The sequence below is a fragment of the Durio zibethinus genome, chromosome 17 (genome assembly GCF_047325235.1).
Source record: "Durio zibethinus cultivar Kanyao isolate XHJ-2024 chromosome 17, ASM4732523v1, whole genome shotgun sequence".
In the NCBI taxonomy this organism is placed as follows: Eukaryota; Viridiplantae; Streptophyta; class Magnoliopsida; order Malvales; family Malvaceae; genus Durio; species Durio zibethinus.
Genome location: NC_143178.1, coordinates 21828923 through 21901011, shown reverse-complemented (window position 1 = coordinate 21901011; position 72089 = coordinate 21828923). Strand labels below are relative to the sequence as shown.

The 72089-nt window shown below is 28.1% G+C and overlaps 4 protein-coding genes and 1 pseudogene across 9 annotated transcripts in view; 1 reads left to right on the top strand and 4 right to left on the bottom strand.

Moving 5' to 3' along the window:
- Positions 1 to 19242: 19242 nt before the first annotated feature.
- On the bottom strand, positions 19243 to 43324 carry LOC111289332 (uncharacterized; annotated as a pseudogene).
- Positions 43153 to 49531, bottom strand: LOC111289314 (protein IQ-DOMAIN 31-like). Of its 3 annotated transcripts, none has more exons than XM_022880255.2 (8): positions 48860 to 49531; positions 48700 to 48739; positions 48186 to 48288; positions 46811 to 47107; positions 46493 to 46693; positions 45854 to 45934; positions 43541 to 45035; positions 43153 to 43439 (listed from the first exon to the last, which is right to left on the bottom strand). In XM_022880255.2, exons 3-8 carry the CDS (start codon positions 48267 to 48269, stop codon positions 43408 to 43410), a joined length of 2190 nt encoding a protein of 729 aa, XP_022735990.2. In that variant the 5' UTR covers positions 48270 to 48288; positions 48700 to 48739; positions 48860 to 49531; the 3' UTR covers positions 43153 to 43407. The 3 variants fall into 3 exon arrangements, with proteins under 3 accessions (XP_022735990.2, XP_022736022.2, XP_022735998.2); XM_022880287.2 differs by having other exon boundaries at positions 46811 to 47104; positions 48860 to 49425; XM_022880263.2 differs by lacking the exon at positions 48860 to 49531 and having other exon boundaries at positions 48700 to 48833.
- A 3017-nt stretch (positions 49532 to 52548) lies between these two features.
- Positions 52549 to 56050, top strand: LOC111289300 (uncharacterized). Of its 2 annotated transcripts, XR_016329310.1 has the most exons (7): positions 52549 to 52773; positions 52873 to 52969; positions 53552 to 53882; positions 54028 to 54487; positions 54567 to 54622; positions 54961 to 55183; positions 55307 to 56050. XR_016329310.1 is itself a non-coding variant. In XM_022880233.2 (6 exons), the coding sequence occupies exons 1-6, from the start codon at positions 52728 to 52730 to the stop codon at positions 54979 to 54981; spliced, it is 1020 nt and encodes a 339-aa protein (XP_022735968.2). In that variant the 5' UTR covers positions 52623 to 52727; the 3' UTR covers positions 54982 to 55288. The 2 variants fall into 2 exon arrangements, 1 of the variants encoding a protein (XP_022735968.2); XM_022880233.2 differs by lacking the exon at positions 55307 to 56050 and having other exon boundaries at positions 52623 to 52773; positions 52864 to 52969; positions 54961 to 55288.
- A 1227-nt stretch (positions 56051 to 57277) lies between these two features.
- On the bottom strand, positions 57278 to 61158 carry LOC111283483 (ubiquitin-conjugating enzyme E2 2). The gene is made up of 6 exons (XM_022872071.2): positions 60988 to 61158; positions 60356 to 60488; positions 60192 to 60217; positions 58774 to 58863; positions 58588 to 58676; positions 57278 to 57683 (listed from the first exon to the last, which is right to left on the bottom strand). Exons 2-6 carry the CDS (start codon positions 60478 to 60480, stop codon positions 57555 to 57557), a joined length of 459 nt encoding a protein of 152 aa, XP_022727806.1. The 5' UTR covers positions 60481 to 60488; positions 60988 to 61158; the 3' UTR covers positions 57278 to 57554.
- Positions 61159 to 70657: 9499 nt separating this feature from the next.
- Positions 70658 to 72089, bottom strand: part of LOC111283465 (WRKY transcription factor 72A-like) — a 4723-nt gene continuing 3291 nt past the window's right edge. For all 3 annotated transcript variants that reach the window (XM_022872046.2, XM_022872055.2, XM_022872062.2), the window contains 2 exons: positions 71958 to 72071; positions 70658 to 71836 (listed from right to left, as the gene is read on the bottom strand). In XM_022872046.2, coding sequence (XP_022727781.2) covers positions 70919 to 71836; positions 71958 to 72071 — 1032 coding nt within the window. In that variant the 3' untranslated portion in view covers positions 70658 to 70918. The remainder of the gene's footprint in view (positions 71837 to 71957; positions 72072 to 72089) is intronic.

The window sequence follows — 72089 nt, the reverse complement described above, 5'->3', positions numbered from 1 at the left end:
AATTATTGATTATTTTGTCATTTCTTCTACCCATCGACCTGTTCCAAATATCTCTAAATCCTCAAAGAAATTCTAATCAAAACTGAACAAAAATTTTACAAAAAACAGTTGAAGTTTAACAAGGTCAATATAATTATTAATGATTATCAAATAGTTTGACAATTATTTTTTTATTTTTATTAATTCACACTTTATATTTTATATCTATATGAACTGTAAAAGTCTTTTATTTGTTTTTCTTCAAAATTAATGTATATATTATAATGAAATTGCTTATCACTCAAACTATAAATGTTCAATTACTAGATAAACAATACAAAGTTTTCTTTCATGATCCTTGGGGTAAATATGATAAAAAAATTTTAAAGGGGGCAAAGCTTGAAATTTCTAAAATTTATGAGATTTTTTCATAATAAATCTAAAGTATTTTAATATTTTAGTGGAGGCAGCTTCTCTCACAATCCTATACACGTAAATCCGTATAGTAATAACAAAATTACTAAGCTTTGGTGGGAATTCTTAACAAAATATCTATTTTAATTAAATTTGAGTATTTTCTTTGACATAAGATATAACTGTTATTTTAATATATGGATAAATACACATTAAATAATAAAATCAATTAGGGAAATCTAAAAAAAAAAAAAAAAAAAGAGAATTACTAAAATTGATAAATTAAACTTTTATTTTGATAGAAGGAAACTAAAATAAGTTTGTTAAATAAAATCAATCGGTTTTAAAACTTTATATTGTTAAGATCGATGTTTTATTCTCTTAAAATCTGATTTTTCCCTCCTTAATTTTTATCTTTAAATAATTCTCCAATTTTATAAAATATGAGCCCGATAAAACAAAAATATCTTTTTTCATCCAAAATATCTCTTTTCAGATTTGAAAAAATTAAATAAAAAAAGGTTATCATAATCTTATCTCAAATCAATCAAACAAAAATTGATCAAACTAACAAATGGCTAATCTTGGCATTGCCACCAACGACTAATAGTATAAATTTTTTTTTTTTGGATTAATGGTAATACTTCGTTTCAATTTTTTCTTTTTTGCTAAAACAATAAAAAATGGTCTTTCAATTTTATCATTTTACCTAAATAAATCTTTATATTTTTATTATATCCAAATAAACTCTTAAATTTTAATTTACATAAAAATAAATTCTTAAATTTTAATTTATATTTAAATAAATTCTTCAAATTTGTCTAAATAAATCAAATTGGGCCTCAATTTTAAATTTATCGGATTTTTGTGCCAAGGCCCAATTTCAATTTCATTGCCTCAAGGCCTGAGACACGACCCATGTGAAGGCCCTTTTTATTTGGCCTGTTTTAATTTTCATTAGCTAATTTTTATTTGTTAAATAATAATATAATAATTAATTAATCAAAAAAAAGTTGTTTTGGCTGATCATAGTGAGTGTCGTGCATGGCACCACTGGCCAGCCTCCCTACTGGCAACCCATAAAGAGTCACCACCTACCCTGGCACTACTTGCCCCTTAAGACACTAACCTACCCAACTACCACCATCACTTAGTGTCATAACATATAGATTCGTTGACCAACCATTAGACATGAATTAGAGGAGTCGCCAACAATCTTTTTGGTTTAAGTGTGATTGACCATCTAATCAAATTTGTCTCACTTAAAAAGAAGTCTCAAGATTGACTTAGTTATCTTTAAATAGTAAATTCTAATCTACAAAACCAAATTTTAGGTTTGTGAGTACGATTACATGTAAGAAAAGTTATAGCACCCCCACAACACCCATCCAAAGAATAGTACTACTTTGATTTTCAATTATCCAAGCCTTAAATATGTTTATAATTTATCAAAATATTTAATATTGAAAATTAATCTTAAAATTACTCCAACAATTTAGTAGCAATTTAAGATAATTTTTCCACCTCAAAAGTATCCATAGATACTAGTGTCTCGCCCTAAAGAAGCTTCATCATCAGATTTATTAATGTATTTTATCCAAAAAAATAATTAGGAAAGTCCTCTAAAAGTTTGGTAAGATTTATTTTAATGCAGATCTCCCAATAGTTTAGTAAGATTTTATCGTAAAATATTTAAAATTTTTTATTTTAAAAAAATTCATTAAATTCTTCAATCGTTTGGTAAGATTTAACTTGAGATGTAATCCTCCAATAGTTTGGTAGGATAAAAAAATTATTTTTCTTTTGAAAATTAATTTATTAAATTCTTCAATAATTTGGTAGATTTCATAAAATTTAAATATATGAAAAATTCTCCAATAGTTTAGTAGGATTCATAAATTTATTTGAAAAGAGAATTTTTCTTTTTTTGTTATTATTTTTTGGGTTGTTTTCCAAAGATAGAATAATAAAAATAGAATTTTATAAAATATTTAATAAATAATAAATTACTCAACAAACAGTAAAATAAAAAAATAAAATAAAAAAAAAACCTGCGATTGGGTCGGGTCGGACACGCGAGTCATGCATGGGTCAACAGGTTAACACGTGGATCATTGGCTAGTTGAAACGATGTCCTTTAGCACTGGTATAAAAGCCAATTCCTTAGCCTTTTCTTCAGAAGCATATGGTTCTCTCTCTGTAGCCAAATTTTCTCTACTTTCTCTCTAAAAAAACCTAAGAATAGGCCACCAAAAATTGGGCAATTCACCAGTTTCTGAAAAAAGTCAAAAAATTTCAAAGTCTGCTGAAAAATTCAATGAAAATTTCAAACATTCAACCAAAAAATCTAGTTTTTTTAGATTTTCCTAGATTTTTCTAGATTTTTCCAAAAATTCAATCCAAACCCAAAAACTTCAATCTTTCAAACTTTAAACCCAAAATTCGTAAACCTAAAATCCCATAAACATACAATCCAAAATTTTAAACCCATAATTTTTCTGTTAAAAACCCTAAATCCAGCAATCTATTCCTTTTTCTTCCAGAAATTCACTATTGTCTTACCCTGTGACCTTGTGTCTAATTTATAGGCTGCTTTGATAAAATTTTTAGGCACCGAATAGAATCAATACTGGCTTAAATCTTGGGATTGGATTATATTCAATCGTGATTCAGGCCTAAATCTTTAATTAGCTATCTTGATTGAATTAAAAGTCCTTTGATCCAATTATGAATCAAAACCCTTGACCAAGCAGATTACATCCCTTTGATTTGGTTGATTGATGATTGCAAACTTTGGTTTCCTTATTTCGATCACAAACTAAGAAAAGGAAAGAAAAATAATAATAATAATACTAATAAAAAATAATAGTAATAATAATAACAATAATAATATAATATAATAATACACATAAAAAATCGACATCAATTCACTCGGACATAGATGGGTGTCTACAGCTGCCTTCTCTTTCAAATCTTTGTTGGACAGGAAAAGTGCAAAGACCTAGATATCCACTTTGTCCGGCCCAAAATGAAAATCAAATTAATAAGCAAAAATGACCAAGACTGAGCCATAAGTTAGAAAGATGATCTGGATTAAGCTAAAATCGAAAATAAGTGATCAAGATTGAATCGTGAGTAAGAAAAAATGATTCGAACCCAGCCAAGATAGATCGACCAAGATTGAACCATCAGTCAAAAATGATTTGGACTAAGTTTAGATCAAAAACAAATGATTGGGATTGAACCTTGAGTAAGAAAAATGATTTGAGCCAAGCTGAAATCGATTGACTGGGATTGAACTGCTACTCAAAAAATGATGTGGACTGAACAAATAGTAAAAAAAAATGATCTAAACCAAACCAAGATCAAATGACTGGGATTAAACTGCAAGTCAAAAAAATTAAATGACTTGAACTGAGTTGAACTGAGTTGAGGTCGAAAATGAATGACCGAGGTCGAACCACGGTTAGAAAAATGATTTGGATAGAGCTGAGATAAAAAATCAAGATTGAACTTTATGTCAGCAAGATGATCTAGACTGAGCTAAGATTAAACAACTGGGATCAAATTGCAAGTCAAAAATATAATCTAAACTGAACCGAAATCGAACAACCGAGATTGAACTACAAGTCAAAAAAAAATAAAAATTCAAAATTTTTAGCCTGAAATTCAAAGATTCATAATTTGAAAATTCAAAGATTTGCAAAGTTTCATAACAAAAATTGAAAGATCCCAATACTTCAAGTTTTGAAAAAAAAATTCGTAAAGATTTCAAAATTCGTAAATAGTCAAGATTCAAAAAAGTTTGCAAAAATTTCAAGTTTCGTAAGAATTGTACATTTGTAAAGATCGCAAACTACATTTAAAGGCTCACCTTTAAAAGATTTAAAGTTTCAAATAAACAAGTTCACGAATTCACATAAAAAATTTCAAGGCTTACCTCTAGAATTCAAAGATTCTCATTTAAAAAATTTTAGGATTCACATTCATAAAAGCTCTTTTAAACCATGGCTCTAGAACTTTAGAAGTTTAGAAACTTTTTCTTGTCCAAAAATGAAAGATCTTCTTTATTCGAGGTATCAAAAGTCAAATATTTTTCCCAACAAAAACAAATGTCATGTTAATAATACAAATGCTTTCTAAATGCAACAAATGACACAATCTAGATTCTCACTAAATGTTGCAAATGCCAATGTCCTACTATAATTCAAATGTTCTCTACATGATGCAAATATATGCCTTAACAATGATGCAAATGCAATTATGTAATGCAAATGTCACTAAATCAATGTTATGAAATTCTAATTATTGTAACAAAGTTTTCAAGACTCCATCATTCCTTTTTAACTTCTCAGTAGTAACAATCCTAGAATAAATTCTATCAACTGATCCATGTCATTCTTTATATGGTCACAGCTTACAGGTCATGTCAACCAATCTATCACTGTATTCATCACTAGGTCACCTTGTTTGCCTTTTTTAAATTATTTTCTCAAGCTTCTTTCACTTCTCTCATATTGGATTTCTTTCAAAAGAATGAAAAATCTTTATGAACATTATCATTCATTTATTTATCATCATTCAAATTCATGACAAATATGATACATTTTCTTGATTCATTCAGCGAATGTACATTTGGTAAAGAATAAAAAAAATGGGTCTTTATTATCGAAAGAAATATGATCAATAACAAATCAAAGGTGAGCAAAGGCAAAATATTGTGACTGTCAAATGGGATATCAACATCCAAAATAATGATTGTTCAAAAAATTTTAGATTCCAACTTAGAATTTTATTTCAAAACACATCCCATCAATATCCTTAGTCTTTGAGCCATTATCCTCATTCCTAGAAACCTCACATGAAGTTATTTTTCCAAGTTTTCATCTTTACTTAAACCACTATTTCGAGTTTTCAGCTTAAGTCTTCTTTATTTCCCATTTTTCTTTTTCTTTTTTTTTTTGTTTTTTTTTTAGACATCTCTTTCTCATCTTTTCTTTTTATTTCTCTTTCCCCTTTATCCATTAGTGATACTTTGATCAAAGTTTCCAAAAATCTAATAACAAGTTTACCTTAATTTAATTCATGATTTTTCAATTCAAGTACTTACATTTGATCAAAATGGACTTTGAAAAGATGTAACATAGGCTAGGATAAAAGGTTATAAAAGAAATGGACAAAACATACTCAACTTGTATTTGAAAGGTTATCAAACTAAGGATAATTTTTTCATGTAAAGCACCATGACATGTTGCCCCATCAATTTCTTCTTCGTTTTCCTTCATTTTTTTTTATCTTTTATTCTTTTTTCTTTTTTTTTCTCTTTTTTCCTCTTTCTTTTCATCATTTTTCAAGAAAAATTTGAGCACTACAAGGTTTTGGCCTTGAAATCACTAATGATAAAATAAGCTTCTCAAACTTTGCCCCCAGTGTAGGGGTCATCCTTGGTTAGGGTTCCTTAAAAGAAATTTTCAACAAGCTCAAATAGGGTAGCAAAGGATAATTTTACTTTTTTTTTAAGGATGAAAGAAAGATGACCATTTCTCATCTCGAACATGAATACTTTCAATGAAAATTATTTATTGATCGAAAGCAGACTTGTGAATGAACAATTACAAAGATCATATATTACATCACTTTTAAAATTTTTTAGTAGATTTATCTTCTTTTTATTCAGCAGTTCCAATGAATCAACAATCTCAACTTATCAATCAAATTATCATGAATGATGTTATCAAAACTAAATCTAAATTATTGTCATGACTGTCTGAACATTCATTATTTAGAACCAAAAAGTGGATATGGAAAAAGGTATTAAAAAGTAAAAGTAAATAATGATGATTCACACAAAAGATAAATGTCATGAAAATACATCAAATCTATCACTTTTATTAAAATGATGAAAAATAAGATGAAATTCAAGCATATAAAAGATATCCATATTTTCAAGAAATTCAAAGATGACAATTAGTTTCAATTAGCCTCCCTAAAATCATGTCACTAGATGATTGGGCAAAAAGTCTTTATTGATATTCAGTTCTCCTAATTCATTTATACTCACCGAGCCTACTAGGATTAAACTTTGCACCTTGTGCTTGAAAGTAGGTCATGTTTCTATGGAGTGACCCATATTTCCATTATAGTAGTCATATGTGGCATTGACATTGTACCATTTGGGATATGGTGGTTTCAATGGTTCCAAAAGGATTGGCGATACTAGGTCATTCTTGACCAACTTTAGAAATAGCTCAATATAGGTTATAAGGATAAAATCAATATGAACTCTCTCTTAGTTACCCCTAAATCTTCTCAAACTACTCACTTGATTGTAATGCCTTGACATTGGTGTATTAATAAAACTAAGCCTATATGCAAGTGCTTGAAAGGCTGATTGATAGGGACTTAAAGCAATGTTGTTCATGGCTGGGCAATAAGGCTAGTAAGAGAGTTGTACAATATTATTGGCTATTGGGTAGTAGGTAGGATGAACATATAATGGATATAGAGAATAACTTTTGGATTGCTACCCCTCAAAACTCATCGTTTAGGCTTCTTCTTCTTCTTTCTTAAGCATCCCACCTTTCTTGGTACTGTTGGCCTCTCCCTCCTTAAGCTCCCATTCTTGATGGCATTTTCAATAATCTTCCTTGAAATCATGATGCCAACAAAGTTTTTTGTTACGTTCTCGATCATCTTCTTATAATATGATGCTTTTAGGATGCTAATGAATAATACAATCATTTTTTTCTTAGTCAGAAGCGGTTGAACTTAAACAACCATATCCGTCCATTGTTGAGCATTTTTTTGAAGGAATCTGTTGTCTTTTTCTCCATGCTTTGTAAAGAAAGGCAATTAGGGGTCAAGTATATGATGTGGCGATATTGAGTAATAAATAAGTAGAACAAATCCTTCCATGTTTGAAAATGAATCCTATCCAACTGGACATACCATCTTGCAATAAACCCAATAAGGTTGTCTTAAAACACATGCATGACTAGCTTTCGTCACTAGCATGGCAATCATTTTTTGATAACACATAGTGATATGTGTGATCAGGCACTTAGTACCATTATACTTCTTAAACTCAGGGACCTTGAACTTTGGTAAATTATAATAGTAAAGGCCAGCTACATCCATGAAGCCATAAAATTTTATACCTTTGATAGTTTGTAATCTCTTTTCTAGCAAGTTCATCTTATGTTTAAACCATGTGTCCTCTAAACTTTCAACTACTTTTAATTTTAGTTTCTTGTTCTCCTTAAGGTCATCTGAGTTGGGGATTATGACTAGCTTTATTACCTTTTCGACGAAAATAAGATTAGCAAAACTTTGAAATTGCCTCTGAATTAGGACATATGGCATTCTTATGTAAGTGTACCTTACAGGGAATGTGAACTACTATAGTGATGTACCTTGAAGGGTTGGGCTTGATATAGACTGTAGCCAAGAAGATATAAAGGGCCAACAACATCTTGCAATTAATGGTCTTTAGGTCTAGCCTCTTCTTCTATAGTCCTACCTTTGTTTAGCTTGCTTATTTCTTTCAAAATTTTGCTCAACTCCATTTTGAACTCTTCTTGTGCCTTTTTTAACTTTTCAATGCGATTTGCATTGTTTTGTTCCATTCTTCTGCTTTGGGCTTAAATGTTATAATAGTATTGAGCTATCCTTGAACTTTGATTTCCTACAATGTGTAAATTTAAAATAATGTCTATGGAACCCTCAGATTATGTATGAGAACAAATGTAAAAATAAAATGCATGAATGCAATAAAGAGAATTTACCACATAATAATTGTTATCAAAGGAAATTTTTGTTGATCTAAAAGTTATATTTAACCAAATCCAACATTACATCCATAAAAAGTCTTAAATTTACTAGGAAAAAAATTCCATAACCTATCGATACTGACTTTGCACTTTATTAAAGAAATCTATCAATTTTTGACCATGTGCTCCCACTGATGACACCTCTACCTTCCATTTTTCAATCTTTTTTACCATATCCTTGGCTTTGTAAATAGCCATAGTGATTCAGTCAAGCAAAAATTCCAACTAGTAATGTTTTCTCATATATGCTTCTTTTATTTGTTCATATTTTTCGATCACGGCCTCCATTTGTGCTCTGATTCCCACCACCACTCCATTTAATGTTTGGTTGTGCCTTTGTGCTTCAAAGAGCGTTTCATCCCTTTCTTGTAGCTTTGCTTGCAATTGTCTATTATCTTTCAAAAGTTGAGCTAGTTCTCAATTAGTGGATGGCCATGTTGTGTTAAGGTCAATGAACAAACTCTTCCATTCATCATTTTCTTGTCCAAGTGTTTGGACTTCCTTTTTTAGCCTTTTGTTTGTAAGCTTCAACTCTTCTGACTCTTTTTTTAGGCCAATAAAAGACTTTACTAGGCTTTCTATGCATGTAATTGAGACTTTCCTTGTTAAAATTATTTTGTGGCAAATATTCCTTATGATAAATCTAATTATATGAATGCATGATAAAAGCAAAAAGTTAATAAGCATTAACAAATTAATATATAAATACAAAGACCAATATACAAGGTTAGTCTATAAATATATATCTATACAAACAAGACAATACATAAGCTTACGAGTAAAATAAACATCCAATTATGTGTCCTATTTTGGATTTTCTAAAACAAGAAAAAACATGGCTCTAACCTAGGTTCAGACCATTAGGGTTTATTTATATGCTAGGTTCAAAGGTTTGATAGTCTAAAGGTTCCCAAATTATTCCATACATTATTATCCATCACAGACTAGTAAGGTATCCCGATCCTCACTCACCATAGGCTATAAGCGAAAAGAGTTTAATCTGAGTGGGAATGTTTCACTAGTCTATACAGAGACATGAAATCTCATGAAGGCATAAGTACTTCACTTCCTCCTAAAGGATAGAACTCAAGTGTAGAACTCATGTTGTGCATATACAAATGAATTATAGATATATATATATATGAAAACAAATAAATGAATAACTAAACAAAATATAAGCTAGGAAAAGAAAGAGAGAGGAAAGAAAGAAAGAAAAAAAATCTCAAATTTATTAGGCAAGGCTTGGATAATGAAAAATGATTTATTGGCTTAACTCTCAATAGTCCTCAATGGAGTTGCCAAATTGTCATAACGTATAGATCTGTGCACTTATCGTTAGATATGGATTAGAGGAGTCACCACCAATCCTTTTTGTTTAGGTATGATTGACCACCTGATCAAATCTATCCCACTTAAAAAGAAATTCTAAGATTAACTTAAGTATCTTTAAATAGTAGATTTTGGTTTACGAAACTAGATTTTAAGTTCGAAAGTACGATTACGTGTGAGAAAAGTTATAGCATCCCTACAATGCCCATCTAAAAGATGGTATCAATTTGATTACCAATTATCCAAGCCTTAAATATGTTTATAATTTACCAAAATATTTAATATTGAAAATTAATCTTAAAATTATTCTAATAGTTTGATAGTAATTTAAGATAATTCTCTCACCTCAATATTATTTGTGGAGACTAGTGTCCTACCCTGAAAAGGCTTTATTGTCGAATTTATTAATATATTTTATCCAAGAAAATAATTAGTAAAGTCCTTCAATAGTTTGATAGGGTTTATTTTGATGCAAATCTCTTAATAATTTGGTGAGATTTTATTGTAAAATATTTATAAAAATTTATTTTGAGAAAATTCATTAAATCCTCTAATAGTTTAATAATATTTAACTTGAGATGCAACCCTCCAATAGTTTAATAGGACAAAAAAATTATTTTTCTTTTGAAAATTGATTTATGAAATTCTCTAATAGTTTAGTAGATTTCATAAAATTTAAATCCATGAAAAATTCTCTCATAGTTTGGTATGATTCATGAATTTATTTGAAAAGAGAATTTTTATTATTATTATTATTATTATTGGGCTATTTTCCAAAAATAGAATAATAAAAATAGAATTTTACAAAATATTTAATAAATAATAAATTACTCAAAAAATTAGTAAAATAAAATAAAATTAAAAAACTTAAAAAATGAAAATGGCAAAAAAAATAAAAATAAAATGGAAAAAAACCTACAATCAGGTCAAGTCGGACACAAGGGTCATGTATGGGTCAGTGGATTGACGCACGAATCTTGGGTTAGTTAGAACGATGTTATTTGGCGCTAGTATAAAAGCCAACTCCTCAACCATTTCTTCATAAGCATTTGGTCCTCTTTTTCTAACGAAATTTTCTCTACTTTCTCTCCAAAAGAACACAAGAACAAGTCATAAAAAACTAGGCAATTTGTCAGTTTTTGGAAAAAGTCATCATAATCTAACTAAAAAATTCAAACATTCAACCCAAAAACCCAAGCTTTTCAAATTTTCTCAGATTTTTCTAGAAAATTCAATCCAAACCCAAAAACTTCAATCTTTCAAACTTTCAACCCAGCATCTATCAACCTAAAATTCTAGAAATGTACAATCCAAAATTTTAAACCCAAAATTTTTCTTCCCAAAAGCAACTATCAAAAACCCTAAATCCAGCAGTCCACTCTTCTTTCCTCCAAAAATTCACTCTTATCTTACCCTGTGATCTTATGTCCAATTTATAGGCTACTTTGATAGAACCTTTAAGGATCAGATAGAACCAATCTAGGCTTAAATCCTGGGATTGGATTCTACTCAATCGTGATTCAAGCCTAAATCCTTAGTGATCTGTCTTGATTGAAATAAAAATCCTTTGATCTAGTTCTGAATTAAAACCCTTGACCATGTAGATTGAATCCTTTTGATTCTATTGATTGATGATGGCAAACTTTAGTTTCCTCATTTCGATCACAGATCAAAAAAGGAAAGAAAAATAATAACAATACTAATAACAAAAATAATAGTAATAATAATAACAACAATAATAATAATAATATAATATAATAATACACAAAAAATAAAAATCAATTAACCCCGAACATAGATGGGTGTCTACACTTAGCAACAAGGATTACGGCCAGAATGTAAGGGCTTGTCCCCCGTTCAAGCCCTATAAAGAGAACCAAAAAAGAGAGAAAAAAGGCTAACCAAAAAATACCCAAAAAAATTGAAGGGAAACCTTTATCGGAGACCGAAAAAATTAAAAAAAAAAAAAAAAAAACTCTGCTAGAAAATACATAAAAAAAAACTACCAAAAACAAAGAAAAACTCCACCAAAAAAGCAACAAAAGAAAAGCTTCTGTCAAATCAAAGAAAACTAAAAAAAAAACTTTCTAGCCTACAAAAACAACAAACCAAAAAACACCAAACAACCAAACAAAAAAAAAAATACAATCCCATTAGTAAGAGAACCCAATGCCATCAAACCAAAAAAAAAAACAAAAAAAGGAAAGTTTTGACCGAAAGTTGGAAGGTCGATCTAAGGAGATTAGGAGTGTTTTTGGTGAAAAGAAAGTTGGATTTGGAAAAAGGAAAGGAAAAAGAGAATTTTGGTTTTTCGATGCTTGGCACAATAGTCGACGACCACCGATGACGACCAGACGATGGCCAACGTGACAGATGATGACAGGTTTTTGGGAACTAGCTAACCCCTTGAGTTTTTTGGTTGAGAGTTTGAAGGTTTTTTTTCAAAAGTAGGAGAAGAAATGAATAAAAAAAAAAAAGGTATATATCTAGACTAAATGGATCAAAACGACATCGTTTTGGCACCTAGGATTCACACATCCACTTTTACTCGTGTGCCAACCTGATTCGACTTCTTTTCAATCCCCCAACCATCTAGTTAAACCAGCATTGACAGAACCATTAATCAGGTCGGTTCAATTTTTTAAAAAATTTTATGATTTAATTTTCTTTGATATTATTTTTATCTTTTGAGTTTTGTTATTATTATTTATGCATGTTTAAAATGTTAAATTTGCTTGGATAAATATTTATGTTTTATAATAGCAATAATAAAAATGAGAAAATAAATAACAATAAATAATAAAAATAAAATTTAAATTTTTGATAATTTTAAATTTCATTAAAAAATTAAAATAAACCTTTTAAAATAAAAAAATAGTTAATAATAATAACAATAATAAAAATGAAAATGATTTTAAAACTTTTGATATTTTTAAATTTGAAAAATAAAGAAGAATAATTACCAAAAACTAAAAATTTGATATAAAAAATATAAAAAATGATAATGAGAATAGAATAATAAAAAAGATTTTTTCATGCTTAGATGATGGATGGAATAAAAATCATTTTTTAAAAGAATAATAATAAGTAATTCCAGCTAGATATTAGGGAATTATTAAATAATAAGAATAAAAACAAATAAGTAATAAACAACAATAATAATAAAATTTATGAAAAAAGAATATGTGAAAAATTTTAACTAATTATGAAAATCATAAAGAGCAAGCTTACTTAGAAAGTCTGCTTATATGTTGAAGATTTTTAAAGATGTTTGTATTTTTAAATTTCAAAACCTTGAAATCCAAAACCCTACAACCCTAAAATCCAAACTCTTTCAACTTTAAACCCTAAAATTTCAAAACCCTCAAAATCTTAAAACTCCAAAACCTAAAACTTTCAAAACCTTAACAATCCAAATTTTGAAATCCTAAAATACTCAAAATCTTAAATCCTCGAAACCTTAAACCCTAAAACTCAAAATTCAAGAACCTTTCCAAAGTAAAGACAGGAGTATAATCGAGTTGCAGAGCAATCTAGCCATCCCATACAAAAGCAATCCCAAGAACTACATCTTACCCATACCTTCCTCTCGCTATTGATCTTACATCTTTCGAACCTCTTGTTGTCGCTCTCTCACTAGGCTTTTGGCATCATAAATTTCAAAACTCTAAAATCTAGAACCCTAAACCCTAAGACCATAAATCTTTGAAACCTTAAAATTTCAAAACCTTAAGATCCAAAACCCTAAACCTTAAAATTTGAAACTCTAAAACCATAAACCCTGAAACCTTAAAATCTCAAAACCAAAACCCTAAAACCCAAAAACTTAAAATCTTAAAAACCCTAAAACGAGACTCTAAATCTTTAAAACATCCACCAAGACCCTAAATTCAACTTGCAACCCCAAATCATCACCCAAAAATCATTCAAACTTTAAACCCTGACCTAAACCCATACATAAAATCATTTCAAAATTCTAACGATACGTGTGAAAATCTTACGTGAAGTAATTTATTCTCGAATGCCACCTAAAAGATGGTATATTTAGGAAATTTTATTTCATTAAGTTTTTTATACGAGTCCTTAACCTATAATAATAATAGGATTAAATTAAAGGGAAAAAAAATAGGATCTTAAATATAAATAGCCGTACATAAACTCTACCTAGATGTTGGGGAGTCATAGTAGTTTCATTATATTTAAAAACCTAATTTCAAAATGGCATTTTATCATCATGCATATCATTTATTGACATATATGTATCTATTTATTATTATTTGCATTCATTCCAGATGTTTATGTCTTTTACTATTGTTTTTTAGTTACTTGTAGCATCATCAGTTTCTTTGCATAAAATTTTGTTTTGTGAAAAGTATTATACAAAAAATAGATTTTTAAATAAAATTAAATTAACATTCTAAAGGAAATAATTCTTCTTACTTTGCCTAGATGTTAGAGAATCGTCAACAATTATCATCTACAAAGAATGTTAGTTTTATTTTAAGGAATATTATGGTAAATCTTAAGTAAAAAGAGTTATTTGTAAACTCTGCCTAAACATTAGACAATTTTAAGTTAATTCTTTAACTTAAAGATTTTCGTGATTATTCCTAAATAAAGAATTTTAATAAAATTATTTTTTTCAAAAAAAATGAAGGAAATTATTAGTAAATTTCAAATCAAAACCATTTTATCCAAACATAAAAAATAATGCATGATTAATTGGTAGCAATTTATGGGCATTGTGAGGGTACTAATCCTTCCCCACACGTAACATACTTTCAAACCCAATCTTATTTTTTATAAACCAAAATTTATCTTTTTGATAAACTTTTGGGTGCCCAATCATAGCCTAAAAAATATTGGTAATGACTCCCCCTTATTTTTCTCAATTTAAAATCTTTTCATCTAGCGATCCCAAAAACCGTTACGATTTAAATCAATTTTTTGTTTAACATAAAAGATTATTTAGATACAAATCAAATATTAAGAATTTATTTGAATACCAAAAATATAAAAATTTATTTCTAAAAAGTGAAATAATTTAGATTTTTTTTAAATATTTTAATTTTTTTTCTAAATAAGTTTCAACATTTTATTGTCCATGCATTTCAAAAAATATGGGGAAAACATTCTACAATTATAACTTATTTGTCCCTTCACATTTTCAAGTCCTTATAAAACATGTTAGACATTTTCAAAAGAAGTGTGGGAAGCAATATCAAATTGGAAAGGAAAAAAAAACCATTTAAATTAAAAAGAATGAAAGTCTAGTGTAATTGGGCTAAAGAGGACAAAGGGCCATGTTGGACCATAGGTTAGGTTTCCATGTTTTGGTTAGTTTTGTATTGATTAAATATTTAACAAGTTTTGGTTAGTTTTGTATTAATTAAATAACTAATATATGAGTTAAAATTTGATTTATTGTAAATGTATAAGTGCTATAGACTATCAATCAACCATAAGATAATACCTCATAATGAGTAAAATTAAAAAAGTCAAGTTCTTAAAAATAAATTACTTTTACTCTTAAAATCTTTATATGATGAAAGAAATTTATCTATTATAGATGACACAATAATTATTTCATCCATATTCATATTATACTGTTTAAATTGATTAAGATTCTTTCAATTTCATGCAATTATTCAATAACAGCTCGACCATCAACCATTTGATAATTATTGAAAAGATTGTTGAGAAATTTCTTACTTGTTGCATCCTCAGCCATATACCTACACTACAATTTATCCCATAATTAATTTGTAATAGTCTAGTTTCGGTATGTATCAAATAGACTGTCTGACAAACCATTCAAAATTTGGTCTTTGCACATGTAATCTGCGTTGTCTCATTCTACCTTTTGCTAGTTGCAACAAAATATTCTATTTTATTTCCTTCTAGCATGATAGTAGTTAGAGCATATACAACCTTTAAGGTTGAAAATAGGAAATGCATTTACTTTTGATATCTTCAAAAATCAACACCATCAAAACAATCTAATTTAAAATGATTAGAATCCAATTACCTTAGCTTTCCACTTAGTAGCCATTGTTGAATCGTTAAAGCCTTAAGATTGCCATAACAGTATTTAGAAAGTATGGAATAAAGTTTCTTGAAATTTGAAGAAAGATTTTAAGGCATGTAACAGTGCCAATTTCCTTAATGTTTTATTTGCTTCTGACATATTTTTTTACTTGGTATGTGCAAAAAGTTGCAGACAACAAACTTCGAGGATATAATGAAGCTTAATGGCTAATTGTGTTTTGCACTGATGAAAGCAATCCATTGAGCACTCATTAACATATGACAAGATTAATGAACTTCTATAAAGAATTTATACAGCAAAATGTTATAAAAGAAAATCTAAGAATTATTTAAAGAAGTGTTGAGTGTTCTAATAGTTGTTTTTATTCTATATACTTTCTAGAGAAACCACAAGAGTATTTATAACCTAATTAAATGTATGTTTATTTTAATAGATATAACTATCTATCTAAATTATTTGTTTGTTCAGACATAAATTATTTAATTAAATAATAATATTTATTAAAAGTTAATATTTAATGCATTGAGTATAAGTGCTATACAGTATCAATCAATCATAAGGTTACACCTCATTAATGAGTAAAATTAAAAGTAATAAAGTTTATACGGACATTTATATGGATGTTTTCTTAGACAAGTGCTCTCCATATGGATGTTTATACAGACAACTTTTTCTTTCAACATATAAGAAAATTCTTAAATTTTTTCTTTATAATGACAAATAAGGTATTTCCTAATTTTAGACTCTTTATCAAAAAAGTATATTTAAAAAGTATTTAGTTATCTAAAACTTTTAAAATAAAAACAGAAGATAGATTCATATATATATATATATATATATATAATAATAATAAACTACATATTATCTATAATCAACTATTTATTATTTTTTTACTGCGAGCTTTGTTCTAATTTTAGCTATATCTTTTTTATAGGAAATCTTGATTTTAAAATTTTAAACGTTAGTTTCATATTATCAACATTTCCTTTAGTCAATTTAAACTTAAAATAATTAAATAGATAAAATTATCCATTTAAAATAAAAAGTAAATTATAATATAAATTTGAAAATTTAAAAGCTAATTTTATTTAATTCAAATTTCATTAATTATGTAGATATATCTCTTTTTTAAATTTTTAAATCTTAAATTTTGATATTTTTACCTTCATAAATTTTTTTATATTCATTTATTTTTTAAAACATTTTAAAATTCAAAAAGATAAATATCACTTATTATATTTTTAAATTCAGCATATATTTGTCAATTTAAAAATTATTTATACACTTAATTGTCGTACAATAAACCTATAAATGGTATATGTTACACCACTTTTATTTTTTCAATTTGCAACTTTTCTTTGAAAGGTATACTGTTACTTTCATAATTTTATTCTTATAAAAAACTAATATTTATTTCAATTCATTTTCTTTTAACACTTATTTACTAACTTTTTCTTTCATATTTTGTTAAGGAGTTTTGATCATTTATCATAAAGTGATACTGTATGTTCATAGATGTTTATTAAAATTCTTTTGTTTTTTGGGAAATTTATATTAAAATATAACTTACTAGAATATCTGTTTTCTTAAAATTGTATTTGTTTAGATTCTTGGTGATTTTTTTTCATGATTTTAACCTATTATCAAGAAATATTATTTTTTTACTTTTCACAATTTTCATATATTTCAAAAACAATTTACTTTGTTATGAATTAGTTCTTGAGATTATACAATTTGGTTCTGATAAAATAAGTGCTCTCATTTCTAGAGAAAACATGCTCATCCCATTGCTTGCATTGATCAATGAATAATTATTTTGGGTCAATTGATAAGATACCAATGATAGAAATATTAAGTTTTTTGTTTCTATTTTAAGATAAATGGCTCAAAAGATGTTTAATTTGATTGTATCATATATAATCACCATTGGTTTAGAATTTAAAGTTATATACTTTCAATATTTTAAAACATATTATAAGATAATTCATAAATCAAACGGTTTTGTCTACCACTTTAGATTTTTTTTTTATCATGTAAAAATATTTTTATACTCTACATATTTCCTCAACCACTTTAGATAATTCATAATTCATGAATCAAACATTTTAAATGTTTTTTCATTTTTTTATCATGAATCAAAAATATTATAAATATATATATGCATTTTAAAAATAAACCTTTAAGATCAAGATGCGATAAATTTCTTTTTTACAAATAAAAATTAAAATATATATTTTATATTAAGATAATATAAACATTAAAATAAATTAAAAAAATTAAATTTATAAAAAAATATAATAAAAAATATGTGCATTGCAAAGGTTAAAAGCTAGTTAAGCATAAATCAAGTAATTTTAAACACAACAAGATGACAAAATTTATAAAAATGAAAATAACATGATTTAAAATTTTAGTAAAAATCTTATATAAATTTGTTAAACATAAAATAATATTTTTTATATTTGATAGATCGATTATGAAACAAAAATTTTTGTGTTTTACACATATTTAACATAAAATAAACAAATTTATATAAAAATTATCATAAGAATAGTATTAAATACTGCTTTCATGGTAACACTTGTTAGATGTGATAGGTTTTTAGCTATCTTAACATCCTCAACTAATTTATGTCCAATCCAATCTCCATGGTTTATTAATTAGAAGAAATAATAACATGTTTAATCAAATAGTGACATTGACTATAGCTTTGGAATATAAAGAGGATAAACAAAAGATCAACCATCAATTATTCCTTGAATCAAGGGAAGGAAAGAAACAAATGGGAATTAAAAAAGTTAGAGAATTATTAGCATTTGTTAAGGATCAAATGAACATGTCCATGCTGATGTGAGACTATTATCATGTTAGAAAGTTATTCAAGCACAAAGATCATATCAAGAAAGACCGATAATCATCCTTTCCACCCAAACCTTCACTACATATATAGCCAAGTAACCTTTAACAAAAGAATTTCTTCCTCCTATAAAATATAAAGATAAATCATGATTCCTTTAAGATCTTTCCACTTTTACTCTATTTCATAAGCATTTTCTCTCCTGATTGACTAAAAAATCGAAGTACAAATTTTGGGGACAAATCAACGTCCACTCATAATAGCTTAATCTTGTAGGAGAAATGGTCTATTCAAAGAAATTCATCACCTTTTATCATTGGTAGTGATCAAATTCATCTTAATATTATATTGTCTTTAATTTTTTTATTGTTTTAGCTTGCCCTAAAATCCTTGCATTTCTCTTGTATTCTATACAATCATTTACTAAAAACTTCTATACAGAGTATTCTTATAAGAATTCCTTTTCACCAAGAATTCATATCCATTAAAAAAAAAAAAAGCTCACTAGCCAAATAATTCTTCATACAAATAGAATTCTAATATCAACTTAATTGGGATTTGAATGAATTACCAACATGATCAATCATATTCATCAATCAATTTCATTAAAAATAAGAAGATATGAATTTGGTTGTGACAAAGATACACAATTAATTAATTAATTCGGTGCAAAATTTTTGACCTTATGTCTTTTGGTCATGGACTTAACAAGCCTCTACATATTCACCAACCAAAATTAAAGTAAAAGAACAAAATCAAAATCCATATGAGCATAATCTAATTGCCTAATGGGCAGTTAACCTGTAAACCATAAAATGCTTGTAAGTTTCCCTTGGACTTACAATCTGATAAGCAAAATTTAGGTGATTCACTACATTAGGGAACCCTTAAGTCTCAAAGCAAAACCTTGCATGAATTGAATAAACGAATCCATCTTTCCCTTTTTTACTCTTCAACATGTTACTTTTATAAAACTAAACCCCTGACATATTAGTCCAAAGCTCCATCTTTCTTCTAGACTTGATTTTCTACAACACAGTAGCCTTCCTCAGGTGTTTAGCACTCGATTTGTCAAGCACATAGTTTATGTCATATCCATTAGGCAACTAGTTGAACTTGATACCAATTTCATAGGGTTGGAGAAAATCATAGGCAGTTCCATGAATAGGAATGATTTTGCCTATGGGATTAGTTCACCATCAACTAAGGTGATGCTAAAGATCTAAAAAGCAAAAAAGTGTGTGATAGGATAGGATGTCACCACCGCTATAGCCACCAATGTTCTAGTAGGTGTGCAGGGTTAAATTCACTAGGGTGGCCTTGCTAAAAAGCTTGGCCACCATTTTTATGCTTAGCTATTTCGTACCAATAACCATACATGTCACTACCAATAAAAAATTTTTTAGGAAAACTTGTAAAATTAAGAGAAATTACAATGTTAACAACAATTCTTGAGGTTTGTCTTGAATCTTTTAATCTCATATCTAAAGTTGACTAAAGTTATAAGAGTTGAGAGTTTATCTTGTATCCTACATCGAGAGTTTAGTAAAGTTATAAAGGGTTCACCTTTATAAATAAGATGTTTTGATTTTAGTTTGGTTATCTCAGATAGTTAGACACCAAGAGAATAGCTAAGTGAGTAGGCTATTAAAAGGGTGTAATTGAGTTTTGGGTTGAGTTTTGAGTAACTTTTCTCATTTCAAAAGTCTCATAGTTGTAAAGATTTATTTGTTAGTGGATTGGGTTTGAGTAAGCCATTTTGGATTAAGCCAAAACAAATATATTTGTATGTTTTTATTCTTATTTTGAGCTTGCTATTTTGTATATAGGTGTTATGTGTACGTGTTTATTTCTCAACAAGTGGTATCAGAGCTATTGTCATTCAAGACGTGAAAAAAAGAGAGGTAAACCCAAGAGATCGTGAAGACAATACAAGTATAATGCAAGTATTTCAAAATGTTTGAAGAAAGTATATCTAATATACCTATATCCAAGTTTAAGATTACTTTACTTGATAAAAATAGTATTTTTATGTTATGACACAGTACGTTCAAGATCTATTAGTATAATAAGGGTTAGATCAAGTATTTAAAGATAGTATGCCTAAAAAAAATCTAACAGTAATTAGAATAGAATTAAAAAGAAAGTTGTTAGTGCTATTGAATTGGTGTTAGCTCTAGAGATAAAGTATAGTGTTTTGACTAAGAGTAATCTGAAGAGTTTATAGGATAAGCTTAAGGGTATTTATGCTTCAAAGTTGTTGACTAATAGATTATGTTTGAAGATGAATCTGTATTCTCAAAAAAAAAAAAAGGTACGAGTCTTCATAATCACATAAACGAGTTTAATAGCTTAGTTTTTCAATTGCTAACTATTTCTGCTAATGAGTTAAAAGATGGAGAGAAGGCTTTAACTTTGTTGTCATCTTTACCTAAGTCTTATAGACATTCAGTTCAGACTTTGTTAATGAGTAAGTCTCTTTTGAAATTGGATGATGTGACTGCTCTATTACGTAAGAACGAAAGGTTTATGAGAACACAAAACTCATCACCTAAAGGGGTGCACTAGCTATAAAAGGTTCTAATTGAGGTAAGACTCAAAAAAGGGTTAATAGATCAAGAGAGAGATTCAAGTCAACAAATAGAGATTATAGTGATAGAAAATGTTATTATTGTGGTGAAAAGGAACATATCCAAATGTGTTGCAAGAAGCTGAGAAAGAATATGGCTGCTTTCAAAAAGGCCAATGATGAGAAAAAATCAGATAAAGAAAAGAGTGATAATACTGCTATTATGTCCGATAATGATAAGGTCCTTTTTAAAAAGTATGAACATTCTATATTTTTTGCAGACCAAAAGAAAAAAAATGTAAAAAGCATTGTAGAAAATCTATAGATTATTAAAGGTGGGAAGAATCATTCCATTTTAATTCACTTTTTTTTCTAGACTAGTTAGTGATATAAATAATACACTAATTTTTTAATTCAATTTTAATTCACATGGAGATCTAGCTCGAATAAAATTTGAATTTAGTTTAGTTATTATTAAATTAAGCTCAAGCTCGAATAGTTTGATTTATTAAGTGAGTTGAGTTCAAGTATTTTAATGTCTTGCTCCAATAGCTCATATGTTTAATCGAGTTTTATATTTTAATATATATTTTTATTATCTTAATTAAAAAATTATTATTTTACCTTTATATATATATATATATATATACCAATTTGAGTTCAAATTTAAATTCGAGTTTCAACACAAATAATTAAATTTGAGAATCTAACTCATTTTTTATTTAGTAAATTAAACTAATCAAGTGAATTCGAATAGCTAGATATTTATCTTGAGTTAAACTCGAACTTGAAAATTAAAAATCAATTGAACTCAAGTTGAATTTTGAGTAATTAATTTCAAATTGAGTTCGAGTTCAAACTCAAAATTTTCACTATATCAACTTGGTTCGGTTTGATTATACCCCTAACGAGAGTCACTTATATGTTAAATTCTACCTTTATTTATATGCTACCCTTTTTGTACCCTGGTACCATTCTTTTTGCTGGGCTTGAAAAAGGTTTTTGTATCAAATTAGTTTGTGACACGTACTATATATAAATTAATTTTATTTATTAATTAAAATAGTTCAAACTTGTAAAAATATTATTTAAAATTTATTATTACTAATAAACTAAAAAATTAAATTTAAATACCTGTCAACAGTAAAATATTATTATTACTAATAAACTAAAAAATTAAATTTAAATACCTGTCAACAGTAAAATATCAATCCATAAAAAAAAATTTTATGTTACTTATAGATAAGAAATTACCTTGAATGCGAAAGAAATTCCTTTGGAATATATCTCCTCTCTCATATCTAATGCAATTCGAAGATCAATAATTTAAATGTAGGAGACTATGCTCAAGTTACAAAATAGTCAAAAATTAAATTAAAAGATATTTATTGATTAAGTAAAACTTACTATCACTACCTTCAAATAATATAATATTTTGTAGCTTAATATTTTTGTGCACTATTTATGTTATCATTTTTTGTCTTGAAAAAAAATATGTTAATATAAAAAAAATCAATATTTTAAACTATAAATATAGTATAGTAATATTACCTATACTTTTACACTATTTTTTTCACTTTCCATTTACTATAAAGATTATAATAAAAAATAGTACTTACATGATAAAAAAATCATTATCTCGAAGTTTCATACATCCAAAAAATAAAAAATACTAGGATCAATGACATACCAATTATTTGACATCTAATCAGGATATTTATAAAATCAAAATCAATATGTAGCACAAAAAAATTAGTGAATGAAATTCATATTATTTATCAATGACATAAAATCAATTTCTTTATTCTATAAAATATGGATGTAACCAAAAAAAAAAAAAAAAGCTCCATTGTTTTAGTGTTTGAAAAGTGTGATATTGACCAAAACACAAAAAAAAAAAAAAAAGGAAATGTACAGCAAATAAAAGAAGCATTGGAAATAAAAAATAAAAGTCGAAGATAAAATTAACTCAAAAAAAGAAAAAAGAATTTACATAACTTAACTAAACTGCAATCTTGACCCGAACATTAAAAAAGTTAAAAACAATTAAGAAATTTATGCTAAAAAGGGAAATTTTTTAATGAAAATAATATAGTTGTTGTGGGATTATTATAAGTGAAATTTTCATATCTAACTTCCACTTCAATGCAAGCTCAATTACAGATTAAGAGCAATAGAAAACAATGATTGTCTAATCTCAATATGTGAAATCCTTAATTGTTAAGTATATTTTAAATAAATAAATGATATAATAAGTGATATATAATACGTTTGAATTTTAAAAAGAACCAAATATTATAGTATTAATAGGAAATCTATAAATAATAAATATATGAGATTTTCAAATTTAAAAAAGATATATATTGTGTGTGCGTATATTATTGAAAATTTTATTTAAAAAAGATATATCTAAATTATATTTTATTGTCAACAGTTTAATATTTACTGTTTTATTAGAGCCTTTAACTCATAACATGTATTTGAACATATATTTACCATTATCATAAAGTTGTTAATTTTATGATATGTTTAATTAATGGTACTTAAAAGAAATTGAGACAAATAATTAATCTAAATAGTTACACTACTATATAGAGGAAAAAGACTAAAAATTAGTAAAACAACAATGATTTGACTTAAAAATAAATTACTTTTAAAAGTTAATATTTGAATGTTGAATTTAATACATTGATTATAAAAGTGAGTTGATTTTTTGTGTGGTTAAAAGTAGGATAAAGTTTATATATAAATTGCAATTTGAAATATTTAGATAAAGTTAATTTTTTAAATTTTAAAAGTTTTGAACATTGAATAAAATCATGTGGTAAATAATTGAAAGAATGCTTAGTTTGTTGCATATTTAAAATTATTCTACTTATGATTAAAATAGATTGTACATATAAAATTACATGTAAACAAATCTTATCAAGTAACTATATTATTTGAATTTAGTCTTATATGTATTATATATGTGAAAAATGTTGGATTAACTTTTTCTATTATTATTCATACAAATTAAGTTCATAGACTTTTTTATAAAAGAAATTATAATATAAGAAAAGAAGAAAAAAATTACATACTATAAAATTGGAATTTGTTGAAAATCACTTTTAAATAAACTATATAAATTAACTAAACTAAATCTTAAATTTTAAATTCATATACTTTTACCGATTTTTAATCTTTAAGTTCAAAGATTAACAACAATAAGAATTTTCTATCAAATATGCTACAATGGCATGATCATGTTGATTAATGCTAGTGTCACGAGCTTGGAAGTTATGCCTATCATAACGTCTAGGTTGAGAGAATCTACCTATTAGATACAAAAATTACGAATTCGTCCCCAATCTTTTTTACCTAAGTGTGATTGACCACCTATATGAATCTATCATTTTTAATGTTATTCTAAGTATAAACTAAAGGTCTCTAAAAAGAATAAGTTATAATCTATATCATCAGAACCAAGGTTCAAGAGTCGGTTACATACAGGAAGGTCTTAGCACCCATTTAAGCTCAAAATTGGTAACAAGTTAATTATGTGTTACCTTAACTAAGCTTTATCAAATATGGTTTTATCATGCAAATAAATCAATTCCAATCTATTTACTTATTTACAAAACATAGTGGTACAAAAATTATATCAAAATACCAAGTAATCATGCAATAATATAATAAATATTAAATTATACCATGCAAAAATTATCATGCAAATATAATACTATAAATCATACCAAATATCATGTAATAATATCATGTCAAAATCACGCTAAAATATTCATGCAAAAATGTCATGCAAATATATTAATTATCATACAATAATAACAATCATGTAAATATATTATATCATGCAAATATATTATCATGCAAATATAAAATACCACACAAATATATTAATAACCATTCATATAAACATGAAATCAAATATAAGCACACAAATATAATCAGGCAATTATGCACACAATAAATATAGAAACATGCAATCAAATATCATTCAAATATAATATTAATCATACAATAACATATATCATGCAATAAATATACAATCATGCAATAATAATAAATAAATAAATAAATAACCATGCAAATAAATATATTAATAATCATACAATCACATGAATAAATAATTAATAATTATGCAAATAGACATGCAATTAAATATATAAACATGTAATAAACATGCAATTTAATATATAATCATGCAAATAATAATATATAAATCATGCAAATAAACATGCAAAAATAAATACCATATAATAAAAATAAAAATAAGAATAAGCAATTAAATATTATAAAAGTTATGCAAAAATCACAAAAAAATGAAAGCAAATATTACCTTAATGCATCACAAGTTTCAACAAATTTTCACCTTTCAAAAATTGATACTTTCTACTGTAAATCTTAGCCGTCATTCTAAAAACTCCAACTGGATTTTCTTGCAAAAAATTTTTTGCTTGATTGCTTCTTCCTTATTGATTTAAAACCTTTGTCCAAATTTTCTCTCTTTTTAATGATCTTTGTTTAATTTTGAAATCATTTACTATGAGGCCCTCTTTTTGATCATAGATTCAAGGTCCTTATTTAGGGATTGAATCATTTTCGATTTAGAAAATATTAATTCAACTGAATCTAGGATTTCTCTCTAAATTTTATTCTCTGTGTAATCTTCCCTTTTTCAATAGATTGAGCCACTAGTTTTTCCAAAATTATTCAATCTTTAAAGTTAAAATCTGATATAGAATTTAAAAGTTGAATTAAATTTAAGATTTTCCATGTAAAATCCCATATTTCTTTTTTTTTTCCCTTTTTTTTACCAATTGACTTTGTCTTTTTTTACTAAAAAAACAAAAATTAAACTAAAAAAATTAAAATAAAAATAAAATTTAGGGCTTAATCTTTGGGCCCAAAATTAACTTTTCCAATTAAGGCCTAATTGCACAATCAAAATCAAAATTCAAAGGCTAATGAATTTCAAAAAATCTCCTGACAAAATGGGGTGTATACTGTTGTCCTTCTTTGTGCATTTTTTGTAAAATAGAAATTGTGCAAAGACCAAAGACATCCATTTTTTTTTGGGTCAAGAAAAATGGAAAAAGAAAATTGCAAAGGCTCCTCCTTGACAACGGTTTGAAACTTTCCAAAAAACAAAATGCACCCCCACAACTGAGGCTTTGAAAATTTTGAAAAATAAAATGTTCCCCCATAACTGAAGCTTTGAAACTTTTGAAAAATAAAATGCTCCTCCATAACTGAGACTTTGGAACTTTGAAAAATAAAATGCTCTCCCACAACTTAGGCTTTGAAACTTTGAAAAAATAAAATGCTCCTCTACAATTGAACATTTGAAACTTTGGAAAAATAAAATGTTCTCACAACCGAGGCTTTGAAACTTTTTGAAAAATAAAATGCTCCCCCACAACTGAGGCATTGAAACTTTTAAAAAATAAAATTTTTCCTTACAACTAAGACTTTTGAAACTTTTGAAAACTAAAAAGGTAATAAAATTTTGAGGGATCATACCCAAAGGTATTATAAATTATGCCTGTAGGTCTTACAAATCATGCTCAGAGGTCTTATAAATTATACTCGAAGGATTTGAAGATTATGCCAGATGTCTTATAGATTATTCTTATCTTTGGAAAAGCTCCTCCTTAATAGAGGCATCGAAACTTTAAAAATTCATACCTTAAAGTGATTTCTTTCATATCAATTGGACCATCATTAATCATCTTCCAAAGTTTTTTCACCAAATCACCCTAACATCTGTTTTCTCCTTCATACTTTTCAAACATATGCAATGAATGTATGTAATGAATGAAAAAACTTAAAAATTTCTAAACTCAATTTCACAACTCAAACTTTTTAACCTTTCGTCTTTTCTGATGTACATAACATGTAGTGAATCCAAATGATATAGTGAATACAATGGATATAGTGAATGCAATGCAATAAATTTAGTGAATGCAATGCAAAAGATTTAAGATTTGCAAAAGATTTAAGATTCGCAAAATTTCCAAGATTCGCCAAAGTTCCAAAATTCATAAAAATCCCAAGATTTACAAAGGTCCCAAAATTCATGAAGTCCTAAATAATTTTAAAAATCCATAAGTGAATTTTCTCATTCAAAATTTTTTTAAGATTCACATCCAAAGATTCACATTTGAAAATCTTAGAAGTTTACCTTTAAGATTCACATTCAAAACTCTTAGAAGCTAACATTCAAGGTTCACATTCAAAATATCTTAAAGATTCATATTCAACATTTACATTAAAAAATCTTAGAGATTCACATCTAAGATCACATTCGAAAAGTCTAAAGATTCAAAAATTTTAGAGGTTCTCATCCAAAATTTAGAGATTCACATTTAAAAAGTTCAAATATTAAAATTCAATGTCTCAAGGATTCCATCCTCTTGTGATGAAACTTCAACATTTTTCTTTTCATGTGCCAACATAACTGGGCTTAAATTCTTAATTAGTACCATGAGCTTAAGATTCAACTACTGCCAGCTAATCAAATCTCTTTGTTTTTTCTTCGCCTTAAAGCTTTACAAAAGTTAATGCCAATGTATCTTACCAAGATGCAAATGCTTTCCATATAAAAATGTAAGTGCAAATACCTATCCCAATAAATTAGATGCAAATGTCTTTTTTCATCACTTTCTTAACACATTCAAAAAAGTCAAAATTTTAAATGCTCACCAAATGGTCCAAATACATGGTTCTAAGTCTTATGCAAATGTAATATTCCAACAATGATTTATATACTCACCAAATGATGTAGTCGCATGGTGTAAACAAGTATGCAAATGCATGGTCCAAACAAAGATTTGTACATTTACCAAATAATGCAAAAACAATTATCACAACAAAACATTTATGTTGCCTCAAATAGGTCACTCTTGTCACATTGATCTTGGAAATTATCTTTCTCCTATCCATCCAAATTCACATATACAACAATCCAAATTTGAAAATTTTCAAAAACTCTCAAAAGAATGACAACACAAATTAACCCACATAACAATTTTCTATGACCAAAATGTATTTATCCTTTTAAAACATGTAACTTTTAGATTTCTTGAAAATTGGTGATTACTACCCATAATAAATTAGGTGATTCACTTCTTGGTCTTTCCAAAAGGATGAAATGGTTTGGCACATTAGGATTTTAGTTATTAGAAAAAACTTTGTTACTGAATAAGAAGAGGATAATCAATGTTTCTTTATCTAGGCTCACAAATGAAAGTTAAAATTTGAAAAATAATTTTTTTAAAGCACAATTCATTTTAGCACTCCCTTAGGTTCTTGATATAGGGTATTTTAACATCTGTCAAAACTAACTATGATAGGTTCAAAATTTTTGGAAAAGGAAGAATGGCTCAAAATTTCTAAGAAAAAACAGCTTGAATTTCAAAACACATCTACAAATTGGGCCTCATCTTTTTAGATTTCTCAAAATTCTTCATTGTTCATTGGCTTTTTCAAAATCACTTTTTTTTATTACTTGAGTTGCTTTCAATCTTGCTCTAGACTACCTTTCGAGTTTTCACCCTAGAGCTTCATTCAATCTTTTTTTTTTCTTTTTACTATGACATCATGCATTTGAAAACTCAAAATTAATCAAAAATCAAAAAGTGATAGTGATTTCCTAAAAAAAGTTCTTCAATTTAGATATTCACACTTGATCAAAATGAACTTTTCAAATGACATAACGTAGGCCAGGGTTTGCAGTTCTGAAAAAAAAGATAAATAGGCCCAACACATGTTTTCAAGTAATCAAACCAATAATCATTTCTTTTCCCAATGACATTTTTCGTTCCATATTTTCCATCTTTCTTTTTTTATTTTTCATTTTTCTTTTATTTCCCTTTTTTTTGTAATTTTCAACATTTTTCAAAAAAAAAAAATCTAAGCACGAAAGGGCTTTGCCCCTGAAATCATTAAAGACCTTCACCTTTTTTTTTTGTGAACAAACTTTTCAAATTTTACCCTCCAGTATGGGAGTAATCCTTAGTTAGGGTTTTTTTCAAAGAAAATTCGATAGGCTCAACTAGGGTATCAAATGGATTTTTTTTTATGGTGAAGGAAATATGAAAAATAGTTATTTATTATATCAAATATGAATACCTCTATTAAAAAGTAATTCTTAAGAGTAGATTTTTTTAAAAAAATTTTGGAATCCTTTGAAATCTCATATGCACAATGTTATAATCAATTCTTTTTCTATTTTTCTTTTGCTTTTTTTTTCTTTTTTTCTCTTTTTTTGGCAATTCACAACGCACACTAAAAGATAAAATCAATGCCATCCAGAAGAAAAAATACTGAAAAAATTGCATAATTTGACTTTTTGGTAAATTTGCCCCAAGATGTGGGTAAAGAAAAATTTTAAGGCAATGAATGAAAAAGAAAAAAAATGTTGTATAGGTGTCAAACAAGGATATTAAGGGATATGGTCTTTTCAATAATTTTGTCCCAAGAAAGAAATTGGAGAGGTTTAGGCTTTATGAAGAAACATGAGTAGTGATGTGTTTGGAATAGTTTTAACACTTATCAAATTGTAAATATCTAGAATCTATAAGAAAGAGCCTTATGTATTGGCTTCCAAAGAAATTTTCAAACAAGATTTTTCAAACTTCATTGCTCATAACCTTAATAAAGATCATTGACTTGGAAATCTTTTTTTATCAAGTGAAAGTTAGGATCATGGGACTTGAGAAGTCAAGTTTTGTGATGGTGTGGTGTGCAATTGAATTGGAGTATGAAATGGTAAGTGAAACAACTGGGTATATTCATTCTTGATAGTAATCACTCATTTTCTTAAGATTGTTTTCACAAAAATTTTTCTTTAAAAAGAACATTTTTCAATCATGGAAAGAAATCATGTGCATTTTTATTGTCAAACGATCTTAAATTAAAAACATATATACAAATACCTATAAGTAAATCATAATGAAAAAAAAAATTCATATTCATGTACTAAAATTACCCCAAACAAATGAAATAACATACATATAAAAACATCTACATGAATAAAAATGTGTACGTAAATACATGTATGCAATGCATTCATATTCACAACTATTTACAAAATTGAAAAGGCAAAGATTACCCCAAACAAATAATATAATATGCATACAAAAATGTATATATAAGTATATAATGCATAATAACAACAAGAATTCACAGTCACAATTATGCACAAAACTGAAAATGCAAAGATTTTCCCAAGCCAATAAAATAATGTACATACAAAAATGGATAAAAATTTATATGTAAATACATGTATGCAATACATAATGAAAAACAAGAATTCATATCCAAAACTATTTACAAAATTGAAAAGGCAAAGAATTTTTCAAACAAATGAATTAATGTACATACAAAAATGTTTACATGGATAAAAATGTATATGCAAATACATGTATGCAATATATAGTGAAAAACAAGAATTTATATCCATAACAATGTACAAAATTGAAAAGGCAAAGAATTTTCCAAACAAATGAATTAATGTACATACAAAAATATTTACATGGATAAAAATGTATATGCAAATACATGTATGAAATACATAGTGAAAAATAAGAATTTTTATCCACAATTATGTACAAAATTGAAACGGTAAATGAAATAATACATATACAAAAATGTTTACAAGTATGCAATATATAGTAAAAACAAAAATTCATACTCACAACTATGTAAAAAACTTTAAAATATACTCTTTAATTTACAATTAAGCATTCACACATTTTAATATATAAAAAAGTGAAATGGAATAATGCATGTATGCAAGAATGCAATAAGAAGGATTTAAGGATGTAACTACATGTATATAAAAAAAAAAAAAAAGGTTACTAAAGATAATGTATATAAGGAAAAATATAAAGGGTTAGAATGCACATAATATATATACAAGAAACAACATATAAATTTATAAGCAGAATAAATATCCCATCATATGTCATATTTTGGGTTTTCTAGTAAGGAAAAGGGCAGGGCTCAAACTTATGTTCAGATCCTTATGATTTATTTACATGCTGGGTTTAAAGGTTTGACAATCTAAGGTTCCCAAATTGTTTCCTACATCATTGTCCATTATATACTAGTAAGCCATCCCAATCCTTACCCACTATTATAAGCTCAAACGAAAAAGATTCAATTTGAGTGAAAGTTTTCACTAGTTCACACTGAAGTTATCACCTCACAATAGTGTAGATACATGTTCCCTCTTAATAAAGGATAAAACTCAGGTTAAGAGCTTATACATGAATGCCAGAGTGGTATGTGTAAAGGGATATCCCAAATAATCAAATAAATTAATGCACATAAAAAATTAAAATCTACAAAACAAGAAAACAAAAACAAATAGGTTAGTAATATGAAAATCACAAATTATTACATAATAAAACCATCAAAGTAAGGCTTAATATAACACATAACTAACTAATGTCTTAACTCTTTAATATCTCCAGTAGAGTCCCAAACTGTCATAACGTTTAGGTTAGGAAAACCTACCCATTAGACACAAAAATCATAGAGTCACCACAAATCTTTTTTACCTAGGAGTGATTGGCCACATCTATGAATCTATCCTTTTTAAGGTTCTTCTAAGTGTAAACTAAAGATCCCTAAAAAGAATAGGTTCCAATTTACATCATCAAAAACTAAGCTTTGCAAGTTGGTTACATGCAAGGAAGGTATTAGCACCCATTTATGCCCAAAATTGGTATCAAGTTAATTATGTGTTACCTTACCTAAGCCTTATCAAAGATGATTTTATCATGCAAATAAATCAATTTCAATCCTTTTATTTATTTACAAAACATAGTGGTAGAAAAATTCTATCAAAATATCAAGCAATTATGCAATAATGAAATAAATATACCATGCAAAAATCGGCATGCAAATATAATACTATAACTCATTCCAAATATCATATAACAATATCATGCCTAAATCATGATAAAACATTCATGCAAGAATGTCATGCAAATATATTAATTATCATGCAATAATAACAATCATGTAAATATATTATATCATGCAAATATAAAATACCACACAAATATATTAATAACCATTCATATAATCATGAAATCAAATATAAGCACACAAATATAATCATGCAATTATACAAACAATAAATATAGAAACATGCAATCAAATATCATTCAAATATAATATTAATCATGCAATAAATATAAAATCATGCAATAATAATAAATAAATAAATAACCATGCAAATAAACATATTAATAATCATACAATCACACGAATAAATAAATTAATAATCATGCAATTAAATATATAAACATGTAATAAACATGCAATTTAATATATAATCATGCAAATAATAATATATAAATTATGCAAATAAATATGCAATTTAATATATAATCATGCAAATAATAATATATAAATTATGCAAATAAATATGCAATTTAATATATAATCATGCAAATAATAATATACAAATCATGCAAATAAACATGCAAAAATAAATACCATATAATAAATATAAAAATAAGAATAAGCAATTAAATATTATAAAAGTTACGCAAAAATCATTAAAAAAAATGAAAGCAAACATTACCTTAATGGACCACAGGTTTCAACAAATTTTTACCTTTCAAAAATTGATACTTCTTATTATAAATATTAGCCTTCCTTCCAAAAGCTCCAACTATATCTTCTTGTAAAATTTTTTTGCTTAATTGCTTTTTCCTTGTTGATTCAAAACCTTTGCCCAAATTTTCTCTCTTTTCAATGACCTTTATCTAATTTTGAAGTCAATTCTGTTAGGCCCCACCTTTTGATCACAAATTCAAGGTCCTTATATAAGGATTGAATCCTTTTCAATTTGAAAGAAATTAATTCAATCGAATCTAAGATTTCTCTCTAAATTTTATTCTCTGTGTAATATTCCCTTTTTCAATAAATTGAGCTCCAAGTCTTTCCAAAATTATTCTACCATTAAAGTTAAATTTTGAGATAGAATTAAAGAGTTGAATTTTTTTTTTTATTTTTACCAATTGACTTTTACTCTTTTGACTAAAAAAACAAAAATTAGACTAAAAATTAAACTAAAAAATTAAAATACAAATAAATTTTAGGGCTTAATCTTTAGGCTCAAAATTCACTTTTCCAATTAAGGCCTAATTGCACAATCCAAATCAAAATTTAAAGCCAAATGAAATTTAAAAAATCCTTAGAAAAAATGGGGTGTCTATAATGCCAACATTTTGTGTGGACTTAGACTGGAAATTCCCTTCTTGTATATCTAAGTAAGCGTAAAACACTCTAACATAATGGATACTCAAAAGAACAACTAAAAGGCACTCAAAAGTAAGGAAGGATAGAAGATAAAAGAAATGCTGAAAATGTTGTAACTTCTATTACTTAAGTGTTTTTGTTTATCAAATAAGGGTGGGGAAACCCTCTATTTATACTTGAAGCTCCCATGAATCAATGGCCAAGATTGAATCAATCCAATGGCTATTATAAAGTCTAAGATTAATAGGAAATTACACGAGATTACATTGAAAAGTTCAAAGTTTGTAGGGAACTATCCTAGCCCATTAGTGTCTAGATCCTTCTATAAGGTTACTTCAGCATTTGGGCCTGTTGGAGCTTGGTTTGCTACACCTAGGCTTGGTGCACCCAAGGCCCTTTTATAAGTGATTTCCTTGGCCTAGGGAGTTTATGTAAGCGGGCTTTATGTTTGTTGCAAGCCCAAGGCCTGAACCCTCTTGATTGATCCTACTCATGGCATTTGGGCCCCAGGTATGGCTACACAGGTTGTAACACTCTCCCTCACCTAATCTCATGACAACTTTTTTATGTCCTCTGAGTGGAACTATTTGATTTGGTGTTTAAACTACCAAAGATCCTCAGTTGGTTCCTAACTAGCTTCATTGTTAAGAAGTCACTTTCATTGCACCAAGTACTTATATCTTGGTCTATAATTCGACCACCTCAAAACCCTATTAGCTAATATGCACTTGACCTTTTTGTCATATGAGGCCTCATCTCCGTAGGTGCATGCTATGACTCTGCCCATGCTAGATCCTTTTGATTCTTATGAAATGGTTTTAATATGTTGACATGGAAAACTTGGTGCACCTTGGGCTTTAATGGTATTTTAGCTTGTAAGCTACTTTGCTTACTTTTTTTAGAACTATGAAAGCTCTCTTATACCTTTGAACTACGCCCTTTTGCATGCCCCTATGGCGTAACCCCAAGTGTAGCTTCACCATCACCAAGCCCTCAACTTGTTACTACACATCTCATTTCTTATGATATGCTCACATCTTGCTTTTCTTTGCTAATTTGTGTAGATAGATTCGAGCAAGGTCTACTTGTTCTTGAAAAGTCTTGGCAAACCTGTTTGCCACTAGATTAAGTCCTGTGTAGCCCACTGCAATAGTTTTTGGAGTGTGTGGCTGCTATCCTATCACAATTTTAAATGAATTCTGGTGTGGCACTAACATAGTACCTGAGGTAGACCTTCAATAATCTATTAACACTCTTGATCTACCTATTAGTTTTTGGATGCATGTTGGTGGAAAAGTTTAGGCCTGAACATAATAGCTTGAAAAACTATATCCAGAACCACTTTGTATAATGCCCGTCCTAATCATTAACAATGGTTTGTGGTATGCCCCAATACTTCATCACATTCTTCAAAAACAAATGGGTTGCCTTCTCGGCTAGTCACTTTTTAGTTGCTGGAATCAAAGTCTCACACTTAGAAAATCTATCCACCACTACTGTAATGTTCTTATACCCCTCTGTTTTGGGTAGTTTAACTACGAAATTCAACAAAATGATCTCCCACGTGCACTATCGAATAGACAATAACTCCAAGAGAGTAGTTGGTGACTTTGACTCTATCTTGGTTTATTGGCACACAAGATAAGTTTTCACATAAGCCTTGATGCCATTTTATACGTAAAACCAATAGTATCAGTCTTGCACTAATGCTAAGGTGCAGTGCACACCAAGGTGGCTAACCCAACTTGAATCATGGCATTCCTATATAACTTTCCTATGAAAACCTCCATGCTGTGGCACAAATGTCATAACAATTTTAAAGGCCATAAGACAAATTTTAAAAAGTTTTAAAACATAGGGAGTTGCCACCAATCTTTTTTAGTTAGTTGTGATTAACCACCTAAAAATTTATCCTTTTTAATAAAACAATAAAATGAGTTTGAAGTTTATTAAAAAAAAATTTTTGTTTACAAAAAATAAAGCTGGGTTTGGAGTATAATTATGCGTACGAAGGATTAGTACCCCCACAACGCCCATTTTAAAAATGTACCAATTGATCACATGTTGTCTTAATATTAAGAAAAATAGTCTTAATTCTAATATTTAAAAATGATTCATTCAAATTTCATTTTTGTGAAAATCTTTTTTCTTTTTCCATTTATAAAAAAAATCTTTTATTTAGAATTAAGATAAAAATCTTTAGTATCGAAATATTTTCTACTTCTCTAATATCTAGGCAAATTTTTAAAAAATATTTTTCTATTTAGGATTTGCATAATAATCTACAAAATCTAGACTTAATATTCATTTATGAAGAATAATTATTGAAAAGCCCTCTAATATCTAGGTAGGGTTTCAAGAATTATTTTTATTTAAAAATATTAGTTTTTTTATTTAATTAAAATAGTTCTCCAAAAACCATCATTTATTAATCTTTTAAAGCAATGAAATGCAAGCACATATCATATGAAGTAGATATATGATATGAATACAAATTAAAATGCAGACAACTAATTAAATTCATCTAATACATATTTTAAATTTTTATTTATTTATTTATGAATAAAATAAAAATCTTTAGTTTTTTAATATTTCTTAATTCTCCAATATCTAGATGAAATTATGAAAAGTTTTTCTCCACTTAGAATGCTCATAATATTCTTCAAAATCTAACATAATATTCCTTCATAAAAAGTAATTATTAAGAAGCCTTCTAATATTTGGGAAAGGTCTCAACAATTATTTTTACATAGGAATATTAACCATTATATATATATAAATTAATTTTCAAAATTATCACTTACAAATTCACTTTTTTTTTATTTATGGGAATAATGCAACATAAGATAAATAAATTATGCAAATACAAACAATTAACCAACTTAACCTATCTTATATGCATTTAACCCTATCAACAAGCCTATTTAAACACCAAGGACCAAATTATCAAGATTAAGAAAAATAGTCTAGGTTGGATCCAATAGAACCGAGTCGAGCTAATAGGATCAACAGGTAAAATATTTTTTTCTTCAAAATCCTAAACTAACCGAACTTCTCTAATTTTTCTTTTTTTTTCCTTAAAAACTCTTCCCCCTTTTTTGACTTTCTTCCTTTCTTATTTTCTCTATATTTTTCTTTCTTTGTTTTTTTTTTATTTTTTTTCTTTTTCTTTTTTTTGTTTGTTTTCTCTCTCTTTCAGATGTCAACAGCTTCTTTTCCTCTCTTTTCTTTCTTTTTTCTTTCATTCTCTTTTTTTTTTCTTTTTCTTTTTTTTCTTCCCTTTCGTTGATTTTAAATGCCAAATGACTTTTTTCTTTTTTTTTCTTTCTTCTTTTTTTTTTTTTTTGCTTTTTTCCCCTTTCTTCTTTCCTTCACCGAACACCCAAACTCCCTCACTAACCTACCAGCTCCTCCTCAACCAAACACTACCTTCTTTCTTTTTTCTTTTTTTAAAAGTTTTCTTCTACTGGTTCCTTTCCAAGTTGGTGAGGATTATGGTATTGTATCTTGATTTTTTTTTTAGTGAGTTTTAGAAGAAATGAGATGATTTTTAGTTAATTGTATTTATTTTTTGGGTATGGTTTCCAATTTTTTACTTGTTTTGGCAGTGAGATTGGGGTTAATAGTGATTTTTTTTTTTAGCTTTGTTGGATGGTTCTAATGGTATTTTTTCCTAGTTGTCGAGATTTTTTTTTCTTTGCTTTTTGAGATGGACAAAGTGGGGGTTCTTTTTTAGTGTTTCAATTTTGTCCTATTTCCAGAAGACTCCCCTTTCTTTTATTGTCAAATGGCTTTACTTGATAGCATAATGTTGCAATTGTAACTCTTGTTGGCTGCTGGTTTTTTTTTTATTATAATGTCTTACTAAATTTGTGTAAAATTTAGAAGGGTAAAAACTAAGGTTGACTAGAATGGTAAGGCAAATTGAGGGAAGGAAAAGTTGAATTTTAAGGAAGAGGAAAAGTAGAAAGGTTGTTACTGGCAGCCAACCTTATTATCTGTGTTTTTTTTTTACTCTAAAAATACGTTTAGGCTTTAGGCTTGCAAAGATAAATGTAAGCTTTTATTGGCTTTTGGGCTTCTAGGCCTATATCAAGAATTTAAACCAAAAATTAGATTGGGCATCAAAATTGAATTTGGGCTTAGAAATGAATTTTAGGCTTAAGCAATCAACTGAGACTATTATTAGACCCTAAGCCCAATTAACTTAAAATTGAATTGATCAGGCTTCAATCCACATAAGGTAAACCCAAATATTTAACACAAAATCAAAATAAGCCTAGTCAAATCAAAATATTCAAATCCCTTTAAATTATTATGTCCAAACTAAAATCAAAATCAAATACAATAAAATCATCCTGAATAAAATTAGGTATCGACAACAAACAACCTATTTCCTTGGATGTAAAACAAGTCATCCTGCAACTAAAAACGTATGGTTTTACCTTGCCACGCATACTTCATAAGTGTCTTAGCTGTAAGATCATAGGCCAATTCCTCTTTAATACACGACACCAGGAAACCTTCAGGTTAACTAATGATGGCAAGCATTGCTTTTCTACTGAGTGCATTAGCCAATAATTTTGCCTTCCCTATTTTGAACTTTATGCTAAAATCAAATTCTGTAAGAAAATCTTGCCATCTAGCCTACTTGGGGGACAACTACTTTTGAGTCTAGAAGTAGCTTATCGCAACATTGTCTTTTCTAACCACAAATTTGGATCCCAATAGGTAATGTCTCCATGTGCGCAAATAATGTACTATGTTGTCATCTCCTTCTCCTAGACCGTGTATATACGATCAATCTCATTGAGCTTTTGGCTCTCAAATGCGAAGGGATGATTTTCTTGCATCAACACCCCTGTAATTGCAAAGTCTAATGTGTCCATATACACCTTATATGACTTAGTGTAATTTGACAAAGCTAGCACAGGCTCTTCTATCACCACACACTTTAGTCGATCAAAGGCTTATTGGCACTCCTGACTCCAATCTTACACTCTCTCTTTCTTGAGCAAGTTCGTCAATGGTGTGGCGATGGTAGAATGGCTTTTAATGAAGCATCTGTAGTAGTTCACCAACCCAAGGAATGATCTCAGTTCCATGACCTTGGTTGGTGACTCTCAATCTAGTATGGCCTAGATCTCAATAGAGGCAAAACTAAAAACTAAAAACTTTTTCACCTTTTTTAGTCATTGATTTTGATAGATGCAAAGAGATACAAGTGAGAAAAAAAAAAAAGAGTTAATCTCATCTTAAAGCTGTTAAAATCAATGGTTAGAAAAAAAATGTAAAACTTTTTCATATTAGTTGATCTCTCCCTATAAAAATTATGTGAAATATGAAATTGACAAATTAAAACAATTATCAAAATACACTAGATATAGCTGGTTTTTCCTTTTTTTAATTTTTTGCATCACACTATGGCTTACCCATAACTATATTTGGTTTGTTTCACATCATACTTTCTTTTTTCATTTTTTTTTCAAAATTATCCATTTCTGCCCTTCTCTTCAATCCTATTAAAATGGAGAGGAGAAGAATAGCCAATTTGAAATAAAGCATTGATTTGGGGTTACTACATGAAATAAGGGATTTTCTTTTTCAAAATTTTTTTGAGAAGATTCGTAATGCTATGAAATCACATCACAATCATTGTGATTCAAAATTTTATTTTTGAAATCAGAGTTGTTAATTTTATTGAAAGACCTATAATGTAACAACTCAACTACAGATTGCAGCAGCCTTTAATAAGAATAACAATAGCAAAAGTCATAGTAAGATTAACAATAGCAAAAGTCATACTATCAGAGATCATATCTAAAAACATGAGGTGGAAATTGAACATATCAGTTCTAAACTAATATTTGCAGATCATATGACCAAAGCTTTACCAACTATTGTCCGCATTCAAGTAATTGAGGACAATAGTATTTAATCACGTTAATATAGATATATGAATTAATCTACGTACGTGTATTTTGTTAAAAAATAAAATAATGAATTTACTCATAATTATCTAAAACTAATTGCATCTTTGATTGTGGGATGCAAATTCAAGGAATCGCTTTGGAAAAAAGTCTTACTAAAGTAGCCTATAAATATGTATCAATTATCATGTGATAAAGCTAAACCATCAAACTAAACTATAAGTGTATTAAGTAAAATAAGGCTTTAAAGTGTCAGGCATAAACTAGGATTTTTTTTTTTTAAATTGATGTTTTCACAAAATTTAATATTTTAACAACAATAATTAAATAAATATATTTTAATTTTAAAATTAGATATGACTCTTCTTTTTTTTCAATATTAAATGGAGAGTTTTATTGATAGTCAAATGAAAAATCATATCATCACAAATAAATCTATAATTATTCTTTTAATGCTAAAAATTTTTTTGTTTTTATTTTTTTGCCTAACAATAATTTTTTATTTACAACTCTGACATAATACTGTTTAGATTTCTTTTATATTTATGCGTGATTTAATCTAACCATAAACAGAATTCTCCATTTAATATTAAAAAAGGAAAAAAGCCAAATCCTTAAAAATTAGGCACCATTTGACCATTTAGTATAATAATAGATGCATGAATTTATTACTAAAAAATAGGTTTGAATCTTTTCTTTCCCAAATCAAAAAATAAAACATAAAAAAAGATTTGACAATCTCTACGACTTACATTTTTCGTCGGGAGCTTTTATTTGCACTCTATTTTTTGTTTTTTACACTCAAATTTCATTTTCGGAAGAGTTTAAATAAGAAGAGTTTACGGAAGTCATATTTACATTTTCGGATATATATTTTTGATAAATTAAAATATTTATCGGATCTATATATGATAATTTAATATAATTACTAAATATACATATTCAAAAAGTGTTTTAACTTTAAAATATATATATTTTATTAATTTTTTAATTTTTTAATTAAAATTACAAATGAAATGATTTACTTTATCATTTATTTGGCATCTTTCATCTCAATTATTTTTTTTTTATCTATGTATCTATTTTCATAATGTACAAGATAAGAGGAATAATTTTAATGATTTAAGGTTTGTGATGTAACCAATTTTGAGAAAAAAAAAAAAGAAATGGGTGTATTTGTTAAAAAGTAATTAAATAATTTCACTAAGTGATAATATAATTTTATAATAAGAATGGGATATGAAAAGAAAAAAATGAAGTGTAAATAAAAACTCCCTTGTTTGTCCAAGTAGATTAATAGTATATTCCATTTATTTCTTTTTTTTATTATCTTTTTTTTAAATGATTCAAAATTATTACGCTTACGAGACGTTTGATTGACGGAATGGAAAAAAAAGGAATGGAATTGATATTATGTGAGAATAGTAAAAAAGAAAAATAAAATAGAATAATTATTATGATATGTATTTTATTGGAATAAAATATAGAAAAAATTAGTATTAATATGTTTGGTTAGTTCAAAGAATATTATTAGTATAAGTTTAAAAAGTTATTTTATTTTTTTATTAAATTAATTATAATTTATTATAAAATAATAGTAATCATAATTAATTAATAAAGTAATTATTAATTAATTCAATTATCTCTCATTATTAATTATTAATTAATTATAATTTATTATAAAATAATACTAATCATAATTAATTAATAAAGTAATTATTAACTAATTCAATTATTTCTCATTATTAATAATTAATTAAAACAAAATTAATCATAATTAATTATTATGATATTAATTAATGGAATTGATATTATGTGAGAATACTAAAAAGTAAGCATAGAATAGAATAATTTTTATGATACGTAGTTTGTTGGAATAGAATATAGTAGGAATTAGTATTAATATGATTGGTTAGTTCAAAGAATATTATTAAAATAAGTTTAAAATATTATTTTACTTTTTTATTAAATTAATTATAATTTATTATAAAATAATATTAATCATAATTATTTAATAAAAGTAATTATTAATTAACTCAATTATCTCTCATTATTAATATTAATTAATAATAATTAAATAAAAGAAAATTAATCATAATTAATTATTAAAAATAAAATTAATCCAATAGAATTTAAAAAATTATTAATTAATAAAAATTAATAAAAAACTTCTATTTTTTCTTTTTTTGTCCTTTTTCTTTCCTTTCCTTTTTTTTCTTTTTTTTCTCTCTCCTCCCAATTTCTTCGCTATTCCCTTTCTCTCTCTAAACCCAAAAATCAAAGCTTCTCTCAAAAATTTCACCAGCCCTGTCGACCACCATTGATCGGCGCCGGCAACAATCACCTGCCGCCATTGATCGACGAAAATTTCAACCAACTTTTACCTGCGTGCTAATCTCAACGTCCTTTTCACCGATACCCACTTGGTTTTTCCGAAAATAGCCTAGAAAAACCTATATCTAGCCTCTAAGCTCACGATTTTCATTCTAAAAAACGTCATCCTCCGTCGTTCCAAACCACCTGAAGATGAAATATGTCTCTCTTCTCACCTAGATCTTCCACCTGGTAGGCATAACCCTTCAACCACTATCAACTTCCTCCATTCTTTCTTTCTCTCATTCATTTCGGTCTTTTTTTTTTTTGCTTTTTTTTTATTGTGCGTGCTATTTGATGATTTTCTAACCAGTTATGGTAATCAGAGTGTTGCCACCAATCAAATCGAATGATTTTATGTTTGGGGTGTTTTTTTTTAAATTATTAAAATATTGGAGTAAAATGGGATTTTAAAGATATTTTGATTTTATGAGATTTGTGAAAAAGTGCTGCGAAATGCATCGTCACCATTTTCTCTTCACGCTCCAGTTTTTTTTTTTTTGTAAAAAAATATATTTAATTATCTTTTTTTCACACAAATCTATGAAAATTAATTTCTGAAAAATTTTAAAATTTTACGAAAATTTATTTTCGAGTCGAAAGTTATAAATCACACTTAAATATTTTAACATGAAATATTATGAAATCAAATATGAAATGAAACAAAAAATAAAAAAAAAATAAATAATTTATCTTTGCTTTTATAATTTTTTTTACTTCAAATAAGTGAAATTTTTAAGTGTTTTTTTAATTTTAAGAATTTCTAATCTTTTTTTTATTTTTTTATTTAATTTCGAACTTAATTTTATAAAATTTTGTGTTAAAATATTTTAATGCATTTAACACTTTCGAAAATAAATTTTCATAAAGTATTAAATGTTTCCAAAAATGAATTTTTAAAAACTTTTAAGGTTTTTCAAAAATTTATTTCTAAAAACTTGTTTAAAAGAGAAAAGTAATTAAGGAATTTCATTTATAAAAAAATTTTTAAAAAAATTGAAGTGTGAGAGAAAAGGTTGAAATACATTTAGCAATACTTTTTGTGAAATTGTAAATAATGGGTGTTCAAAGAGAATGACAATTCCGACTTTGACTGGAACTGGCCAATTGATCAAAATCTCCTTTAGTTCTCTATTTTTAAAGCGAACGATAGAATAAAATTAAGTTGCAGAAAACACAAGGAATAAAATATTCACCAAACACTTTGATAAATCTTTTATCTCTTTTGTATTCCAAAATTAAATTTTCATACATTAAAAACGTTAAAACATTAATTTTATAAAAAATTAAAAATTTTAATATTATATATATATATCATAATCTAAATTTTTTTTTAAATTCTGAAATTATAAAAATAATAATAATTTGAGACAGGAAAACCATTAGCTACATTGTGTCCGTCCATGCAGACACGATAACATAACCTGTAATGTAAATGAGTCAAATGCCGAGGAGAATAATTGTGTTTGCACGAAATAAGGTACAAACGAAATGAAAATTTTCATTTCATAATAGCAACAATAGAACATCGGTAGCAAGGCAAATTGGGAACAAACGAACTGATATTTAATAACAATGATGATTGTGGCATGTTGAAAGTTCAAAACCAATTGACTTACACTCACTCACAAACACCCACAAATACATAAAATTTTCAGATGCACGCCGCCTGCAAACACCTTCGTCTACAGACACGGTTTCAGTTTCACGACACATTCTATTAATCTTACACCAAATGTATAACATGTGATTCTTGAACCCCTTGATACTAACTCCTCAAATCTCAATATTTCACCAGATCACCTCCTCCACTCTACTTGAGTTGCCTTCGCTGCAAGATCAAACAAAAACAAGAGGTGTATTTATTAACATTTGAGACGAGCTATGAGTAAAACTTATACGAAATTCTAACCTAAAATCAGCATTTCATACCGTTTCCATCTCTGGATGACAACATAGATCTGTCGCTTTTGCTCCCTGCTTTCCCTGCATGAACTGGTCTCTGTGTCCTTGGTGACTGTGAGCTGATTTTGCTATTGGCTGAAGATGGCGAAGACTGGTGCCGAGTGAGGTTATTTTTGTCACCTCCATCTTGCCCAGATCGAGGAGAGCCTTGAAGTCTCAGCTTAGCCTTGGCAGATTCAGTTGCTGCCATGTAGCTTGGCAGTGCAGGACTGCTTTGAGGCCCATTCTCTATGCGATCTTGTTTTGCAGGATTAGAAGCTTTCCTAACAGACTTCTGATTCTCATTGTTCGCTGAATCGTCCTTCCTGTTCATCTCCACATTTATTATGGGAGTATTCTCATCCTTAACTGTCCTATCTATCAAAGGCTTCGAGTCAACAGCAGCAGGATCAGCATGCAATAAATCTGACGTCTCATTCATCCCTAATGGCGCCATCATAGTTTCAATGTCCCGTGATTTTGAAACTGTCACAGTCATCTCTTTTCTCATCTTCTCAGCTGAGCCATTCAATGTCACAGCAATCTCTTTCTTCATCTTCTCAGCTGATTTATTTACTGTTTCAATGTCAGGTGATTTTGACACTGCCACGGTCATCTCTTTTCTCATCTTCTCAGCTGTGCCATTCAATGTTACAGCGATCTCTTTCTTCATCTTCTCAGCTGATTTATTTACAGTCAAGGCCGCATCTTTCTTCATCTTCTCAGTTGAGCTATTTAATATAGCCGTCTCTTGTCTCATCTTCTCAGCTGAGCTATTTACTGTTATAGCCTTCTCTTTCTTCATCTTCTCAGTTGAGTTATTTATTGTCAAGGCCTTCATATTCTCCGCTGAGCTATTTACTGTGGCCATTTCTTTTCTCATCTTCTCGGCTGAGCTATTTACCGGCATGGCCATCTCTTCCTTCATCTTCTCATCTGAACTATTCACTGTCAAGACTGTCTCTTTATTTGTCTTCTCAGCCGAACTATTTAGGCTCTGTTCCACAATACCAAGATTAATAGTGCTTGAGACCTTTTCCAAACTTGCCTTTGGCTTCTCAAAGTCAGCATCTGGCTGCACTGAAATTTCTACTACAGGATTATTAACCTTTCTCAAGTTGCGTTTAACCTTTTCAAATTCATTTTGTGGGTTTTCCTGCACTAACTCAGCTGGATGGCTGGCAACTTTCCTCAGGTTATGCTTGGGCTTATCAAATTCAGAGGTTGCTTGTAGAGAAGGACCATCCAAATTTGCAGGAGGAATCCTGCGGACACTCCGTTTTGGTCGACCTGTATCCATTTCAATAGCTTGACTATTAGCCTGCTTCCTCTGCAATTTAGAGTCAGAGGTTTTCTTCGGTTGAGGAACAGGTTTCCAGAACCAGGATGCTGACCAGCGCTCTAACCAGTTCCAGACTGAATTTGGTTCCCCAGCATCAAAACAGAGGCGCAAAGGAATTACAGTAGGTGATGAAGCAACAAGCTAAAGAAACAAACCCAGCAGTCACTTGCCCAATTTGAAAGAAAAGGAAGGTAAAAGGAAAGGCACAAATGAAATGATATTCCAATTTAAGAAATCAAGTCTACTGATAGGGGATAGCTAACTATCAATCAATTGCCAAACACCTCTTAACACTCAATATTTTAGGTGCCACGAGAAACAAGACAGTTTTAGGTTTGATTACAATTGATGGATGCATACTGCCAAATGTGTCTTATGCGCAATATTTTGGGGGTCCACATTCAGATTTTCTTAAAGATACTACGAGAAATACCTATGCATGATCTAGTGACAGATAATATCAATCAAACTCCCAAACGTCTCTGATATGCAATACTTTTGGGTGCAACCAAAAGTTAGATGATATTTTTGAGCCTACTTAACATTAATGCAATGGAAGACTATGTATGAGCAAGAAGAGAAGTCAGCATGCTGAAGCTTCACTGAACAGGAATAAAATAGTAACTTTCATCTATTTCCACCATCGATTTAATTCATGGAGCAAAATGGAGTTTATCCCAAAACTAATATTAGAAAACTCAGCAAATGACCATATGAATGCCTGAATAAATCATGTGCAATTGCTTCTTCCACGGTACCAAGATATGAAGGATAAGCAAATCCTAAGGCCAGGTAATGTTTTCCCCATCAAAAGGAGCTTATAGATAAGGATAAAGCCATCAAAGCATAATAGACAGCATATGGAGTCATCTCTAGTGATGTGGCACAATATCAAGGTAAATTCTATTTATTTTCAATTTCATAAATAAGAAATACTGTAAGCACAACACCAGACATACCTTTTGAACAAAAGCACTTGCAGACAACTTTCCAATGCGTGCAGGCATATTAACTCCAAGAGAAACCACGAGCTTGCTCTCCTGCCAAACAACGAAATAAGGATTAAAGGCAAAAATAAGCTAGCTTACCTATTTCTTGAATAAATACAAATTTAATGCAGAAAGATTGAGGACAAAAGTTGAAGTACAAGTTCTTCACTTAAAAATTCATATATACTACTACATCCTGCTTATTGTGATTGCTGGAAGTAGAAGATTACAAACAAATGGCAAGGGGTTAGCTTCAAAAACATTTTCACCACTCAATTTAGATCTGAATACCCGAAGTATGTGATGTTAAATTTTGCTAAAACAACCTCAGGCGAAAGACCTCTTTTAACCATTCTCACTAAACTTGGTTGATGATGTGCAAGTCAATTCCGTTTACACCTGCACCATCTAAGGGCTGATACCTTTTTAATATATAAAAACCGAAAGTAGCAAAGTAGTAGGTACACCTAATAAATCTGAATGACAAGAATAGTGATTGTAAGATAAATTTCAATTATTAGCAACCAGAATGACTGCATTTCCTAAAAGTATTAACCAGATGAATCATGACTAGTAATTGGTCCATGATAGAGTTCTCAAAGAAATTACCAGAAGGTTCATTTTGCATTTTTTCTGCACTTCAAGACCACCATCAGAATGTCTGGCCATTACTCCACGAACATGTGATTGTAGCTTCACAATTCCCATCATACAGCACAAAGTAGTAATAGCTTGTCTCCTAACCAAGTGACCACGAATAAGTGCCTGCAGCCTTATAATGCCTTTGAGAGCCTGGAATGCCCGGCGAGCCTTCACATAATGAACTGATATCAGTGTAGGTATAATATCAACTAAAGGTTCTTCCTGGGCTATATAAACTATTTGAAAATTGATGGTAAGATTTCACAGACAATAGGAGAAGAATACCAGGTAACCCCTAAAAGCAGCCTGCGCCATGGTTGCCGCCTGTTCTTGCTTCATCCTTTCAGGATCATAAGGTGTATCTTGAAGGGCGGACTTCTGAGAATCTATGCCTCGACTCATTGGCACTGATATCCCGTCATCATGCAAGATATTTGCAGCTTCCTTGTTTTCCAATTCTAATTTCCTTTCATCTCTCTCATTGGCATATGGATTCAGCTGTGAAGAGAAGGGAGGAGACACAGCCACATTGGTTTCTGATGCCCTGGCCACAACCAACACCTCTCTTTCATTGACAACCTTCTGCAAATAACAGTCCCATTAAAAAACAGAAAGCATAGATTATTATTTTAGGATTGATGGGAGAAAGATGCCAAACCACTATTATTTTAATTAGTCGGTGCTAAAGAGTGAATAAATAGTACTCAGCAGAAGAACAATACGGCCGCATTAAGCTTACCACTGATGAAAACGGCAGCAAAGAATTAATCATAATTACAGGAAAGAATCATATATTCCCAAGTTCAAAGCATCAAAATAACCATGTTAAATGCAACAGCTCCCAAAGAACTTCCCAGGCAGCTAATATTTGAATCAGTTAATCATTTACTTTACAATTACTTAGTGTTAACTTTCTCTGTAGCGGGAACTAAGCCATCAAAAATAAACCAAACAACAGAGGAACCATCCCTAAACTGAACATTGTTTAGATATAAACTATGGAGAGAAACATGACAGTGGTTAAATCACAACATAAGAAGTTGGAAAAACAGAGTTTGCATTATTGGAAGGGGCAGTTTAAGAACTGCTCATGCCTCTCAATCCAAGATTGAACAACAAATCACAAGTTAATAAGCAACAAAGCAAAGTGTGGCTGAAAGAAATATCTAGATCAAGTTCTTTAATGCATCACTTCTTGAAATCAGCAAAACCCAATTGATAAAGGTACATCAGGAAATGGAATCCTAAGAAGCCATATCAAGTTCTTTTGATAGAAAATACATTCTCATCATGTCCAAATGGTTTAAAGGAAACAATTATAAGTACATCAGAGCATTACAAACAAGAATTTACTGCTGTACATAATCTTTGCATATATTTATATTTATATATATATATATATATATTTGAGAAGAGATTATTTTACACTAATGTAAAACTTTTTTGTTTTACCATTTTTCTAACCATTGATTTCAATAGATCCAAAAGATGAGATTAACAATTTTTCTCTTTTTGACTTATTTCTCCCATTCCTATTGAGATCAATGGTTAGAAAAAGATGTAAAACCTTTTAGTTTTACACTGGTGTAAATTGATCCCTTCTCTATATATTTATATAACATATATTTGTTGTTTAGTAGTAATTAGTAATAAATATTACCTCCCTTCCTTTAGGATAACTAGATTTGGAAGATTTCTTTCCAAAAAGCACAGTTTTAATCCATTTTCCCGGTGATTTTCCCATTACGCAAGATCAGGAGAAACTGCAAATACCGGTAATCGATTTTCAGCATCATTCTATGTGATAACAGCTTAAGAAAACATCAACCATAAATTCAACGAGCAACAAAAAGCAAAAAAAAAAAAATACAACGCCCAACGAAAGCAGAAATAAAAATAAAACAAGTTACTGTACAAAACGTCATATAAACAATTCTAAACGGAAAAAAAAATAAAAATTAGCAAAGCAAATTACTAGAAACAGCTAAGAATCCAACGACCTAACAAATTCAAAGCCAACTTTCAAAAAATTTAAGAAATTAAAGTTATTAACCCTGACATTTTACGATCTTCTGAAAACTGAAACCAAAAGGCAAGAGATATCGCGCCAAAAGAAAATATACAAACGAAAGCTCTTTTAAGAGTAACAAATTTACACTAGATCTGATACTTACCTCGCAAATGCAATGCTTTCGAAGCTCAAATCTACCATTCCTGGTTTTCAAAAACACCGAACCATGATTTTTTTTCAAAATTTTTCTTCTTTTAGAAATCGTAGAAAAAAAACTAAAAATATTTATAAAAAAAATCGAGAAAATGGAAAGCAAAATGTACCATGAAGAAGTTAGCCCAAGAGAGACGGAGTCAGCTTACAAGCAAATAAAGTAGAAGAAGAGAAAAATGAGAGTAGCCTTTGCACTGAATGTGAGGGAATTTCCAAAAATATACCTGAATTTGGAAATTATGAAAAAAATAACGGTACCTAATCTGGTGTAACCAATTTTAGTTAATGAGTTTGGATCAGATGTTTTAAACCGTTAGATGGAGATAGTGTTTTGGGATTGTCCCCGACAGGGAGTTTTGATTGTTGAGATTGAGAGGATTCTAGGCGTTGGAATAGGGGATGATTGGGATGAATAAATTCGGGAACAAGTGTCCACCTTGAGCTTCTGTATTCTGACGCATGTCCAAATTACGCTTCTGACCTTTTACCAGGAGCTTGTTGGCGTACGCGGGTTTTAATGGCTCGTGGTGAATATGAGCCGTTTGTGGTTAGCGGCAGATTCACGGGGAAAGGCAGTGGTGGTACGGTAAATGGAGTTTGAGGAGAGAAGGTGGAGAACGTGCACGAGAGCAACGCTGGAGGGAGAGGAGTAAAGAGAACATGGCAGGTTTGCCGCAAGCCGTAGAGTAGTGACTGATGAGTGAATGTAATTGACTTGTGTCAAAAAAAAAAAAAAAAATGAAACAAAGCACAAAGGGCCAAGAAAGAAGCAAGGAACCCACGAGAGGTTCATTGTGGTCATTATAGCCAATCATATTACCTCACTCGCCCCTTACTTTGCAATTATGGATGTTAATTTTATCATATTTAATAAAAAATTTGATTTTTTTTACTCTAACAAAAAAAAATATGAATAATAAATTTCAAGAAAGAAAATAAATCAAAATAAACTTAAAATAACTATTGTATATAAAAACAAAAACATTATAATAATTTCATATATATTTATATAAATATATCTAATAAATATATAATTTTAAAATTATAAATTTAAATATAAATATTATGTTATTAGCCTTTTTACGCTGCCCCTATACCACTCAACTCCCCGTGAGAATCTCCTTTCTAAGTTTTCTCGTCTCTCCGCTTACTCTCATTTTCTGCTCTCTCTTCAGACACAGACTTTTCGATAGCCGACGCAACCTCCGATTAACTGCGTCGTCCTTCTCCCATTAATTAGATATTTATATAATTTTATATATCTAATTAATGTTTTGTTAAATGTTATATATATATATGTAATTTTTGGTAATTGAAAAAGATTAAAAAAATGCTCAAAAAATTTGAAAGAAATTAATGCAAATAGATAAAAGGAGTTTTGATTTAAAAGAAAAAAAATTGAAATAATCTTATTTTGACTTGATTATGTATACGCTGGCATCCTAATTAGTAAGATTAATAATCATCTGTCACAGTTGCTTAATTTAACAGTGTGTTTAATTTACGTGCCAATTTTATCGGAAAATATTTAAATTCGTCACAATCCTAAAACGTTAGATTCTTGTCAATTGAAAAGATATATCCTCATTTGAGCAATTCACTAAATATTAAAATTGCGTATTTAATTTTTTTATTAAAATAATAAAAAGGTTTTTTGTTAATCATAAAAAAATTCTTAAACTTTATCTTTTATTTAAATAAATTTTTATATTTTATTATACTCAGATCATTTTTAATGTTTAATTTATATTTAAATAAATTTTTAATTTGTATTCAAATAAATATTTAATCTTTAATTTATATATAAATAAGCTTTAAATATAGATCAATCTTTTATTTGAAATAAAATTTTATTTAAATATAACAAAAATATAAAATTTTATATATGAAAAATCAAATAATTCAGAGGTTTTTTTTAATATTTTAGTTAACTTTTTTTTTTAATTTTCCTTATTCTTTCTTACTCTAGCAATTTAGTACAACCTACTGTATGTCAATCTAACCTCGTGCAACCTCCATTATTGTCATTAAACAAATGTAATTAGTAATCTTAAAAATACATTTACTTCACAATTCAACATCCTATCACTCCTATGGATAATACATCTCACCTACTCGATAAGAGACCACATTGAAAAAAAAAAAAAAAAAAAAAAAAAAAAACCACCTTTACATCAAGTAGTTGTTCAATGTCTGCTCAATACCTTTTATCATAATAAGATGTTTCAAAATTATAGCAGATTTTTTCATTTAACATAAAGTGAAAATATTTTGAACTTAAAATTACTGTCTAAAGTTGATCCGGTTATTTTATAACTGAATTCTTAAAAATTTGATCATTAACGTGAATGTAACACGATAAAAATTATTTTTTATATAGTATCAAATGAACTTTATGATTTTATGTTTTTTCCATTTATGTTCTCGTGGTTGGCTAGTATCACTCATTTGTAGGTTTCTCCAAACTTTCCTCTTTCTTAAAATGTCTACCAACCAAATGGGAAATGGCAATGAAATGGAAAAATAATTTAATGACAACAGTATCTCTTTAGCAGGTAAAGGTTTTGATGAGTTAGGTAGCGTGGGCTCGTCAACAAACATCGGTTAGCATTTAGTTGCTGCCATTTTCAATTATCTAAATTTGATTTATACATCGAACTATCCTTTTGGGAAAAAAGGAACCAAAAATAACATTTCTAGGTACACATAGCTCTCATTTTTATAGAAGCAAAAAGATTTAAATGGTATTTTTATTTGTTTTAAGATTGTTATATGTTTTTTTATCAAAGTTTATTGTGAAATAATTTATATTCGATTTACAGATCATTTATCGAAAAAAATTATTGATAATAAAATTTAAATTTAAACTTATAAGTGAAATATTTAAATCTTACCAATTCAACTAACTCCTATGGACAATATTATTATCTGTTCACATCCAACTAAAACTATGCCACCTCTAACAATGGTTAGTGGCTAAAATCAGTGAAATTTGATGCCAAAAAAAAAAAAAAAAAACAACTGTTGAAACCAATGTCATTACTTCATTATTTTCTGGGTAAAAGTCAAATTCAATGCACGTGAATGAGCTTTGATTTGGTCTTTTGTCGATGCTAGATCTTCATCTCATGAGCTGTGAAAGTTTCTTGCGTTAAGGGCTTCTAAATATCACATCTTAAAAATATCTTATTTACTCAATTAAGCCTACGTTTTCGCTCTTTGAACAAAGAGAAGCTTATAATATTTTGAAGTAGCATCGAACGATTGAACCTACGAGACCAAAGCTCAAGAAATAAGGCCAACAACCATTAAAAGTGTTGGGCAAACATGGGCCATGTAAAACATGCTTGATGTCTTATAACTCTGGTGTCCATTCAGAGCAGAAGACAAAAATTTGAGGATTTGTTGCTGGACTTGGGCTGGACCCAGCAAAAGTTTAGACTAATCTCCCATCTTTAACCGTTAAAAAGCGGTTTTCCAACACGGGCTTAAGGTTTTTTTTTGTTTTGAATTTTGAAATTCGAACTCCTGATCATTTGATGATTTCCCTTTCCTCTTCTTAGGTGTGACGCGTGGGTCCCACTTCCAGCTCCCCCTGCTCTTCAAAACTTTCATTCTTCGTTCACACCCCCACTCTCAATGCTGCTGAGAAATCTTAATCTCTCTATCTAATTGACACGCGTGCTGTTAAACTGCCGTTAAAACAGCTGTTTTATATTTTAGCAAATAGGAAAATGACACATCATCAATGGGTAGGTGCCAGACAATAAAGCGAGTAGATAACAGAGAGGATGCCGGCAGCAGTTGAACTGTGATTTTTCGAAAATTTTAAGGATCTTTTTTCTAGTTGCTTAAATTTTCCCGCTCGACAGCAATGAATCCTTACAAAATTCGGACACAAGTTCTGTGTTCGTTTGTGCCTTAAAAAAGCAAGAAGTTATGTTTGAGAAAAAATATTCAAAGTAAAAAACAACAATCATGGAGGAGCCTGTCGAAGAACAACAACCTACTGTTCAAATTTCTGGTTCATTTCTGCCTCAATTTCTCTCTGTTTCCCTTGGCTTTTAAAGGTGGTTTCTTTTTCGTTCTAATTTTTATTCTGAAATGTTTTAAGCGAGTGCAGAGAATTCGAAGCTACGTTATCCACTTCGATCGTCAACGAAATCAAAGGAGGAGAAGCCAACGACGGGTGATTTATCCAATTCTTCTTCATCCACAAGGTATTCAAATTCTATAATTTGCAGGCAGTTTTTGTCTCTGTAAAATTTAATGTATTCTTTCAGATTTACTATGACATATTAAATATTATACTAATGTCAAAATTCTATATGCAGAAAATGGGTAGGTGTGTAATCACTGAAAGAGTTTGGTGAAATCAAGAAATAAAATTTGTCGTGATTTTTTTCCACAAGGAAATAAAATAGATTTAAGTTAATCATCCATCTTTCCAAAATCCTCTCCATTTTTATCATTTACTGGCACAATGTTACGTGGTTGTGTAGTTAAGTTTAGACTTATCAATTTTATAACAAAGACATTAAAAATTATTAGATTTAAAATTTTAATAAAACAAATATATTTTGTATTTGATGTATCAATGTAAAATATAATATAATAATTTTAATGTTTTACATTTATTAAATATGAAATAGACAAATAAATATACACGTAATACACAAAATAAACACGTATACATGAATTGACAGATCCAAATTAGTTAATAATTTCCTTGTTGCTGTCGTGTTGGCATTTACCTTTTAAGTGTTAAATGAGTTTGGGTTTTATTTGTTTGTTCTTCTAAGGGGGAGGGCAACACCAAGTGTTAGCAAGAGAGTGAAATCTGCCAAGCCACCCAGAAGGCTCTCTATTCCGACCAAATCAACTGTGACTCCATCTCCGAAATTCGTCGGGATAATCAATCCTATATCTGAGGCTAGAGCCAAGAAATCTACAAATGGTCAGGGCAAAAGTGACACACCTCTTTCTGATGCTTCTAGGTCGGCAACTCGAGGGAGGTTCAATGTTCTGTCATCAGCTCCATACTGGCTGTCGCAGATTAAGCTCTCTGAATCAGCATCTAAGCATTCAGTCTCAATTGGGTTTTTCAAACTTGCCTTTGAAGCGGGATGTGAGGTGTGCTATTCTCTGGTGACACATATAAACATATAATCATGGTGTTTTATGCAGTTTAGTATATTGGATTTATTGTTTATTTTTGCCTATTCTGAGATACAAGTTCTTTGCATTGATTTCTAACTCATTATAACTTCAAACCCAGCCCTTTCAGAAAATGCATGATGAGCTAAAATCATATGTACGTCGCCATAATCTTGGTGAAAGTGGGGAAGCTATAAAGGAACTACTTGAAATCTACAATGTTTCAGCAAATTCAGATCAGCCACAGGTGTCTGAAACCTGTTCTCTGGTGCCCGAGGAGGGGACTCGGTCATCTGATGATGAGGTTCACAGCGTTTCTTCTGCAGAGGGATCGAGGAAAGTGAAACCCAAGTCCCTGAATAATGATGCTGCTCAAGTATCATCCGTGGCCAAATCAACAAAAGAGGCCACTCCAAAGAATAATCCTGCAACTAGGAATAAGGTTTTGAACAAGAACAGTTCAAATTCAAGGTCTGCTTCAGACATCGGATGCCGTAAGTTACAGAAGAGAACCAAGTCAGAGCCTGTTAAAGGAAAGGACAAGACTAAGAGTCCGGCAACCAAATTACCTAATCAAGAAGGTAAGTTTGTAGATAAATTTTTTGTTCAGCATCTGTACCTTTGGGTGCATGACATGCATTTATAATGTTTTCTTTACAGGTCAAGTTAGTCCTTCAGCTGCAGGAGTGACTGCTGAAGAGGACAAAAAAAATATGGTAAAAGTTCTTAACTCTATCAGATACTTATATTTCCCTACAGTTCTTAATGTTGTTTAATGTTATAACCGCAAATTTCCATGGTTTGAACAACTTTGGTAAACTTTTCCCTCTTAGGTTAGTGGTTAAGAGGTCAATTGAAAGTCATATAAGACGTGAGTCATACCTGCCATTCCTCTTCCCCTTCTAAGGCACTAGCCTCCTTTGCAACCAAAAAAACAAAACAACTTTGGTAGGGCAGTGATTATGCCTACCTTCACACGCAACTGACTATTTGTTGATAAAGTTGATATTAATTGACATAATCAATTAAAAATTTTCGCCATCTTCTTTCACAGGATGTGCCTTTGACAGAATAAATCAGCCTGCTTGATTGGTGGAGGCGGTGTTCTGCACTAAGTATGCTGTGAACCAAATTAATTCCATCCTCTATTGGGCTCTTCGTTGTGTATATTGGGTTGCTTGTATATGGGTTAAAGTGAAGTGTTCCAATCTGGTGTGAAGTCAAGACCTTCTGTTTTTTCTTGGGTTGCTGCTTGAAACTAGGATTGTTTGTGTCTGGTATTATACAATCACTTGAGATGCAAATTGTATCAAATCATTCAATTTATTTGTTGTTTTATTATTACCTATTCAAATATATGATTAACAGAGCTTGTTCTAATTTGAATCTTTTTACACCAGATCATAAAACTGTGAGCTGAATTCATTCAAGGCACGTCAGAATTAATTTCATGATCCACAGCCAAGTATCCATCCAAGTTACAAGAGGACCAAGAGCAGACAGAAGATAAAAGTCAAACCAATTAAGCTAAAAAATCCAACCTTGTAGACAAACAAAGAAGACGTAACAAACCCATTAACCTATATGCATCAGAGATTTTCCTTTTAGTACAAATTCACCCCAAAAATTTCCAAGAAATTAGGAATACCCAAAAGTGATAACATAAGAAAACAACAACCAGAAAAAAGAATTGGGTATCCCTAAAATTTTATAAAATTTATCGGACAAAGAGAAATACATAGAAAACAACATGAGAATCGAAGTGGGTATCTTCGAAAATAGCCAGAAATTTCAGTCAGAGTGAGAGCTATCGTCGTCGCTGAAATCAGAGTCAGAGAGAGGATGATGGGGGGGATTAAAGCATAGATAGAGCCACAAAGAGTCAGCAAAACGGCGAAGATGATGGAGAGGAAAGCAGAAGAGAAGATGCAAGACTTGATCGCTGCTTAAGCGCTCTGGGTTACAGGCTAGGTATTGGCATACGTTTGCTGACACGTTGGCTATTGTCACCACCACCGAGCTGTTTAACACCATTGCCTCTTCACTCTGGTTTTCTTTTATTCTTTCTTGTCTTTTCTTTGAACCTGTCTTGTTCCAGTTGCTTGTTCTTTCCACGGTCATATGTCTTGTTTATATTTTTCTTTAGAGAGTGAGACTACGTCGTATCCTTGTTCCAGGAAAGCCTGTAGCAATAAGTACTTTACCTCCCATACACTCATTGACCATGCCTGCGAAAAATGGAATGTGCAGCTCTCGTACATTTTCCCCGTGACTAAAAAAAAAAAAAAAAAAAACCAAAATAAAAGAGGGTTCTATTCACACTCCGTATTTTCTCTTTACATCCTTTATTTTAAAAATATATATAAATAAAATTATTTAATTGTTTTTTTCAAAATATAAAAATAAATTTTATAATTTTTTGAAAATTTATTTTTGAAATATTATTTAATTTATCAAAAATAAAATTTTAAAAAGTTATAAAATTTTTAGAAAACATCCTTGAAAGATAATGTGAAATTTTTTTAAAAAATTACAAAAAAAAAAATTTTATTAAAAGGTTTTACTAATGAGTATATTGAAAAAGTTATTATTAAAAAATTATAAATTTAAAAATTAATAAAAAAAAATAATTTTATTATTTTCATCTTTAAAAGATTAAAATCTTATAAAATCCTAATTAAATAAAGGATTAAATAGTAAATTTATTTTTTTTATAAATTTAAAATTTATCATTTTTTCAATAAATATATGTTTTTATATAATTATAAAAATTTTATAATAACTCTAACTAAATTATATTCTTTTGAGAAGTCTCTTAATTTATTTATTATAATTGGTTTCACCGATTAGCATGAGATTTTGATAAAATTATATAATATTCAATAATATTATTTGTATAATTTTAAAAAATTTTAACTCTTGAATGTTGATTAAATTTTATAATTTTTTTTATCAACATTCGTCACATTAAAAGATGAAATATTTAATTAAAATCTCATAAAATTTTATTCTTTTTCTAACATCAAAATATTAAAATTAATTTTCTCTTTATTAATTTTAAAATTTATGATTTTTTTAATATTATTTTTTTTATTACACTAATTACGAGAACTTTTAAAAAAATCTTTTGTGGTAATTTTTTTAAAATTTAATTCTCCCTTTACATATCCGAAAATTTGTAAGAAAATGTAATTAAATAATTTTATTTACAAAAAGAAAATTGAAAAAAGAAGTGTAAAAAAAAAAAAAGTATGAATACAACCCCCAAAAAAAACATATGGGAAGTAGTCTGCAGCTAGCACCTACGATGATCAGTAGCTTGCCCAAGCATCACTCTTCTCTTCCACATAAAGATGAAAAATAATTGAACATTTTGTTTGCGACGAATCAACCAGAGATTTATATTGAAGCAAAAAGTTCATAATGGTTCAATGGAAATAGATACATGTAATGTTACTTTACACAAGCTTAAGACACAGAAAGCAAAATGTCTTAGTACGAGGTAGATCAAATAGCCCTAACATCCATTTCTAAAGGGTACATGCGCGGGTGCAGAGGATACAGTTGATGAATCCTGACAGTAACACTGAGAATCAATGTTACCATTACATCAAACCTTAAAACCCACTGTCCCAACGTAACATGGAGTTAGTCCGCTGTCCAACTCTGTTCCACAATCTCCCTTACTCTTCGGTTATATTCGCGCTTGTTCTCACTAAACATCCTAGCTGCTTCTGAGTTTGCAGGTGAGTTTGGATTGGGGTCACAGAGCAATGACTGCAACAACAGAATGATAGTTAAAATCATGATGTAGTCACACAAATACACAAACACAACTTAAGTCACCCATTTAAATGTCGAAATGAAAAATTAAAGAAGCATTGTTTTGTTCTAAGCTTATGTTTGTACCAATGAAAAAAAAAAGACATCTACTAAACTAAAAATAATCTTGGCCAAATGAAAAAATTTGTAGGGGGAAAAAGGGAAAGAAAAAACTATGTGGTGCATACTATTGCTGAATCCTAAAGAGTTAGAATTCAAACTCTCAAGACAAGACAAGTTTGAATTGAGTGCAGAAACTGGAGTAAAGCTGAAAATATAGTTGCAATTGATGAGGCATTTGGGGGCCATGGTATTGAGGTGCTTGCTGAAACAAATTTCATACATGTTTCATATGGCACATCTTTTTCAACCACAAATGTGACTTTTTCATTGGTTTAATACAAAATATTAATATTAAGCTAATACATTGTTATGATACATTATGAGTGGTTAATTATCATTCTTTCGATAATTAAAAGCCTTTTTTTCCAGTAAGAGAAACAATAGAAAATTTTAATCAAAGAAGAAAACTAATTATTTACAATTAAAATGAACAGGGTTTTAAAGTCTGTTTCTAAACAGATGCAGTAATTTCGTGGATCATTAGAGATGAATTGATTCTTAATTCTCCAAATATTTTCTCATCTGAAAAGTAAAAACATATAGCTTTGTAAACGAATTTCATGAAAATTTCTTCATCTTATCTAAAATAGGGGTATAGCAAGGAGGCAGGCTCATGCTTCAAATCAGTTTTTCATTTTATAGATGGTCTATGCAGTAATAATTCTTCCGTTAATGGTCTCATAATAATAGACAAATAACGATTATATCCATACTGCAAATAAGTTTTCCACTATACCTGGATGGATGTGAGAATAGCTGCTACATCATATATAGGACTCCATTGGTTCTGTAAAATGTCCAAACAAATACTTCCATCGGCATAAACTGAAACAGTTCAAAAGATTTAAGTCAGAAATCATGGATGGAATAATTCCGACTGCTACAGAAGACTATTGTTACAGTAGTTCCAACTAAAACTTACTATTTGGATGAAACATTCGGGAAACAAATCTCACTGTTGGAGGTTTGTTTGGATAATCCTCAGTGAATTGAAGAGTCAACTTGAATGTACCTGAAGAACTCAAAAAGATATGTTATTTCACATAGGTCCAACGAATGTAAAAGTTACATAAGCATGATTAAACACTTAAGATGCAACACACCAATCCTTTTTCTATTTGAAGCTCTTCTGAGCATGCCATATCACTCAACAATAGAGCGCAACAGGTATATGGTTTATGATCAGGTACAAACAAACAAGTTCCCAGCCTTCTCCAACTAGAATTTTGAAGTTATCATACTTACTCCTAAAGGGAAAGGCCTCCAGATGTAAATTAACAGAGAAAAAACTAATCACCTTCCGTCTTCCCAATAACCACCTCCAATTGTTAAAGCTCTCATCTGATCCCTTATTTTCACCTCAATGGAAGACAGTGAATGTAAAATTTACAAAGAAATAATTTTTCAGCAAAAATTATGCATTTTTCCTTATCAAACTACTGCCTCCTATTTCATATCAAGACTAGTGACAAAGAATGCCTCCTCACAAGCACACTTATAGACATGGCAGAAACAGCATTCCAAATAAAAAAGTAAACATGAACACATGTCCCATATCCGTACATTCATCAGTACATTGTTGCTTTTAGTTTGAAAAAGATACAGGGTACCAGAAAAAGAATGATACTATGTGTTTTCTGAATAAAACATACATAAAAACTTGCAATAAACAAACCTTTATCCATTTTAATAATGACGCAGCAGTTCACCACTAGCATTGGTAACATTAACCACCATTATGCCATCTAGACCACAATATATGCTTAAAATAGCTGATTGGTCTCAATGAAGCATGCATTAGAAAGCTATGGCAATGGCATAGATTCATTACTGCTAATGGTTTGAAGGCTTACACTTAGGAAGCACAAAGAAGAAGAAAGTAAAAGAAATATCAGAACCATTACATAGAAAGTTGCTATGTTGCTCCATTCTTCGTTTTTCCTATACTACCCATGTCAAGAAACATATTAGACTCCTCAAAGTGGACCCTATTACTGTTGGACACATACCATTGTCTCACAGCTGTTCCAAGCAAGAGCATAAAGGGGAAACAACCACAGCCCACAAAATAAAACTACATTATTTTGCATTAGGAATCCATTTCTGTAATAAGAATTAAGAATATGCCATAATGTCATAATGGAAAATGGAGATAGAAATGGTTATTGAAACCCATGTATCATGTCGATGAAGGAAAAAAACCCAAAATTAAGTCATCCAAAGGATGTGTAGCAAACAACATGAGATCCTCCTGTATACACATCCATCTGAAGTAATTAAGAGGTAAGAAAAAACAGAACATCCTCTTTAAGTAAGAGTTTCGGCACAAGGGTTACTCACCTCCATCCCATGGAGTATCATCTGGACTGCAATTAAAATCAGACAAGAAACCAGAATAGCTTATCGAACCATACTTAATATACTGATAAATAGAAAGGAGAAACATAAATATCCTAAGAAAACTTAAAAAAAAAAGAAAAAGGTCCCTTTTGCTCCAAACTTACCCGAATATAACAGCATTCCAAAGCATTATATTGTTGTCTTGAGGTGCTCCACTGATACCCGCAGGTGGGTCTTGTTGCAACCTCTTAAAGTCTCTCATTAGCCTCTTCCTTGCAGGAGTTGACATTGTCACCACTTACAACCAAAAAAGAAAAAGGAAAAAAATCAAGCAATGAGCTTTCACTACCCAACTGATTGCTCTTTTTATTCTTATTTGATAACAACCATTGAAACTTATGTGGAAACAAATAAAACTGTTAAATTAACAATAATACAAAAAAGAGCTCGCTCTTCTTTCATTTCTTAGCTAATTCAACTTCTAATTGAAGCTAAGGGAGCAAACTTTTTCATCTAAGATATAGAGCATCTTGATAATTTTCTTTAAATTTCAAGTTTTCAGCTTAAAATAAAGAAACCCTTTTCTCAATTCAATCTAATACTAAAAATTTCATCAAAACCAGAAGCAAGAAATTCATGGTTTACATCCAAACAAATAATCCCCAAAGCTTAGAACTTTTCCACCGCAACAAACATAAAGTTCAGATCTTTTCCTCTATGTTACACCTGGATCTACTGAAATAACAACTAATGGAAAGTTCATAAAAATCCTTTACAACAACAAAGAAAATTTTACCTGGAGGTTAATGTTAAACGAGAAGATAAGCAAACAGAAAAATATAGGGAGTTAGGTTTTCAATTGAAGCTGTAATTGATCGACTAAATTTATATACAAAGATGGAGAAAAAAATAGAATGGGAAAAAATGGAAAGGGCAAAAGGAAAGAGGAGAAAGAGAGAAGGAATCTGCAGAAAAGGAAATTAAAAATGGAGTTTATTTGGGTTATTTTGGCTGCTTCTGGTAAAGGGTGAGAAAAATACGGTTAGAAATTTTTTACTTCGGTTTGGATGGCTTTTTTTTTTTTTTTCTCGAATTAAAATTCATATATAAAATATTTTTATTAAATTCAGTTTAAATTTATTAATAAGTAAAATAATTAAAAATATCCAAATCTAATCAAATTATATATTTTATTAATTTTAATATATTTTATTAAAAACTATATTAAATAATATAAAATAAAAATCAATTAATAGAATAAATAAAATATAATTTGAATTTGAATAAATTTTAAAATTTTATAATATTATATACTATTTAAAAAATTAAACCAAATTCAATATACTACTATCTTTATTTTTTATAAGTCTAATCTTCGCTCATGCACAAAGGTGTAATGAGTCAAGTCGAATCGATACAGTAAGAAGCTCGAATTCAAGCTCAGCTCTCAACTCGAGGCTCGATATTTAGCTCGAACTTGATCGAATTTCATTTTTCTAGGTTGATCTCGATTCGTGATCGAAATCGAGCTACTCGAACTCCCTCGATTAAGTTCGATTAATATATTAAAATAAGCTCGATTCTTATATTCGACAAGAGTTTGATTGTTTGTGCTCGAGCTCAAACTCGAATTTGAATTCGATATATTTTATTAATTAAAATAATAAAAAAAATTAAAATATAAAAATATTATTAAGCTCGTGAGCTACTTGAGCTAGATATAAAAATACTCGAACTTAGCTCGATCTATAAGTAGAGCTACTTGAGCTCGAGTTCAACTCGATAATAATCAAACCGAATTCAAATTTTTTCAAATCGAATCCGAATAACTTACGAATATTAATGTATCATTTACATACCTACTTATGCTCACTCTTCTCTTTCTATCTATATTTGTATTTATATGTTTACGTGTATTTTCGAGTTACGGAGTCATGTATGTACTGTAAATGTTATTAAGACCCTTAAAGCATGAATAATTTTTTTGCCAACATTTTAATTTCTATAATGAAAACTATTACTTTACTATATAAATATTATTTTACTGTAGAAAATTTTTTTATTGTCATTGATTATGTAATCAGTTAATAAAATATTAAAAATTAAATTTAAATAACAAAAATTTGATCTTTGACGACTATCAAAGAATAATAATAAAATACAATATTGATATTTGTCTTATCTTATTGAATATAATTTTTAATTCATTTTTTAGTAATATATAATAATTTTATACTGTTAAAAATTTTTTTTGAGAGAGAGTTTCTTATTTTAATAGGTGATGAAGTTGTAAACATTTTTTTATTTTGAATAATTAATATTTATATATTTGTTAATAATATTTAGTATAAACTCTGTGAATTTTTTAAAAATTTAATTATTGATGAATCATTTTATTTTATAATGTTATAATTGTTTATAATCAATTCGTGAAAATAATTTTTAAAACCTTTTACAACACTTTTTTTGTGATCCAAAATTACTTTCACCTATTAAAAATATTTTTTAAAAATTGTAATTTTTTAAAAATTCTATTTATAGGATTTTAAAAAGTAATTATCTTTATTATCCAATTCAAAATTTTATTTTTATTATAATTTTTATCTTCAAACTTTTTTATTATTATTTAATTAGAATTTCACTTATATTGAGATTAAAATATTAATTTATTAAATTAAGATAAAAATAACTTTATTAATACAATACAAAAAAATTAAATAAATAATTTATATATTTCAAAATATGTAAAGATAAAATGCCTTAAATATGCTTACAATCCGGCTCATTTCTCTTTGAAAAAACTCAATCCCTCTCAAGTCATTCGTGATTTTAAAAGATCGTCTCTTAATATATCAAAATAAATCGAAACTAACACATTGTTTTCACATCTCTAACAATTAACACTTTTTGTGCTAATTTTATTTAATTAAAAAATACAAAAAGGAAAAGAAAAAAAATCAAATTGGGTGCCACGTCGACGTTCATTAGATTTTTTCACAAAATTACTTTAATGAAATAGACAAAAAAAAAAAAGAAACAAGGAAATAACAAAAAGAGAAAAATAAAATTAAAATTAAAAAAAAAAAGAAAAGTACGATTTGTTTTGACGTCATATCATTGACCCTTTTTGTTGCAAAATTTTATTTAATTATTAAAATGAAAGAAAAAAGCAAATTGGGGTGTAGCGTACACAGCTACATAAGTTTCTTTTTTTTACAAAATTTTGTCTAAATTAAAAAAAAGAAAAAAATGGATAGCACATAGACCTTAAACGAGGGTCAAATAACATTAAAAATAACTCAAATTTATATAATAGATAGATGGATTGATAGATTATATTTTAATTATATATAAATATAATATTTTTGTTAAATTAAGATATTAAAAAATATTTTTATTAATATAATACATATATATAAATAAAATTAAATAAATAATTTAATATATATAGTTAAAGCAAGGCGAAATGCAATAAATTCATTTCTAGTTTGACCTTGATTTTTGAGAAAAAAAAAAAAAAAAAAAAAAAAACCTTGATTAGATCTCAAACAAAAAAATGCATCTATTAAATTTAAACAAATCAAATTTATTAAATATAAGTTATTTTGTTATATATACCTCAATTAATATTTTTTTAAAAAAAATTATTTATCAAATTTTTTGTTGTAAATTATATAATTAAAAATTTTAAAAATGAAAAAGAAAAAAAAAATTGAATGTCACGTGTATAATTTTTTTTTTCAATAAAATTATCTATTAAAAATAATGGAAGAAAATAATTTAAAATTTTAAAAATAAAAGAAGAAAAAGCAAAAAAAAAAAAAAAAAAAAAGAAAAAGAAAATCGGGTTGTCATGTAACATTAGTAATATTGGTTTTCTCTAATATTCTTTTCTTAAAATTTATCAAATTAAAAAAAATAATCAATAATATTAAATGAACTCCATATAAAAAAGTTAAAATATTAAAAAAATTATAGATATTTAAAAGGAAAGAACGAGGAAAAAGTAAATAGAAAAATGATAAAAAAAGAAAAAAAAAAAAAAAAGGAAGAAAAGAACTTTATATAGGGTATACTCTTGGCATTACGTTGACGAGATAAAAAAGAATTTAAAATTTTTAAAAATATTTATAAAATATATAATAAAACAATAAAAAATTTAAAAAATACTAACATACCCGAATCTCATTAAAAAAAAATTTAAAATCTTAAAACAAAAAGATAAAAATTAAAAACGAGTTTGATATAAAATGAGGTCAATCATTAAAAAATAGAATCTTTTAAATATTTATGAAATATAAAAGCAGATTTTAAGAAAAATATATTGAAAAAATATGAGGTGACACGTTGCATAAGTTTGATCATCGTATATAGCCAAAATTTATGTTATTGATGCAAGCAATGTAATTAATTAAAATTGTGCACATAAAAATATATTGAATAAGCAAAATATAAATGGATTAAAAATTATTTTTCAAACTAACCAAATATTATTGGTTATGATTCAAGTCAATTAAACAGAGGGTTTCATATTGGGCCTTAAGCAGACCCAGACCACTTCCTTTTCTTTTCTTTTTTTTTTTTTTTTAATTTTCTCTTGCTCAACTATTTCTTTTATTACCTACATAGCACCACAAAAACCTCCGCCCTAAATTCTTTTTTTTTTTTTCTCTTTTTCGGCTGCCATTTTCATCTTATTCCTAATTAAAAAAAAAAAAAGAAAAGCAAAACCCTAACCTTAATCTGAACATGATGCGCAACTGAAAGTCTAAAATATACAAAAACTGCATAAGTTTAATTTTTGTATATTTTAAACAAAACTCGTCAAGATCTTGAGAGATATATTTTTGGTAAATAAGTACGAGTTGATCATAAATGATTTTATTTTTTATAAAAGAGTAATATTGGATGTCAATTCCAAAAAATGGTTAGAAACCATGAAATCCAAAGTGGATCTATGCGTATGCAAACTATATTTGAACTTTGATAGATCCATCGGGAAGAACAAAATCCATAGAGCGCAAGTAAAACTTTAAGAGAGAGACTGGCATGGATAGCAATGTAAAAATGTATAAAACTAGACTAATAGTAAAATGTTCGGTAATGAGTTGATTTTGATAAAATTTTTTTTACTTATGATCATGATTAAGTTTATTACGATTTTGGTTGTTATTGTCGCCTATCCTGCTTGAAATATAATAAATGAATGCCAAAATCGTATTTCTTAACGAAAATTTACATAAAGAAATGTACTTAATACATCATGAGAAAGATGATAATTTTATATTTTTATCTTATATATGTTAAAAATAGTGACTCAAATCTCATAACAGATAAATTTTTTTTACTTATAATCATGATTAAGTTTATTACGATTTTGGTTGTTATTGTCGCCTATCCTGCTTGAAATATAATAAATGAATGCAAAAATCATATTTCTTAACGAAAATTTACATAAAGAAATGTACTTAATACACCATGAGAAAGATGATAATTTTATATTTTTATCTTATATATGTTAAAAATAGTGACTCAAATCCCATAACAGATTTATTTTAAATTGATTAGATATTACTTGATAAATAAAAAGATTTGTAAAAGAATAATTTTAAGAGAAAATAGATTTTTAATAGGCAAATTTGACTTGTAAAAGAAAAATTTTAAGAGAAAATTGATTCTTAATAGACAAATTTGTATGATTATAAATAGGTAAAATCTCTGTAATGTTAAGTATGAGAAAAAAGATGTAAGAGAGTTATAAGATTTTATGAGATAAACACCTCATAAAAGTACTTGAAATTTACGTCTAATGGATGTATATGTTTGTATGTTTATGAGTGGACTAAAAAAGATTGAGAAGATCAACGTAGGTATGGTACATAGGAATGGACTAAATGAGATTGAGAGAATTCACATAAGTATGATGAATGAGTACATATATATATATTTATTTGTATTGAAATGGTGCACATGAATATATGTTTGTTTGAATTGATAATACTCCATAGGATTAAAATAGATTGAGAAAGTATATGGATATTAGTTATGAGTATTTGATTTGTATATTTATAATTTTTTACAACTAGTAGATATTTTTTCTCATTCATAAACATAAATCAATTAGACTAAACCACATTAAATTACTATTTCTTATATGATTGATTAATTATTTGATTATAATTTTGTTGGTTTGATTGGATAGAGATATTCCGCCTAACAATATATAAAGTTGAAGAGAATATTTACATTCATTCAAATGCCAATTGTAAAGAATAGACGTCTATATATGTATGTATGGGCAATAATTTTAGATTCCATATTGGGTCAATAATTTTGCAATTTATAAATTAAATTATTTTGTTCTCGAATTGTTACGATTTTGATTTATTAATTCCATTTAAATTATTTCAAAATATATTTTTGGAAGTTTAAATTGAGTATAAATTAAATTATTTTAAATTTAAATCATTTTAAATTTCAAGTCACTAATTAATTTTTTAATCCTCCAAATTCAATTGAGTTTTTTTTGTTATAAAATCTAAATAGTTTAGTTTGGGTCGGATCAATTTTCTCCGCTTTTTCGAGAATTCAGGGCTTGTTATGGTGGACCGGGTTACATACATAAGAATGTGCTAGTCAGGGATCAATTAATTACCAATGGTTTAAATTTTTTTTCTTTTAACTTTTGAGTTACTTTTTAGCAATACAAGATGGTTGGATGCTTTGGTCCCATAAACTTTTGGACAAAAAATGAATACAAACGTAAAAAAGAGAAGGAAAAAAAAAGTTTTAAAAGTAATGTGCTGGTGAAATCTAATATATATATATATATATATAGTAAAACATAAATGATTATCAAATAAGATTTATTGATGTGGATGTTTACGTAGATAAATTTTTTTGACACATAAAAAAATTGCTAAAATTTCTCTTTATAATGATATATATATATATGATATTTTTTAATTTTAGACTCTTTATCAAAAAATAAATTTCAAAATTTATTTAATTATCTAAAACTTTTAAAATTTAATGAAAAACCAATTTACATTTAAAATAATTAAAGGGATAAAATTATTACTTTTTATTTTAGTAAGATTTTATTTAAATAAGTATAATTAATTCTTTTTGTTTATTTATGAATTAAATAAATTTATTTAAAAAATTATTGGTTATCCAAATCTTTTTAAGATATATTTATTTGAAAATTTTAAATTATCCAAAGTTTTTTTTTTTACTAAAAAAATCATCTTTATTTGTCAAATACACCTTTAAATATATCTTTTTATTTTTAAAATTTAATTTTTTAATAATTAGTTATATGTATAGGTCTGGATATGGGATTAGTCTTAAATGGTCAAATAGCGAGTGAAAAAGCATAATTGTTATTGATTTGTAATTAGCGTTATATTTTGGAATGTATGGTTATCAGATAAGATTTGCTGATGTAGATGTTTTCGCAAATGTTTTTCTTTTTGACACGTAAGAAAATTGTTAAAATCTCTTTATAATGATATATATAAGATATTTTTTAATTTTAGACCTTTTATCCAAAAATAAATTTCAAATTTTATTTAATTACCCAAAACTTTTAAAATTTAAATGAAAAACCAATTTAGATTTAAAATAATTAAAGGGATAAAATTATTATTATTATTTATTTTGGTAAGATTTTATATAAATAAGTAAAATTAATTCTTATTTTTTATTAATGCATTAAATAAATTTATTTAAAAAATTATTGGTTATCCAAATCTTTTTAAGATATATTAACTTGAAAATTTTAAATTATCCAAAGTTTTTCTTTTTACTAAAAAAAATCATCTTTATTTGTCAAATATACCTTTAAATACATTTTTTTATTTTTAAAATTTAATTTTCTAATAATTAGTTATATGTATGGATCTAGACATGGGATTAATCTTAAATGGTCAAATAGCGAGTGAAAAAGCACAATTGTTCTTAATCTGTAATTAATGTTATATTTTGGAATGCCTATATTTTTGTTACCTTTGCAATTAAATTTATAATATTAGTAATTGTAAAGTTTGCCCATGAAATAAAAAAAAAAACTTCACCTATCATTTTTAATCAGGACAATAATATATATTTTTTATTTTTTAAAATAACTTTTTATACATATCCTAATTTTTAAAAATATCAAATATAATTTTAACTTAATAGATTTCATGATAATATTTTATTATTTAAAAGAATCAAATTTAATCTCTTAATAATTTATAAATGATTGTTTAATATCATTCTTTAACATCAATTTGATTTTTTTTTGTCATTGTTCTACATTTTTTTGTTACCTCATTTTCTTTTAATATTAAAAAGTGAAAGTTATAAAAGCATTAATTTTTTTTTTTTTAGATACTTATAGTAAGAACATAGTCTTTAACTTTGACTCTTTTTTTTTTTATATATATATATATATTACAAAAGGTAAAGTTACATATACAAAGATTTTTATATTTTGTAAGTGTTGTCTACAAATCTCTTCTTCTTACTTCTGACTCTTCACTTATTTAGGTAAAATTTTTTCTTTCAATTGACTTTTTTTTTTTCATATATTACATGGTGCAAAGTTATAGAAAATATTTTTCCTTTATTTTGTAGGTACTATCTATAATTTTTTTTCTTTATATTTGACGCTTCACTCAATTATATAATTTTTTTCTCTTAATTTAACTTTCTTACAATATGCAAAACAATTTCATTAATAGTCTGCTTGATTATATTGATTTGAACCTACTATTTATATCAAAATATTTGTTACAAATAACAAGAAGTAATTGAATTTGAAATCATATTGTGTATATGTAATATAATTAGTGCATCAATTAAGATTTTGTATAAAGTTTGTAATTTGCTATACTTCTTCCTCTTCAAAGTCATAACACTCTTTTTATTTATAAAAAAGTTAGGATAAATTGAAATCCAATTTGATTTCATTCTTTTTCATTTTTTCAAATCAAATTTCATTTAATAAGCACTTGATGTTTTCTTAAACATAATTTTAAAAAAATATGAATTTAAAAAATTAAGAAGTGCCCATGAATTTGGTGGCATTCAGTTGTAAATATTTCTATATTTTAGATTTTGTTTCAAATTTGACTCAAATCACCTATTCAATTTATATTTATTATTAAAATGTTAAAATTTTATAATATTAAATATATTTAAAATTTAAAATTAATAATTTTTTAATATAACAATATTTTGAATCCATACTTAAAAACTTATGCATAAAATCATAAATCCGACCCATAATCCAATTAACAAACATGTTTGCTTCCTAATAAAGTTAAAAAATTATATTCAATTATGGTTCATTTGTGTTTTTTTTTTTAATTTCCTTTGCTTGAATTTTGAAAAATATTCATTAATCAAATATGAATATGAATTTAAAATATGTATTTTCTTAATTTTTTTAATTAGTTAAATTAAATTAAATTTATTTAACTAACTTTCTAAGATTTTGATATAAAATTATATATTTTTATATGATAAATAATATTAGCATATTTAAAGTATATGAGATTATTTGGTAAGAAAAAAATTGAAATTAAAAAAATAATTTGTGATTTTTTAAAAAAACCTTATAATTAACCATAATTTATAGGATTTTTTTCCATTGTATTTTAACTATAAATTAATTTCAAGCATAAATAATTAGATATATATGATTTTGTCTTTCTTTTAAATTTTAAAATTTTGAATAATTAATAATTTTTAAAAGATATTTATTTGATAAATAACATAAAATTAAAAATGATCTTACGTGTCATCATGAAAATAAAATTTTTTACACACAATAATTATTTATTATTAACATATTAAATAGATAACAAATAACTAGATTAAATTATATGTAGTTTTTAACTTACTACATCACAAATTAAATCTCCTAAAAAAATTTTAATTTTGATTGAAAAATAATTGATTGAATAATTAAAAGTAAATTAATAAAGTAAGATAATCCGTGCAATGCACGGGTAATAAATTAGTTACAAAATAAAATGATATGAAAGAGGGAAAAAGAGATAAAAAAAAAACTTAGAAAAATGTTATATATTGCTTAATTAATTTTCTTATATTTAATTTATTTTGATTAGATATCTCTATAAGTGTAAAAATATTATTTTCTATGGTGAATATTTTTTAATAATATAACCGTATATCAATTATAAATCCATGGAACCTTTTCAATTGCCTATGTCGAGTTAGACTCCATCAAGATATCTTATACGATATTCATGTTTTATGCAAGTTGAAGACTAAGTCAAAATTGCATTAAGTTCAGCTTTAATTTGATACAATCATGTCCAACCTCATAGCAGAACCAAACACTCATTGTCCATTACTATCACGGCGAATGCCATCAGTTGCTAAATGCTAATTCACTTGAATTTTCCACCATTGAACCATCAACCTTAACCACTATTGAGCCAAACATCAAGTTGAAGAAAAAATATTAAATTTGTGAGAGCTTATGGCTTAGTCTTAGTCAATCGATGCCGCTTTCCTTCACCAGCTAGCTGGATAATCAGCAGGACCAAATAAATTTGCGGAAATTAAAAACCAAACTTGTTCAAATTTCCATGCTTCCCGTCCTTGTCTCTAAGAGGAAAATTTCTTTAAACTACACATTAACTATTGCATGCCAACTAGGACTAATGAACAACCTCCTTAATTACAAATATTCAAAAATAAAAAACCAATCAATTGCTGTGATTTCTAGCATCACCAGGTGATGCGGATGCACTCTTGGGAGTTGAAAATGGCAAAGAAGGTGGTAGAAACATCAAACTCCCTGTCTGTGAAGTAGTCGTAGGAGATTTGTTCAAGAAGCTGGAGGCACAGCCATCCCCTTTTACTGTTTGTGAGTAACTAGGAGTCAGTACTGGAAATGGCTGCTCCCCGCACTTCAACTTTTGTGCCAAATGCACTCCAGCAGGCTGAGTTGCACCACCGTTATTGCTTGTCCCAAAGATTGATGTGAGAGCCGCTGCTAAAGCAGATTGGAAATTGGGGTCCGCTGTGATTGCTTTGGTTGCAGCAGCAATACCATCCGGTAGAGGCTGTTGAGGAGGATTTAGATTATTCTTTTGCATGAAGGATTGATAAATGCTATTCTCAAGGGTCTGTGGTCTTCCAATGTTCAGAGCTCCGATTTGGTTTTTCATGTAGGGCTGAAGGAGCCCATTGCCCCAAGATACGGTGTTGGATTCTGAAGAACCAAAGCTGAGACTTGTAGGAGGATATCTTCCGGTTGTGGGATAAGCTGAAGAAGACCTATTGAAAGGAAGTGATAAGCATGAGGATGATGTTGCGGTAAGATCAAGAGTGATTGTTGGGTGTGATGAGGCAGCCGATAGCGAAGAGCTGGGCAAGTAGAACTTTGATTTTGAGTTATCAGATAGATAAAAGTTGATTCCATGGAGATTAGCAGGGATGGTGTTGGCCGTTGATGGAATATTGGAGCCAGGCTGCGAGGTCGATGATAAACCAGACAGTAGCATTGATGCAGCTGCAGAAGTGGTGGAAGCCATTGCTGTGGCTGACATCGGAAGTGGATGATTGTGTGTTCCTTCGTAGGTTATGATTAAGATCGACATGTCCTCAACACATCTTTGCACCTGAAATTTCAAGCAAATTAACATGTTAATGATGTAGAGAGGAAAATAGTTTAATTAATATAGCCATTAATGGCTAAAAGCATAGCTGTAAGGTTTTGTTTGATCACTTAGTTGAATATACCTGTTTTTTCACTGGGCATGAAGGTGCAACAGTGCAACGATAATATGCTCGAGGGCAAGGATTTCCTTTAGAAATCTTCTGTCCATATTTCCGCCATTGGCATCCATCATTCATCTGTACAAATGATAAGTC

Excerpts from the sequence above, each read along its gene's own strand:
- LOC111289300 (XM_022880233.2), top strand. The coding sequence starts at position 52,728 with ATGGAGGAGCCTGTCGAAGAACAACAACCTACTGTTCAAATTTCTG. Across the intron at positions 52,774-52,863 it reads ACCTACTGTTCAAATTTCTG|CGAGTGCAGAGAATTCGAAG; the intron begins GTTCATTTCTGC and ends AAATGTTTTAAG. Across the intron at positions 52,970-53,551 it reads AATTCTTCTTCATCCACAAG|GGGGAGGGCAACACCAAGTG; the intron begins GTATTCAAATTC and ends TGTTCTTCTAAG.
- LOC111283483 (XM_022872071.2), bottom strand. The coding sequence starts at position 60,480 with ATGTCAACTCCTGCAAGGAAGAGGCTAATGAGAGACTTTAAGAGGTTG. Across the intron at positions 58,677-58,773 it reads CCGAATGTTTCATCCAAATA|TTTATGCCGATGGAAGTATT; the intron begins GTAAGTTTTAGT and ends GAACTGTTTCAG. Across the intron at positions 57,684-58,587 it reads CTATTCTCACATCCATCCAG|TCATTGCTCTGTGACCCCAA; the intron begins GTATAGTGGAAA and ends CTGTTGTTGCAG.
- LOC111289314 (XM_022880255.2), bottom strand. The coding sequence starts at position 48,269 with ATGGGAAAATCACCGGGAAAATGGATTAAAACTGTGCTTTTTGGAAAG. Across the intron at positions 46,694-46,810 it reads CTGCTTTTAGGGGTTACCTG|GCTCGCCGGGCATTCCAGGC; the intron begins GTATTCTTCTCC and ends CATTATGTGAAG. Across the intron at positions 45,935-46,492 it reads AATGCAAAATGAACCTTCTG|GAGAGCAAGCTCGTGGTTTC; the intron begins GTAATTTCTTTG and ends GTTGTTTGGCAG.